Genomic DNA, 72,089 nt, shown 5'->3' on the forward strand with positions numbered 1-72,089 from the left:
ATTTGATTTGAGATGAGTGGGAGAGTGAGTGTGTGTATCCCACAAGGAGTCTGTTGTGGTATATATCCTAATCCTCAGGACTAGGTTTAGCGAACTCATGGGCTTGGCCCAGGAGAACCTGGCAGAAGCCCAACAGCAAAAAAAGGTCAGGTATGACAGGAATGTTCGAGCTAGAGAGTATGCTGTATGGCAGCAGGTAATAGTTCTCATTCCTGTCAGACAGAACAAACTGCAGGCAGCTTGGGAGGGGACCCTACAAGGTGGTAAGGAAGGTCAGTGATGTTAACTATATGGTAGAACTGCTAGGCAGGGGCACAAGTTGTACCATGTTAACATGATGAAGCCTTACCATGATAGGGAGGCCCTTGTGCTGACTATTTGCAGCAGATTGCAGAAGGAGTCTGAGGGGGATTTGGTGATTGGTCTCCTCAGTGAGGCTCAGACTGACACCTCAGTAGAAGGGGTAGCAATGTCCCAACAGCTATCCCCTACCCAGGTTTGAGAAATCCGAGCAGTGTTACAGGCGTTTGGGGACATGTTCACTGGAAAACCAGGGTTCACCCACCTGGTGCAGCACCATGTGGATACAGGACCCCAAAGGCCTATTAAACAAGCTCCTCATAGGGTGCCTGAGAGAATCAAACAGACTCTGAGTGAGGAGATACAGGAAATGTTAGAACTAGGGGTAATTCAGGAGTCCAGCAGTCCATGGGCCTCCCCAGTGGTGCTGATAACAAAGAAGGATGACAGCACCAGGTTCTTTGTGGACTACAGGAAATTAAATAGATGCACAGAGTCAGAAGCTTACCCCATGCCTAGGACAGATGAGGCCCTAGAGCAGCTGGGTTGGGCTAAGTATCTTACCACCATTGATCTTACCAAGGGTTGCTGGCAGGTGCCCTTGACTCACAGTGCTAGAGAGAGGTCAGCCTTTGTGACACCTTTTGGGTTATATGAGTTCACAAATATGCTCTTTGGGGTGTAAAATGCCCCAGCAACTTTCCAGAGGCTGGTAGATCATATCCTAGCAGGAACAGGAGATCTTGCCCTTGCATACCTGGATGACATTGCCATCTACAGCCATTCCTGGCAAGAGCACCTTCAGCATGTCAGGGAGTTGCTGGGCAGACAACAGAGGGCAGAATTGACCATTAAGCCTAGCATATGTCAGGTGGGAATGGCAGAGGTCTCCTACCTGGGACATACAGTGGGGAGTGGTAAGATCAGGCCAGAACCTGCCAAAGTGGAAGCCATTCAGGCATGGCCTGCCCCTGTTACCAAAAAGCAGGTGAGGTCATTCTTAGGGACAGCAGGGTACTACAGAACGTTTGTCCCCAGTTATAGTACCATACCTGCTCTCCTCACAGACCTGACAAGGAAAAACAAGCCAGATAAAGTGGTGTGGACCACATCATGTGAGCAAACATACCAGAAACTTAATGGAGCTTTGGGAGAACCCCTGTGTTAGCTAGTCCAGATTTCAGCAAATAATTTGTTGTGCAGGTGGATGCTTCAAACCATGGAGTGGGAGCTGTACTTAGCCATGTTTCTTCAGAGGGAGAAGAGCACCTAGTGGTATATCTGAGCTGTAGGCTCCAACCCAGGGAGGAATGCTATGCAGCTGTAGAAAAGGAATGTTTAGCCATAGTGTGGGCACTGCAGAAACTTCAGCCTTATCTGTATGGAAGGGAATTCACTGTAGTTGCAGACCACAATCCTTTAACATGGCTAGCAAAATGCAAAGTTACTAAGGTGGAGCCTAGGGTTGCAGGCATATGATATGACAGTGCAGCACCGCTTTGGCATTAGCAATGCCAATGTAGATGGGCTCTCAAGGCAGGAAATGGGGTAAGGTATTCCCAGATAGGCTCAACCCTCTCAAGCAGCATTTCTCAAGGTTCATTTGAAAAACTAGCTTGAGTTTTTTTTTTTTTTTTGGGGGGGAGGGTGAGAGGTGTGACAAAGGGAAATACTGCCAGCCTAGCTATCTGGAATTTTGTAAGTGGTTATGTGTCATTTGTGAATGCCAACATGCTTCATGTAAAATGCTTGTGTTACAACTGTGTTAAAACTGAATGGTCTGTACTGAGCTAAAATGTAACCACAGTATACCCTGCTGGCTTAGAAAAGAAATGTATATAAACCATTGTAATTGTGTAAATGTATATGTTTTAACAGTGGAAACTAGAACATAGAGGGTTAACTTGCAATACTTCAAGAAAATAATTGAAATTAACTTGTTTTATGATTGTGCTATAAAAGTTATCTTTCAATTTCAGTCCACAGGAGACAGGATGTCTACACTAGGGACTTTCTGTGTTGTTTTGTAAGTGTTTTATTGTTTTATGTCCTCTAGCAATTGCAAGCATCTGAAGGCTATATATTTTCACAGAGAGATGTTAAATGTTGATAGTTTCTGACACCGGGAGTTTAGCTGGGGAACTAAAGTCAGGTGACAAAAAGTGATGTCATCCAAGCTAACCCAGCAGTGATATTTGATATTAATTTAGGAACTCTGTGAGAGAGGGCATTTTGTATATGTCTTTTGACCTGACAACAACATCCACACATCACCACTTCTGCCTGATTGTAGTTGCTGTAAGTAAGTTTCTACGACATAGTAACTCTTTTAGATTCAGATAGGAATATAGTAAAGTATAGCTTAGATGTTTTCTCTATTTATTTGAGACTGTCCTGCAATGTTTTTTAAATATTTCCTGTGATTTTGTACTCTGATGTAACTGATTACTTACTCAATGTTGTCTTGTTCTTTCATTATCAAAACCTTTTAATTGTGGCTGGTCTGTTTAGAGATATTTAGGGTCTATATCAGATCATCGAAGTTTTAAAACTTCGAATGTTTTAATATCGACCCGTTTTGAGTGAATGCTAAAAATAGCGAAGCTAAAGAACACTACATTCTTTCCTAGGGAAAGAATTTGGTTGGCCGGTTCTGTGGCTTCGCTATTTTCAGCGCTGTGGTGGAAATGTACGGGTTTGGTTCAGGTAAGTGTGTGATTGTGTGGTTGTTTAAGATTAGGGCGCGGGTTAGGTGAGTTAGGGTTAGGGCGCGGGTTGGGTAAATTAGGGTTAGGGGCAGATTAAGTGAGTTAGGGTTTGGGCGCGGGTTAGGTGAGTGTGCGATAGTGATGGACCTTAGGGTTAGGGTTTGGGTTAAGGTAAGTGGATAGATAGTAGTGTATGTATAGTTTAGTGTAGGGTTAGTTGTAGGATTATAAGTGTATGTGTGTGTATTGATGTTTTTTAGATGTGCTTGTGCTGTGTGTATGTGTTTCGGAATAGCAAATGTTTTCCCAAGGAAAAAAATCGCTGTTCTGAGTGTTCGATATTATGTGGTTTAGATATTTTAGGTTTGATGAAATAGCGTTCACTATTTTCATCTTTTGATAACGTGATATAAACGCGATATTTAAGCTCTTAGAGTACTTGCATATTTATATGTTGATACTGTACAGGCCACTCCTAAATAACCTTGCTCTTGGTCAGACTAAGATTTGGATTAATAGTACAATTACACAGTAGGCTGGGACACCCTTTGCTAAGGGCCTTAAAGTAGCTGATAAGAGTGGCTGGTGGCAACTGGAAATACCTAGTATTATATTCTGATTTCTTTGAAAAGGGAAAAGCTAAGTCTTCACAATATTTAATGAAAGAATATAAGCTAGATGAATCTGCTAGCCAGTTAATATTATCCATCAGCAAGAAATGAAATTAATTTGTGGATAATATGAGTGAAGAGGAACAGAACAGTATTCCCTCGGTATATGAATATATGAATGCTGTTATTGAAGGTCAATTGACATACAAATGAAACTTTTCCAAGCTATATAAGTTAATTATAAATAATTATTTCAATGCAAAATTCTAGAACTTTCTAGATAGTGTTAGATTAAGTGACTCAATAGATGGTAAGAATACAGTTTTGATACTTAAATCAATTAGTCAAACTTCTTCAAGTTTATACTGGAAAGTTTTTATGTGGAAACATGTACATAAATGTTTGTTATGTCATATAAAATCTTTACATTTAGTAAAAATGACTTCTTCAGTTTGTTTGAGATATAGTAAAGATGTAAAAGCTGAGTGGACATACATGTTTATGTATTGTGAAAAATTAAATGTATATTGGGAAGAGATAAGTATGTTTTTAAGGGGTTATGGTCTGATAATTGTTTTTTAACTAGATCAGTAATACTTATGAATCTTCCACTTCCTGTGTCTGTAAAAGCCAAAGAGCAAATAATCTTTTGGGCTCTCTTGGTAGTTGCCAGAAACGTTATTACAAAAAATTGGAAAGCGAACTTAGTTCCTACATTCAAAGTATTTTTAAATATAACAACATTACTACATAAGACTGAAAAGGCAGTGATCAGAATAAGATTTATAAATCATAGTAAGACCTTTAGTTGTTGAGATAACCTTGAAATGTTGCTATTGAAATACCAATATTCTTAATGTGTTAATTGTATAAGATTCCCTTGATGATTCAATGTATTCTTATCATTGTATAACAATATGTGAAGTTGAATTTCTTTCTTTCTGTGTATCTATCTATATACTGTATATATATATATATATATATATATATATATATATATATATATGTGTGTGTGTGTGTGTGTGTGTGTGTGTGTGTGTGTGTGTGTGTGTGTGTGTATGTATAAATAAATAAATAAATATATATATATATATATATATATATATATATATATATATATATATTGTAAATATATATTGGCTCCTGTGCCACACCTGACTGACAAGTTATTTCTAAATCTCTCAACACACTGTCCATGCCTTACCTCATTTTCTCCCTCTCCTAAGTGTTTATTGCTACTCAAAAATATATATATAAACAGAATCTCATTTGTTCATAACTATTACTTAATATGTGCACAGTACTAATTTTATTTTTCTCACAGTGATCTTCACTGAAATGCACATGTTTCTTTTTGAACCTGTATCTACTAGAAAACTGTAATGAATACTACTTCGTATAGACTAACTAGATGATGTGCATTCTCCATCTTACTGTATGTATACTGTTGTACAATCTAATTATTGTATTTTGCTTATATATCTGTGGAGCTTTTCTCCCTGGGCCTTTGCTGAAAATGGGCTTCTGGCCCAGTCGGACTTTCCCAGTAAAGAGATGTAAATAAATAAATAAATAAATAAATAATTAAATAAATAAAAGTTATATTAATATACATTTCTGAAAAAAAAATAAAACACTCATTAAACATTTAAAAAAGAAAACCTGCTTTTTACTTAATAGGCTTGACTTTTAAAGCTCTGTCTTTAAGAGATGAATATAATCTGGTCCATTTGTATAAAATTAATATTTTCCCAGTCTTAATAGTTATTTTGTATATGTAACATGACTCAGCTTGTATCATAAAAATCATCCTACAGGAAATTTACTAAAAGGATTTCCTCTGTTCAAAACTTAAGTTATCAGGATAAGTGTTGTGCTCTGAGTTTATATTTTTTCCATTTTGGATAGATAAGGGGAAAGATTATTAATGCTTGTAAAATTCCCCATGATTTGTTACAGGTAATCTATAATGATTTGTTATCCCAGAATCTGAGAAATCATAGATATGATAGCATAAATTTTACCATCTCTAATTGTAATGCATCCCCAGGTATAAATTTATTACATAGGTTATCTGTAGATTATGGGACCGATTGCCAGTTGATGTTAGGTTCATAGGAGATTACTAGGCTAACAGCTTAAAAGTCCTTACAAGCCTAGACAATATAACCTGATTTTACCCAATATATGGCCCCTAGGGGCAAGAAGATGGAATGTATTTGCGCGAATGCATTGAGTATCTTACAAATTGCCCCTGTATATAAGGGACATATCCACCACCTCAGGTGTGAATTTGTGATTCCCCGTGTGACAAAGGGAAATACTGCCAGCCCAGCTATCTGGAAATTTGTAAATAATTTTATGTCATTTGTGAATATTAATATGATTTATACAGAAGTGTGACAGAAGGAAATACTGCCAGCCCAGCTATCTGGAATTTTATAAGTGGTTATGTGTCATTTGTGAATGTCAACATGCTTCAAGTAAGATGCTGGGCCTCACCAGTGGTGCTGGTATCAAAGAAGTATGGCAGCACCAGGTTCTGTGTGGACTACAGGAAATTAAGTAGTCACACAGAGTCAGATGCTTATCCCATGCCTAGGACCGATGAAGCCCTAGAGCAGCTGGGTGGGGCTAAGTATCTTACAACCATTGATCTTACCAAGGGTTACTGGCAGGTGCCCTTGACTCCCAGTGCTAGAGAGAAGTCAGCCTTTGTGAATCCTTTTGGCTTGTATGAGTTCACAAAGATGCCCTTTGGGATGAAAAATACCCTAGTGACTTTCCAGAGGCTGGTAGATCATATCCTAGCAGGAGCAGGAGGGTTTGCCCTTGCTTACCTGGATGATATTGTCATCTACATCCATTCCTAGTCAGAAGACCTTCAGCATGTCAGGGAGGTGCTGGGCAGACTACAGAGTCCTGGGTTGACCATTAAGCCCAGCAAATGCCAGGTGGTGTGTCAGCTACTTGGACAGGGACACGAAGCATTGGTTGGACAGAGAGGGTGCTGGAGGTTTTTGCTTCACCACTCAGCTGAGATCTCAACCATATAGCTGTGCCAGTGGGGAGCCTTATTGGGGAACTGGAGAAATACGGAGAAACCAGCCCCAGACTGACTGTGATCTCTGTGTACTCTTAAGGGAAATTGCACTTTACTGTGTGTGTACTTGTCATCCTACTGTGTGTGTACTTGTCATCCTCCCAGTGTGTACATTCCTCACTGTTCCCAGTGGTGAGGATTGAGACTCCTTGATTACTGGGCCAGTGTAGGGCATCATACCCTATTCATTGATCCAAACTGCATTTGAAGAGGGCCAGCAAAGGGCTCTTCTTAATTTAAAGTGGAAGCCTGTTCCAAAAAGGGGCAATTTCTGAGATACATAACTGTCTCTCCAACATGTTTGTTTGAGTTGCTGACTCAGTTTAGAGCCCTAAATTGGTTGACATTTGTGCTGTTTGGCTTGTGGAGTGTAGGAGCTCCACCAGGGCTGGATTTTTGAGTGCCTTGTAGGTTAGGCATAGGTGATACATTAATAGTTGACAGGCGACAGAGTAAAAGGAAAGGGTTTTTAGTCTATCTGCAAAGAACATGTTGTTTACACCCTGTACTTTCTTTTTGAGGAAACTTCAGCTACTGTAAGTGCTTAGTCAAGTACATACCAAATGACAGATTATACTTGATCATTTATCTAATGAGGGCTGAGGACAGCGGGACTATAATTTCCTTCGATCAGGATGCCATACCTTTACCTATAAGTTGTGCCACATAGAAGGACTTTCTCACCACTATGGACATATTGCAGTCAAAATTCTGGCTACTATTTGTCTGTGTACCTAGATCTCTTACCTCTGAGTCTACTCTTAGTGGTGTGCTATTGATGCTGTAATTTACAGGGGTATTTGATTTCCCAAAGGGTATAATAATGCATTTTTTCACATTTAGTTTTAGGCCATGGTTCTGGCACCAAACATTTGTCTGATCTAGACCCTCACAAAAGATATCTACATCATTGAGGGATTCAATGATTGCCCCCACTTGCAGTCGTCAGCAGACTTTGTCATTCAGAGGCCTTCCACATTAGTTTTGAGTTCAGAGAAGTATATTCTGAACAGGAATGGTCCCAGCACTGAGCCCTGTGGCACACCACTAGCAAATGGCCTCTTGCTGGATCTAGATTCACCCTCTTTAATCACATGCGTTCTGTCCGTAAGCCAACTGGCTATCCATTTGGTGATGTAGAGATTTATACCCAGTTTGGGGAGTTTATTTATAATAGCTGAATGAGAAATTGTGTCTAATGCCTTGGCCAGGTCGAGGTAGATGGTATGTACTGTTTTACCCTCATCCATGGCCTTAGTGACTTTCTCAAAGAAATCCACCAGATTCAGTTGGCATGACTTGCCCTTGACAAACCCAAATTGGGTCAGGTCCAGTGTTTGGAGGTTTCCTATGTCATTATTTCCCGGTCCATGATTATTCTTTCCATGGCTTTACATATAAGACTAGCTAAACGTATGGGTCTATAATTTCCCAGGTCAGTAGAGGGTCACCCTTTATGCAGAAGGAGGATTATTGCTATCCTCCACTCTATTGGGACAAAGCTAGTCTGGAGGCTGTGGTCAAAGAAATATCTTAATGGGCCTAATAAGTCATGATTTAAACTGTTTAAGAGGCAACCTGGTATATTGTCAGGCCACACTGAAGTAATAGTTTTAGCTTTAGAGAATGCAGTGACAACCTGTTCTTTGGTGATAATTGGTGGTGGAGTGTTGGAGGTTATTTCTTGGAGGAGAACTGGGGGTGATGAGGAGGTGAAATTTGAACTGAATTTGTTAGCCAGCAGATTTGCTATATCTCCTGGTTGAGTATAGATGATGCCATCTACAACTGATTCTGCATATTGTTGGGTCTTCCCCTTAAAATTGTGGACATAACTGAAAAATGCTTTAACTCAAAGCCTGCTTTCAGAGTCTTGACTTGACCTGTTTCACTTCTTTAGACTAGTGAGGGACTTTTTGCTTTGTTGTACACATTTGCTCTTACTTGTTGACATAATTTTCTTTCTTTTGTTGAACTACCTATTAATACCAGGGGTCCACCAGGGTAGTTTGTTTTTGTGGTTTTACCTAGTTTGATTTTGGTCTGGTACTGATGTTTCTTTGCAATTCTTTATATGATCGTGCATGGCTTTTGTGTACACCTCTGCATAGGTTTCAGTTTTTTTTTTGGATTTGAGAGAGTTTGGAAACTAGCTATGCTGTCCCTTAATAGGAGTTAATTTACTTTACAGAAGTTTTTAAACTTTTGAGGGTTACGTTTATTTCAAGGGAGAGTGCTTCGTAATCTGAGTTTACCAGTGAGGATACCACATTGTGGGGGTTGCTGCACTCTCCAGTATTTGTGAGTACCAGATCTAAGATGTTTGTTCCCCTAGCAGAAGTGCAGACTAGCTGATCCAAGGCATTTGAATTTACGAAGTCCAGAAATCTTTGGCCCAGCATGTTAGTGGTCATGTATGCCTTCCTATTAATGCAGGGGTAGTTAGAATCCCCCATGAGTATGGTAATGGACTGGATGGTGAGTTATTCTAGTAACTTCAAGCATGATGTATAGGTTTCCTGGTTCATGGTGAGGGACTGTAACTAGCAAGAATATGGCAATGGATTTTTCTCATGGTTAGTTGGATATGGAGTAGCTCAAGCATTCCATATTGTTTGACCAGCCTTGAAGTGTGCATACCCTTTATGTAGATAAGCCTTTATGTAGATGAGCATTTTGCTCTTTCATGTTTCATGAGGGATCAGAAAGTCTGAAAGGCATTATAGCCATGCACAGCCAAAGCTCTTTCTGTGACTTTAAACCATTTTTCAATAACTGCACAGACATCAGCATTTTCTAGGATGAGGAGAGCTTTCAGGTAGTTTAGCTTCTTGTTGAGACTCCTAGCATTGAGCAGTAACACCTTTAACTTATCCTGAGTAGGTTTTGTTATGTTGGAAGGTTTGTCTGTTTGATAGTGCTTAAAAAAGGCACAATGGGGTGGATAGTGTTTTGTCCATTATCTGACAGCCTAGATGTGACAGGTGAAGACCATCCCTGGCAAAGCAGAGTGGCATATCAACCATGCCCTCCCAGGCTGACAAGTGTTGGACACCACAAAAACAACAGTATTAAATATTTAATTGAAATGTTCAGGTACATGGTATCAAATGGTATTTAAAGGTGTGGTTTGATTTAGTTGCTTTTACTCCTGGAAGGCTGTTGTAGTCGAAGAGCTAGAGTCAGTTTTTACTTATAATAAATTTGTGTGTGATTTTACTGGCCTTTGTTGTTTTATTAGTTGACAGATATTGGACCTCTTTGAAATGACGCCAGCAGCTACACCACTTGTTAAGGCTGATCATTTCCTGCTGGTATTGTGGCATCATCCTTGTAGACAGTAGAATGATGCTCAATGCTAGGCTCATACCTGCCTGTGAAACATATTCTGAGAGCACAATCATGTCTCTCTTCATATAGTCCAAAGAGGTATGTCTCAGGTCATTCATGCCCTTGTGTACTATGACTCAGTCATACTGGTACCGGGGTATAAGTGACCTGTGTGCTTGTGTGATCAGGTGAATACTGGCTCCTGACCGACAACTAACTGTAACCTTCCCCTTATCCAGCTTGGTAAGAGGGACATCGGTGCATCTCACAATGGAGTCTCCTATGACCAGAATGTTGGGTTGTGGAGTGCTTTGCCTTATGGGCTTGGTAGTTGAGACACAATGGGATGTGGCTTTATGTGTTGTGATGGGAGTTTCTAAGGGCTGCTCCTGAGAGGACTTTGAGATTTTGATAAGTTACATGTGAGCACCTCCACATATGTGAGTCCACGTGTGTGGTCCTTTGTGGGTGCAGTGAGTGATGTGTGTGAGTCGCTGACAACCTGTTTGTTGCTTTTTGTGTCTGTATGTGAGTCTAGCCTTCAGTGTCAATGTGTAACTATGTCTCTCACATACTGTATTCATCTGTTTGAGAATTAAGTGGTTGTTTTTTTAAATTTCTTGAAGTCTTTTGGGTTTCTAATACCATGACGGGAATGGACCCCATTCCTAAGTCAAAGCATGATTAAAGTTCATGAAATTAGCATTGTTTCATTCTTTGATGTTAGCCAAAAGTGCTCTTCGCAGCACCCGCAATGTGCCCAGTAATGACTCCTTCTGTAATTCGTACGGTGCTACATGAATTGGTAACATAGCTAAATATGATTGTAAATTCTTTTTTATAAGACCAGTTGCTCCTACTACTATTGGAACTGTCTAGGTATCTTTCTTCCACATGACTCTTGTTTCTGTCTGCAGATCGAGGTATTTTATAACTTTGTGTCTCTCTGTATGCAAGATTTCAATGATCAATGCTACTTTTGTCTTCTTTTCTTGGACCACTATATTCGGTTTTCTAGCATCTATCTTTTGGACTGTTGATATTGGGTGATCCCATGTGATGTAGACTTCATAATTTTCTATGATTCTCTGTGGCTCATGTTTCCAGTGTTTTTCAGCCACTTTGATACCATAATGTTTGCACAATCTCCAGTGTAACAATCTTGCCACATTATTATGCCTTTCAGTATACAATTCCTCTGCCATTAGAGAGTCACAACCAGCAATAAGGTGTGTGACTGTTTCCAATTCAGTTTTACAAAACCTACATATGTCTGTTTCTCCCACATGTTCAATGGACTTTATAAACCAGCGTGTACGTAGCCCATTATCTTGTGCCACCAATATTAACCTTTCATCTCTTGGTTTGAATTCACCTCTCCTTAACCATTCCTGTGTTTGTTCTTGATCAACATGAGGCTCTTCTAGAAGTTTTCTATACTTGCAACTATATTTATGTTTTTTCCACATTTCTTGCCTTCTCTCCTGGTCTTTCACCTTATATTCTTTCTTTTGTTTTTTGGCACATTCAGTTGCTGCCTGGTTTTTATCTACTTCTGGTTTGATTTCCATTCCTGCTTGACGTCGATATGCTTCTGCTAAATTAAGCAGAGAAGTCATCTTAATTTATTCTCCTCATGTTTCAAAACTTTCACCACATTTGGATCTTGTGAGGTCAGTAGATATGTGTGGAGTCCCACAATTACAGATCTATACATGTAATCAATTTCAAGGAGGCCCATCCCTCCTTCAGAACGGGGAATATATAATCTTGGTATACACTGATTTTTATAAATCATTTGGTGAGCATGAAGCGTCCTTCTTGTTTTAATATCCACTCTATCCAACACTTTTTGGGGCCAGTCAATCACTCCAAAACTATAAGTTAGGACAGGTAGAGCAAATTGATTTATAGCTTGGATCTTGTTCCTAGGTGTCAATGCTGTTTTCAGGATTAATTTACGTCTGCTAAAGTACTCCTTACTAAGCTTTATTCGCATTTGTTCATGTTTTATTGCTGATCCTTCATCAATTCCCAAGTATTTATACACCCCAAGAAAAAACAGCACCAGCTACATGTAAAGATGTGGCTCTAGGCAAAGAACAGTCAAACGAGAGGAAAGAAATTGAGCCAAGTCACCACAGCTGGATAAAATCCACTTTAATAATAAAAAACTCCAAAGAAGTCAGCGCTTTCACGATCACGCTGACCACTTCATCAGACTAAAACACATTCAAAAGTGTGCTTACTTTTAAGCACATGCTTCAATTAATTATTGGGACATTCTTTCTAGTGCGAAGGAATTAAATGGAGTAGTGGGAGAACAACCATCTTTTACTTTTAAGAATAATAGATCTCTTAAAAGACAACTCTGCTATAAAGCTGTAAGTACTCATAAATATATTCAATCAGACAGATTTGGCACCTATACATGTAGGAGATGCACAGCATGCTCTAATATACATGTTGGGAGACAATTAATACACCCACAGAAGGTTATACACCCACAGAAGCTAATTTTTATGCTGACTGTTATACTAAGAATGTGGTATATTTTAGCTATTGCGTATAATGTTTTGCCTTTTATATAGGTAAGACTAATCAACATCTAAAAGACAGGATCTTAGAGCACATGCGTGACATTAAGAATGTGAAAGAGAGCAATGCATTAACTATGCATGTACAGAAAGAGGGACCTACCCATAGCTTCAAGTTTTTAGTGCTCGAGGTGGTCCCTGTTAATAAGAGGTTGGGCAATCTGAGCAATAACACTGAAGCCTCAGAACAGGAATGGATACTAAAATTTCAAGCTGATAGGCCACCAGTCTTTAATAATAAAGTATCCCTTAAACCCTTTCTTAGAGCTAGGGCCCTTAAGCATTGAAATTCATTTTATAAATGGTTGTATTGTGATCTCAATTGATTGATTTTTATATTAATATTTTTATATTAATGTTACTGTTCTTATCTATAAACATTTTGCATACAGTGTATTTAAATGTTATATATACTCATCTATTTGATATGAATGTATTTATCCTCTATTTTATATTAGGTATTTGAACTGTGGCCTTTTTAGTGTTAATAGGGCTCTAGTTATTAGCATAACTGCTGATTGGTCAATTTGATATAGTGAACCTTTTTAAATGTGAAGTTCTTTGTATTCACTGTTAGTCTGATGAAGCGGAAGGATTCCGTGAAAGCATTTACTATTTTTGTAATTAAAGTTGCCTGCTGTCTGTTACCAGTATATGTGCATTTAATCTAAAGATCCACCTCTGCTCTGCAACCTCCATGCGATTTTTAATGTCACCACCCCACTGAAATTTACCAGTAAACTATCGTCAGAAGAAATAGATTTCCTAGACATTAAACTGAAAAAAATCTGAGATCCTGGGAATCCAAACAATCATTTATAGGAAACCCACTAGAAGGAATGCTTTATTGCATAGGGGCAGTATGCATCTGAAATTTATTGGTGACAATGTGGTGAAAGGACAAATACTCAGATTAATGAGATTGCACAATGATGAATCACAGCTTGGGTCAGCATTGGATAACCTAGGAAGGGATTTTTTAGAGAGAGGGTATCCTAAGAATATGTTTGATAAATATGTATTACAGCTGAGTAAGGAAAGAACATGTAGAGGTAGAGCTTATTTCTCTGAGAGAACAAATGATAGGTTGCATGTGAGTAATAGGGTGACAATAAACTTAGGGTTCCCCTTACATATAGTAGTGACATTGGTGTTTTTTGTGTGTCTTTAAATGAAATTGGAACATCTTGAAAACTATAGGAGACTTGGATGGCGTCCTGGATGACACACCTAAATTTGCCTTTAAGAACAAGAAGTTCCTAAAATGCCAACTATTCAATGGGACAAGGAATGGTGGATTGAATAGTATCTCACAGAGGAAGGGTACTTATGCTTGCAGGAACTGTTCAGCCTGCAGGCATTTACATTCCTGTATGACTTATATCCATCCAGATCTACATTTTGAATTACAGGCCAAACACTATCCTGATTGTAAAACTAAAAACATAGTGTATTTTGCATTTTGCACATTATGTAATGCCTACTATGTAGGAAAAATGAATCGTATGCTCAAAGAATGCATACAGGAGCACTATAGGGACATCTCTAATAGGAAGGAGACAAGTGCTTTATTTAAGCATATAGAGGGTAAAAGTGACTCACATTTTTTTAAGTTTTTAGTATTAGAGACTTTGCAGCAAGGAGTGAGGGGTGGTGACATTAGAAATCGCACGGAGGTTGCAGAGCAGAGGTGGATCCTTAGATTAAATGCATATATATTACCTGGCTTTAATGAAGCAGTTTCTCTGAAACCTTTTCTTAAAGCCAGGACTTTGAGACATTAGTATAGTTTTCCATGTATTTTATCATGTATTTCATAGTGTATGAGTCTATTTTTAGACTCTTAGTTTTTGGTAGATAAGATATTTAATTAGATATTTAATTGTATAAGTGATTGGTGATTAATTGAAGCATGTGCTTAAAAGCAAGCACACTTTTGAATGTGTTTTAGTCTGATGAAGCGATCAGTGTGATCGTGAAAGTGCTTACTTCTTTGGAGTTTATTATTAAAGTGGATTTTATCCAGCCGTGGTGACTTGGTTCAGCTCCTTTCCTATTTATACTCCCCCTCTTGCTCAAGTTCTTTTATATCACATTCTTGTCCCAAACTGATGTTTTCCTGGTGCGGCAATTTTCCTTTTTTAAAGGTTGCTTTTGCACATTTATCAAGACCAAATGACATTCCAATATCATCTGAAAAAGTTTAGACAACCTGTAGTTGTGCTTTCAATTCCTCATCTGATGAGCTATACAATTTTAAATCATCGACAAAGAGAAGATGAGAAGTCATTAGACTTTGTTGTTTTCTGGAAGCCAAATTATAGCCATGGCCTAAGCTGTTAAGTAAAGAGCTTAATGGATTAATGGCAAGGCAAAATAGCAACGGTGACAGGGAGTCACTCTGGAATATCCCCCCTTTGGATTTTTATCCCTGGGATAATAATCTGTCCTTTACTGGTTGTCAGTGTAGATAAGGCAGTTGTTAGTTACATTGCCTCAGGATACCCACGTCCATTCAAACTGGATGCAGAAATAGCAGGAAAGTGCCCATCCATTGTTGAAATATGGGAATAGGTTATCGCTTAATAGTGATTCATTTAAATCTAATTTTGATCCCTGGATGGGAACAGTTTTTAAAATATCAGAATTAACAAACTGTGACCTTTGACAGCCTCTCTGCCTAATCACAACATCTCAAGCCCATGATAAATCACGTGCAGTTCTGACCCTTTTAAGCCTTACGCTGCTCATTGTCTCCCTATTACTTCTTTCAAGGGGCTCCCACCTGCAATATAATGGATAGTTATTACATTTCTTACCTAACTTTTCAAGCAACCCTCCCCTGACTTCAGTTAGGACGTCTGCCAGGTATGCATTTGTATGCTATCTGCACTTAGCTCCATCCTTACTATAAAGACACAGTTTATCACACTAACTACAGCAAAGGCGGCCTATTCTAACCACCATAATACCATAACAAGCCAGTGCTATTCACTCCAACCTTGGCCTTGCTGCATTTTGTCTGTCTTCACATTCACATTTTGAAAACCTCACTTATGTTATCTGGACATATGTAACAGTGACAACAAATGGCTCCAGTTTGAAGCTTGACCTTCTCAGCATCGTAATAAAGTGCTTGCTATTTCAGAATCCTTGTTAAAATACTCTTCACACATTTTCACATACCTCTCTACCAGCTATACCATTTCTTTTCAGAGAATGGGCCTGGACCTCATCAAGGTAGAGACACCATGTTAACTCATTCCCTTCAATGGAGCTCTGGACGTTTGCACAGCGAGTCCCAGTGGGCAGAGCCTAAGCTTTTTGATGGAATCAAATTATGTCCTCACATTTCAGACAAATGTTCATATGTCTGGAAGATTAGGGGTACTAAAGAAATGTAAGTGCAAACTCTTCAGCATAAACTATTTTATAATGGTAGTATTCTTTGGGTTCTGGCTCCTAAACTAGATTTTATAAATCACAGTAAACACAGTAACTATTAAGTTTGTAACAGTTTGTAAACAGCTTACAATATCTTAGCAACCACTCAAGTTACACAGCATTTTATTCAACTAGCTGAGGACTTTCATACGAGACTAAACATTTCCATTGATATACAAATGAATATTACATGAACAACAATTAACATATCTTTACCTGGATTACACAGAGGTCACGTATCAGTACAGCTTTATTTGCCATTGTGTAAGCTTTAAGATGAAATCTTAATACTTTGTATGAAGCATAGTTTTGGCATTATTAATACTAATGTGAACAAGCAATATTTAACCCCTACAGGCACCAGTAGGATGTAACTGGAGAAACACCTGGAAGCATCGGCTGTGATGAGTTAATTCATTAAAAAAACTAGCCTTTCTCCCGCTTTGCTAAAAGTGACACTGTGTCTAATAATGACCCAAACTGATTACTAGTTCAATTACTCCTTGGGGGCATGTTAAATATTTTATAGCAGTAATCTATATCTCACCTTTTTCTCTGTTACCTGTACAGAAACAACATTAAATACCATTCCTCAACATGCAAAACACCATAAACTTTTGGTTCTTGGTGAGCTAAACCTAAACTGATTAGTCCATCATAAATCACAGCTACACAGAGTATCTTCTTCCTATAATCTTACTCAGTTGTTTACCAAAGGATCCAGACCTAATATAGTTAACTCCACTTTCACACTGTTGGACATTATCTTAGCAAACATCCCAGACAAACTGCATCACCTGCAGTTACAACCCAATTGCCTCATTCACCACTGCGCAGTTTACAGTACCTGGTCCCTAAAAAGTAAGAAACCTCTTCACCAAATTATTCAGACTAGAATAATCCCAAATAGCTAATCTGATAACATTACATCCAAACTGATTAACATTAACTGGTCCAACCTCTGCAACTACACTGACCCAGTTACTGCATCTCTGTCTTCTACAATTTTATTATTCCTGTGTAAGAGAGACTTTACCCACCAAGAAAACCAAAAGACATGACAAGCAAAATCTTTGGATCACAGATAACATCTAACAACTTAAGAAACCTAGAGATAATGCATGGTCCATCTGGAAAGCTGGCCCCTCTAATCTAGGCAAATACAATGCATGCTATAGACTCAAAAAAGGTGACTAGACTTGCCACTAATAATGCAAAAACCGAGTACTGAAGAACTATTCAAAACACTTCTCTCGGTCACCCTAAGAAATTTAGAAAAGCTTTGTAAAATCTAGTTCTTTTCCAAAAGCAAGTGATAGACTGGACTTATGACCCCTCTCCTTACCAAACTTAGCCAATAACGTCAGCAGCATCCCTTGTGGAAGAAACCCTTTATTTCTTAAACTTCCGATATATAAAACCTCTTTCTCTTCATGAATGTCTTTAATTACCCACCATTTCACTTCAAGGTCATTAGTAGAGCAGATAAACAAAAACACCTTGAAACATTGACTGTTCGTACCAGCCATTCTTCCAGGCTAAGAATCTGGATATTATTACACTTTGCAGAGAAACACTCAGCAAATTCCTTGCATTAATGTTTACCTTAACCCTCACTACCAACTGAAGCCCCACAGCTCCCAACATGCACTGCTCATACTATCTGCAAAAGAATCCACCCCTTTATCAGTTAATGAATGATGACCCATTTGTACCCTCTGTTCACTCACGAAACTTGAAAAGATAATTTACAACCAAATACTAGACTATATTTGATAAGATGTCATCCTCAGCAATAAACAACATGGCAACATGGATCTGGACTCATAACAGCAACAACAGAGCAATTTTGTCACTTGCATATCAAGTCTACTCCAAGATGGAACAAGGTAAACCTACTGGAGTTATGTTCTTTGATCTTATAAAGACTTTGAATACTGTTGACAGTTCCATGCTTCTTTATATACTTGATGAGATAAGTTTTTCCTCAGATGTCCTGCAATGGTTTAAAAAGGTATCTCTTGACTTGGGCCTTTACTCTTCTAGAAATAAATAATACTTATATTTTGGAAATACCTTACAAAGGTGTTCCTTGGGGCTCTGTGCTCACTCCTCTTCTCTTTCTGCCTATATAAATGATCTGCCCTCGGACCTTCCTCATATCAGCCACATTGTTTATGCAGATGACATTGTACCAGGAGGGGCAATGAAAATCCAAACTCACTGACAGATGAACTACAGAACAATTTTATCTCCATCTGGAATTGAATCCACAATAATGATACATTCACTGTCAATGCAAACAAAAGTTGTATAATGTTCAGTACTCATCAGAAGTTACTAAACTCACTGGAGTTACTATTAGATACTCTGCAGGTATCCCTCTTCCTATGGTAAAGGAACAAAATCATCTAGGCCTCCTTTTTTGATCATCACCTCTCCTTCCATAAACATCAATCAAAAAATATTACCTCAACTAAAAAAATATTCCTGCAACTAAAACTTACTTAAAATAGTACTCTTCCCAAACTGTCATAGTTCCCTGCTCTTATAATACCGCTCAGCTGAAATTCAGATACTTGAATTCATTCACATTCCCAGGAAAACTGAACTTCACTGTATAATGAAAGGAACAGGCTACCACTGGCTACCAGGGCCTCTTTACATCTTAACACACTCACCTTCAAAATTCTCCATTAAGATTATTGTCGTCCTCTTCTCAACAAATTGTCTATCAAATATCTGTACTACTCCTTCCTGAATTGTATAAGCCTCCATTCACTCTTGTCACTTGTGGAATAGCTTTCTCACAAACAGGCCTAGCCTGAATGAAGTCATTACCGGAAGACATTGAAGAAATTGAAATAACTGAAAATCTTACATAATTTATGAACTCTCTATATTCCTTTCTATTACAAGCTAACCCACGTGACTTCCTCAGGTACACAAGTTAACCCTTCCCTATCCCACAAGGTATTACTATTCATGTAATTAATATTTCCTCCACATATGAGGTAAAAGAAATACAAAAGGGAATATAAGGGAAAGGAGAAAAAAGGGAAACTGAGGAAAAAAGGGGGAAAATGTACTTCTCCTCCATGCCACTTCAACACCTGTGGACTATCCTCCATGCCATCTCAACACCTGTGGACTATCCTCCATGCCACCTCAACACCTGTGCACTAATATAGTATGTTCTGCATTCTTGTGCCTTTAAACTTGTATTACGTCTCCTCCATGCCACCTCAACACCTGTGGACTAATATAGTATGTTCTGCATTCTTGAGCCTTTAAATTTGTATTACATCTCCTCCATGCAACCTCAACACCTGTGGACTAATATAGTATGTTCTGCATTCTTGTGCCTTTAAACTTGTATTACGTCTCCTCCGTGCCACCTCAACCCCTGTGCACTAATATAGTATGTTTTACATTCTTGTGCCTTTAGACTTGTATTAATTCTCTTCCATGCCACCTCAACACCTGTGCACTTATATAGTATGTTCTGCATTTTTGTGCCTTTAAACTTGTATTACGTCTCCTCCATGCCACCTCAACACCTGTGGACTAATATAATACGTTCTGCATTATTGTGCCTTTAAACTTGTATTACGTCTCCTCCACGCCACCTCAACTCCTGTGGACTAATATGGTATGTTCTGCATTCTTGTGCCTTTAAATTTGTATTATGTCTCCTCCATGCCACCTCAATACCTGTGCACTAATATAGTATGTTCTGCATTCTTGTGCCTTTAAACTTGTATTACGTCTCCTCCATGCCACCTCAACACCTGTGCACTAATATAGTATGTTCTGCATTCTTGTGCCTTTAAACTTGTATTACATCTCCTCCATGCCACCTCAACACCTGTGGACTAATATAGCATGTTCTGCATTCCTGTGCCTTTAAACTTGTATTACGTCTCCTCCATGCCACCTCAACACCTGTGCACTAATATAGTATGTTCTGCATTCTTGTGCCTTTAAACTTGTATTATGTCTCCATCCATGCCACCTCAACACCTGTGCACTAATATAGTATGTTCTGCATTCTTGTGCCTTTAAACTTGTATTGTGTCTCCTCCATGCCACCTCAACACCTGTGCACTAATATAGGGTGTTCTGCATTCTTGTACCTTTAAACTTGTATTACGTTTCCTCCATGCCACCTCAACACCTGTGCACTAATATAGTATGTTCTGCATTCTTGTGCCTTTAAACTTGTATTACGTCTCCTCCATGCCACCTCAACACCTGTGGACTAATATAATACGTTCTGCATTCTTGTGCCTTTAAACTTGTATTACGTCTCCTCTATGCCACCTCAACACCTGTGCACTAATATAGTATGTTCTGCATTCTTGTGCCTTTAAACTTGTATTACTTCTCCTCCATGCTTCCTCAACACCTGTGCACTTATATTGTATGTTCTGCATTCTTATGCCTTTATACTTGTATTATGTCTCCTCCATGCCACCTCAACACCTGTGCACTAATATAGTATGTTCTGCATTCTTGTGCCTTTAAACTTGTATTATGTCTCCTCCATGCCACCTCAACACCTGTGGACTAATATAGTGTGTTCTGCATTCTTGTACCTTTAAACTTGTATTACTTCTCCTCCATGCCATCTCAACCCCTGTGCACTAATATGGTATGTTCTGCATTCTTGTGCCTTTAAACTTATATTACATCTCCTCCATGCCACCTCAACACCTGTGCACTAATATATTATGTTCTGCATTCTTGTGCCTTTAAACTTGTATTATGTCTCCTCCATGCCACCTCAATACCTGTGCACTAATATAGTATGTTCTGCATTCTTGTGCCTTTAAACTTGTATTACATCTCCTCCATGCCACCTCAACACCTGTGCACTAATATAGTATGTTCTGCATTCTTGTGCCTTTAAACTTGTATTATGTCTCCTCCATGCCACCTCACACCTGTGTATTTAAGGTTCTGGCACTGTTGAACAAACGTATCCCTTGAAGGCAAAAGGCCGTAGTACCAGGAGGTTAAAGTTGTATACTGTGGTGCACTGATCTTTGGAGTGTTTGTTTTATGATGAATTATTTAATTTGTACTTTATGTATATGCCACTGAAATATGCACCTGTATTAACATGTAAGATACCTTACTGTCTAGACCATGGCAATGTGTTTTGTCACTGTTCACAGTAATTTTCTGTATGATGATGTACTCTGTAGATTTACTCTGTGTCTTTTGTGTCTCTACTCTATATTTGCCTTTATGTCCAAGCCATGGCTGAAAAGGGTCATTGGACCGTCCATATCTTTCCATCAAAGTTATCATTCATCAGCTCTCAAGAAAGCTGGAGCAACAGATTGAAAATCAGTTTGTCAAACTGTGCAGGCTTTCTCATGCTGAGATTGCTATACAGTGGGAATCAGTTGATATATACAAGGAGAAGGGGCGTGGGGGGGTACAGGGGGTGTTTAGTGTTGTGTATTGTTCTTGTATGGATCAATGTTTTTTCTACAACCATCAGCAGTCAATGAAGTACAGCATGTTAACGTATAGTTATTCATATATATATATATATATATATATATATATATATATATATATATATAGGTCTACTTCGACTGTTCAGAATGCCGACTTTCATATGGCTGACAGCATATGATTGACATGCCGAAAGACAGACATCCTGAAATAACACAATTTACTTACCTGTAAACACAGCAAAACTGTGTTATGCAATGGGGCATACCCCCCTGCACCTCCCACACCCCCTGTTACTTAAATATTCTCACTCAGAGATCGCACTACAGTGCAGGAAATGGGAATCCCCCAGTCCCGCACTTTAGCGGGATCTCCGCTATCATTTGCCGGCCTTTCAAATGTTCGCTCGTGTGGTGTCGGCCATATGAGTTTTGAACATTTGAAAGTTCGAACAAATGAAGGGCTCCCATATATATATATATATATATATATATATATATATATATATATATATATATATATATATATATATATATATATATATATATATATATATATATATATATATATATATATATATATATATATATATATATATATATATATATATATATATATACATATATATATATATATATATATATATATATATATATATATATGAGATGGCTGGAGTAAGTCGAAATTTGAACAACTGACTGGTGTATTGTCAGCCTACATTGCTTGACATACCGAAATGGTTGACAGCTGTGTGAGATATTTCCTGGGATAGGGGTATATGTCCTTTCTGCTGGGACTGTGTCAGCTTCGAGTTAGTATGTATAATTAGCAGGAGTGTGGGCTTGCTCTCCTGCAAAACAAAACTGCAAAAAACACTCATTTTATTTGTAAGTCCTGAGGATTAGCCTTGGAGCATGCACTGAAGCATGTCAATGTGCTTTTATTGACATAAATGTGCCAGTGTAAAGCACATAAATATCTCCATAGATCAACTAATAGTAATAGATCTCTCTCTCTCTCTCTCTCTCTCTCTATATATATATATAGATATATATATATATATATATATATATATATATATATATAGATGTGTGTGTGTGTATAGTAATACTGATCTGTAATATGGGTATTGTGTCTTTTTAAATCTGATGAGTGAAATAAGTGTGCACTGCACGTTTTATGGGCAACACAAAGTAAATTGTGTATGGGATGTATTCAAGACGTTAATCTATTAGATATTAAATTGCCTATCTCTGCTATATAAACGCGATAGCCTGCAAGTGTAGGATCTCCTGAAAGGAAATCCCTGAAAATGTGCAATTTGTCAACCCAGTTGGAGGTGCTTTGTGGAGTACACATACTGGAATGTTTGTAACAGAGACCTAGAACTGGGGCCTGGTGGGACCCACAAATAAACAGTCTGATGACAATAGAGGGGCTGTGAAGACTAAGGAAAACTAGCTAAAAGTGGTATTGTTTCCACTGAATTGTAAACTAAAGGACAGTGCCTGTTTTGTTTGAATGTCAAAAAATGAAAGAAAGCTGTTGTTTTCATTGTGCTTATAAAATGAATTTATATTTTATGAGTCAGTGCCTCCCGTGTTCCTCACATTTCACTCTGGTTTTGTAACCAAGGGGAGTTGGCCAGATAGTTGCCACCTGCCATCAATACCTCTGCTTTCAAGAGCAAACCATATACTGGGTAATAATTTCCCTAAGATGCTTTTCTTGTTAGTTCCTTGAGGCATTTCGGCTAATGGATTTGGATACTTGCCACAGGGTTTTGTCCTCTACACCTGCTCATGATACACCCAACCCCAGTGAACTTGATGAAAATGTTTGTAGATTCAGAAGTAAACACTGATGAGAAGGTTATTGAACTGCAGAAACCATTGGCAGTGCTGGCCTGTGTCACTGCTAAACCCAATAATGTGCCTGTAATGAAAAAACTGACCATGGAGGATGACCTGGAATCGTACCATTTGACTTGTGAATGTTGTGCCACCATAAAGACCTGCGACTCACCAGACTCGATAAAAATCCTGTAAACTCGTCTGAAAGAAAAGGCAGTTAAAATGACAGCGAGAGAAGTGAGTTCATGGACTATAGAAAGAACTTTTGGCTAGAGCTGGAATAGACCTCTGAAGTCAAAGTAAACTTTATAATCGTACAGATCAACACAGAGGAAAAAGTGTGTATCACTGCACGGAATTTCGATACTCAATCTCGAACCATAAGAATCACAGTTTACAGAAGGAAGATAGATTAAATTAAAAATAATTTAAAAAATACCAAAAATAGAAATCAAAATAAGATACTAAAAATAAATACAACAAAAAAGAAAAAAAAGCTCTACAGTTCTATAACTGGACTTGTGATACTGGTAGCCCAAGAATAAGGCATGCACATGATTTAAAGTATAGTTTAAAGCTTTGCCTTGAACTTGCTGCCAATAGTAAAGTGAACATATCACAAGTTTTATTAGTAGACAACGTTAAAACAGTTTTATCTAGTGGTATAAGTCAATACATTGCAAACTGTACCCAAGACCTCTGATAAGATAGTCAATTTAGCAGAATACTTATTAGTTAATGCCATAATATTTAAAACTGAATTGACCTCAACATTCTGTTTAGCATTAGTCTTCTAAATCTAAAATTGCAGTAATAAATATGTTATCTTCAGGGAAACACAAAGCAGCAAGCAAGGTGTTAATTTGTTTCAAATATGCAGGGTGTGGTTGCTTTTCAAAGTTCTGAGATACTAATGCTGAAGAGAATGTTAATAGCAGAAATGTGAAAGTTGAGATACGTGATACAAATGAAGTTGTTCCTACAGAATGCGATAAAACTACAGCTAGAATAATCGAGTCAGCTTACTATCATTATGTTGTAGTGTACTCAGTGCTTTGTGTTGTCTTTTTAGAAGTAAGGTAAGTTCAAGCCATGCTAGATTCTGGCTACCCATATCAAGGGATCCCTGGCATGCAAACATTAAATTACTATTAACCAAACTGTGGATGTATTATGCATTCTTGGTGACAGAAAAGACTATCCGCATGCATGTGCAGTAATTCAAGCAATTCTAGAAAAACTGCTGCACCTTGCATCTGTAACCCTGATTTCATTCATGATTTAGTCTGTGATAAGACAGAATATAACCAAGGTTGTAAAGGAAGATATTAAACAATATGTTCCCATTACTTCTTAAACCTATTTGAAAAAAATAACCTCTTATAAAGAGTAAGTAATGAAATAAAAAAAACGTGTACACCAATTCCTAGAGGAAAGCTTTATAAGACGCTAGTAATGTAGCTAGTCCATGGTCACATGTTATGATGGACAAGACAAAGCCAAGAACACTGGCCAGATTTTACTGGCCTGGTATAATGAAAGGAATAGATAATTTCTTTGATTCTTGTCCAGAATGCCATAAAACTGCACCCCTTCTAGATGTATGAGTCCATTGATAGCAATGCCTATATCAGAGGTTCCATTTGAATGTATTGTTATAGACATTGTGGGGACACTAATAAAATATAGCAACAGGTATCAGTACGTATTGGTTAATAATGGAGTACAGTGCCAAATTTCCAGAAGCAGTGCCAATACACAAAGCCAGTCCTGTATTATTTAGAGTGGTTATTCTTAAAGAGGTACCTATTGACTAAGGAACTCCCTTTTTGTCTAGGGTACTGCTACTGTTTTAAAGGCAAAGAGCTGAAGGCTTCAGTCTAACACCAGGATAAATTATATCCCTAAATGTGAACAAATACCTATTCATACCTTACATCTGCTTACTCTCCCTTCCTCACGCACTTCCTTATTTATATCAATTTCTCTCTCCTGGCTTTATTTCTAAATATATCATAATCCTGTGTTTTTTTCTCAAATCATATTGCAATTCCTGTTTGTATTATACTAATGTACCTTTAATTCTCTATGAACTGGCTAAAAGTTCTCTAAACATGAAATCGTTGTTATATAACTTGTATCTATTCTTTACCAATGTTTTTATATTATGTCGAATTTGGTGTAATTATTTAAACTGTAGATGTTTTTGTATTATTTTTGAAAATTGTAGCAGTATTATTCTTAAAATGTTTTGTAACACTTTCGAGCTTTTCTCCCTGACCCTCCTCTGAAAATGGTGCCCTACTCAGTTGGACTTTGCCGGTAATCAAATGTCAATAAATAAATAAATAAACCAACAAATACATAAATCTGCAGACAAATGGACTAGTAGAGATGCTCAGTAAAACACCAAAGTCCATGTTAAAGAAAGTCAGATTGTAAAAAAATCGGACCAGTTGCTACTCTATGTACTATTTGCTATAACAGAGGTGTCACAAAAATTTAACTGTAACTTTACCCCATTTGAACTCTTACGCGGCAGGCATCCCAGGGAACTACTTGGCATTGCTAAGAAACCTCACAAGAATAGAAGTGAAAACACCATTTAAAAGTGTGACAGAACACTGCATTTGTTTGGGATATAGATTAAAGCTGGCTATGCCCATCATAAAGTAACAAATGTAGAGACACCTTCACACCTGGTATAGGTTCATAAGCTCATAGGTAAGTACTAGGGTAGCTGTCCTTGTGGGCCAATTTAAGGCTAGCCAGGTTCCTTTTTTGTGCTTGAAATAACCTGTCCCATTTGGTTATAGACTGGCCTTACCCATCCCATGATGGTTAATTATATGTCACCCTAGTGAGAATAACTGGGATCATACTATAAATAATTTGAGGGGACCCTTGCATAGGATAAAGTATTTAGGAGCTGCCTCTGTCCATTAGTAATAAAGTGGGCAGTCTTGGGGTAAATTTTTTATTTCCCATCCATAGATCCAAGTTGCAGTTGAAAATGGACAGGGATGAACTTTTGTTTTATGTGGTTGGGGAGTCTGTTCCAGAGCAACAGTATCTTCTGTGAACTATACCTGTCCCTCCAAACCATTATGTTGATGTTGCAGAAGAGATTTAAGTCCCTAGACCGAGTATTTCTGATGCCATATAACTTGCTGATATGCAATAAATCCATAATGGGTCAGAAGATGCCTTGTATGTATGTATATGTACACAGGTCATGTCTTAGCATTCTGTAGGAAACAGAGTTTATGGACAGGGTTTTGAGTCAGCCATGTAGGCCATGTTGTTTAGGCTTGTATCCTTTTAGTAAGGTATCTCTGTGAGTGCTACAGTTGTTTGCATGTGTCTGGACAGATACATGCCAAAGGGGGCATTATATTCAATGACTTGTCTAATGAGGGCTGAGTAAAGGGGGGCAATGACATTCCTATAGCTACATACAATCCCTTTTTTTATAAGCTGTCCAATATAGGACTTTCTTACAACAATGGGCACATGTTGGTCAAAAGATAGGTCACTGTCCACATAAGTTCCCAAATCCTGAAAAAATGGGTAAGCTCTTAGGGGTGTATTGTCAATGTGGTATTTCCCTGGGGTAGATGACTTCCCAAAGGATACAACAATGCATTTTTTGGCATTTAATTTCAGTCTGTGATTTTTGGCACCAGTTATTTACTTGGGACAAACCTTCCTGCTGCTCCTACCTTGTGGTCATCTGAAAATGTAGTCAACCAGAGCCCTTTGGTACCGGATTGTAATTCAGAAAAGTAGATGCCAAACAGGAGAGGTCCCAGCACAGAACCCCAGAGGACTGCACTGGGAACTGGTCTCATTGTGGAGGAAACTTCCACTGCTTTGATTATCTGCATTCTATCAGTGAGCCAGGTGGCAATCCAGCAGGTGACATAGATCATAGGATCATAGGATCATAGATTAGTACTAGGCTAACTGCCCTTGCAAGCCATTTTAAGCCTAGCCAGTTATCCCTTGAGAGACTCAAACCCTGCACCTTGTGTTTGTAAGGCAAACACCTTAACCATTAGGCCACCCTCCCATAGGGGTTTATTCCCAGTTTATTTAGCTTTTATACTATGCCTGAGTGGGGAATTGTGTCAAAACTTTGACCAGGTCAAGGTATGGTATGTTCACTGTTTTGCTTGTATCTGTTGTTTTGGTGACCTTTTAAAAAAAATACATCAAGTTGAGTAAGGCTGACCTGCTCTTTAAGAATCCAAACTGCAATGAGTCCAATATTTGGAGGTTCCCTATTTCCTGACTGATTATTTCCATGGTAAGTTCTTTCCATGGCTTTGCACATGCAGTTGATCAGACTTATGGATTTGTAATTGCCCAGGTCTGTGGATGGTCCTCCCTTGTGCATGGGGAATGGCTGTAGCTATTGTCTATTCATTTGGTACAAACCCTGTATGGAGGCTGAGACTGAACAGTGTTGTTAGGGGTGTGGCTGAGACTGAACAGTGTTGTTAGGGGTGTGGCTGAGACTGAACAGTTAGTCCTGAAGGAACCACTCAGCGGAAGCAATAATATGTCCTTTAATGAAAATCACAACTCACAGCATAAAACCATATATTTATAGATATATGATTATTTTAATGAATTCTTGATTAAGGTATTAATTAAGCAGAAGATTTTTACAGGCAATTTTCAATATCAGTACACTACTATGGAATATTTATATATATATATTTAAGGATGTTAATATTTAATATTCCACATCAGTATAGATATATAAATTTTTTAAAAATATTGACTTTTTAATATATTGATTTAAGTACGATCAATACTGTATTGCCTAAGTAGTTAAATTAATGGACGTATTTGTTGCCACACATAACTGCATTGATATGTAAGTATTTCCATGTACCAAGCATTAAGTCCATATCAATTTTACTTTCAATAATATACAATGTCCCTGAAAATTGTATTGAAGAATATAGAATAACTGTTGCTATATCTGTCTCTATAACATATTTATATATGTATATATTTTAGTTTATTTATTTATGTATATATTGCATTTAGACCTTATAGGCACTGGTGTTTTAATAAATGTACGAACAGAATCAAATTAATAGTGAATGTGCCATAAAATGACAGGAAATAGCTCTATTGTATAGCAGTATGTATTATTAGTTAATATGTACGAACAAACATAGCTGTCCAGTTCTTTTTATTAGGTTTTTTAAAAACAGGATTTTTAAGTATTTATTTTGGACAAATGTGTATGAATTATATCTGGAATAGAGTTGTTTTTAACTAATATTTTGTTAAGTAGTATTTACTTTATTTTATATATGTAGAGATCTGTCTCTTTAAATTACTACCTAGAAATGGCGCCAAAGTGTGTTTAAATAGAGACGATCTAATTGATTAATTGATTCTGATGAAGTCCACATACTGGTGGATGAAAGCGCTTAATCTATGAAACAAGACTTTGTTTGATTTTTTACGTATCTTTTATGCTGTGAGTTGTGATTTTCATTAAAGGACGTATTATTGCTTCCGCTGAGTGGTTCCTTCAGGACTAGTGGTTAATTCTGTTGTTCTTGTCACCACTATTTGCCGTTTGAGACTGAACAGTGTTGTTAGGGGTGTGGCTGAGACTGAGCAGTGTTATTAGGGGTGTGGCTGAGACTGAACAGTGTTGTTAGGGGTGTGGCTGAGACTGAACAGTGTTAGGTGTGTGGCTGAGACTGAACAGTGTTGTTAGGGGTGTGGCTGAGTCTGAACAGTGTTGTTAGGGGTGTGGTTAAATCGTACTTCATGCTATTTAAGATGCATCTAGGGATATTGTCAGGACCCACTGATGCAGTATTTTTAGCTTTTGATAGCACTTTTAGGACTTGGCCTTGTGTGATAGCTGGAGGTGAGCCAGTTTCAGGTATATCCTGAGGGACAGATGGAGGGGAGAGAGGGGTAAAGTTAGAGCTAAATGTATTGTCCAGAAGGTTCGTTATATATTCAGCCTCAGTGTAGTTAACATAGTTCCCAATCAGCTCAGCACATTGTTCTGTTATACTATGGACATTATGAATATAACTAAGAATTGCCTTGTGATTGTCTCTGGCTTGGGTAGCTATGTGAGCCTCAAACTTGGCTTTGGTGGATTTTATTAAGCTCCTGAGTTGTTTGTTTATTTTGGTGACAAGGGCTCTAACACTCTGGGAGTAACTCTTCTTACTTTTTGTTAAATTATTTTCCTTTTATTACATAGCTTGTTGATATTATCATTCTACCATGTTGTTTTGTTTCTGGGGTTTGCCCTGCATTTGTTCCCACATGGTACAGATGCATCTATGCAGATGTTTGCATGCTGGTATATTATGGTGGTCTACATTTCTGCATATTCAGTGGAGTTAACTGGGTTTGGTAGGTATTTATAGTTTGCCAATGTATCAGTTAGGAGTAGGTAGTTTGTCTTAAAGAAATTTCTAACAATTCCTTGGGTAGAAGGGATCTCTGATTTCAGTTTTATTTCAAAGGAGACTGCTTTATGGTCAGGCCTAAAAAGTGATAAAAACATGCAAGGGATGGTATAAATGCTCCTATATTAGTAAGGACAAGATCCAAGATGTTATTCCTCCTAGTGGGTTCTCTGTCTAATTGTTCCAGGGCACTGGTATTGCCAAAGTCCAGGTATGTCTGTGCTTGTGGACTAGTGGTTGTGTAGATTTCCTAGTCTATAGTTGGACAGTTTAGATCACCTGTAAACATGCTATTGGGTTTAATACTGAGTGATTCTAGGTCCTGTGGGTAGGTATTTTGGCTTTCTTGTGTCATAGAGAGAGTTCGATAGCTAGCCAATGTGTGGTACAGGACACTGTTGATGGATATTTGGATATGTGAAGCAGCTCCAATGCATTGAGCTGCTTTACCCACCTTGAGGTGAGTCTGTCCTGAATATAGGATGAGACACCACAGCTCTTTTCCCCTCCTGTGCAATAGCTGGTCTAAACCTGTGGAAGGCATTATAGCACTGCACAGATGGAATGCTTTTCACTATTTCAAACCATGACTCTAACTCAACAGACGTCATTTCCTTTCAGAGTGAGACAGGGACTTAAGGAGTGAAGTTTCTTGTTTATAGGCTCCTAGCATTGGTCAGTAATGCCATCATAGTTTCCTTGGCTTGTTTCATTAAGTTGGTAGATTTATCAGGTTGGTACTGCATAAAAAAGGCACCAGGGTATGATTCAGATTTCCTCTTGTCCCTCCTATCCTCTAGATTTACTGATGTTCCTAATAAAGTCAGACCTGTTTATGGTGCATACCTAATGAAATAATGCAAACAATCCTTATCACTAAATAGATAGGGCCTAGTATATAAAGAACTTCTGTTGTGAAAAATAATAAAAAAGTTTCACTTTCTGATCCTCTGCCATGATTCTTAAAGGCTGGTACTATGATTTTAATGTTCAGATGTTAAGGGGCATGTGCAGACAGCCCAGGATATGCAACACGTTTATAATAAAAATGTTTAACTTAAGAGAATTTAACCCCAAAGATGGGGTCTCCATATCGTCAGCCTCTATGGAAATCAAATTTCTGGCCATACAGAAGAGCCTATTTGATACAGCTGGAAGAATAAGTCCAGTGAACTACCAGGTTGGACAACTAGTAAAGAGAAAGATAGAAGAAATGTCTCTTATCTACTGGAACAATGGAAAGGTGTACACAGTTCTTTGTTTAGCTTGCATGCTGACATTCATAGGCTCATAGATTCTTACTTAGCTTGTGGCCAAAGAGACCACTGAGAAGGTGAGCCACATCAGTCAGTGTTGGTGGGAGACTAACGATGTCTCCCATTAAGGAGACATTCTTCTTATATCCCTGGAGAAAATGTACACTCACCCCCCTCCCTGTCATCTACTGGTTTTAAGGGCTGCTAAGGAACTGCTCTGCTAGAGAGGTAAGGATAGCCTATCCCAGAAAAGGGGATACATTTCTCATACAGGAAAGAGCAGAGAATCTCTAGCTAAAGTACAGAAAGAGGAATTTGTGTTAAAAGTGCAAAAGTGGGAAGTGAGAAAATGTTATTAAGAAATAAAGGAGAATTGTCAGAAATGCTTGAAAGATATAAACTATCACAACTTAATGTAAAGACAGCAAACAGAGTGAATGTTAGATTACGGTTATGCAGAGTATCGGAGTCACAGAAACAATTAGTGATATCATTACACAAAATGCTTAAACTATTCATGATACAAGAGTCACAGAATGCCTTTAGCTGACCACAACTACTTCCGAAGACTGATGGAAGTTTGTGTTCCAACTTGAAGAAATGAAAACATTCCAAGACATACCTCCCAACCACTGAGCATTTGGTGAGCATTTCAGTTCTGGCATTACTTTCCCTCTGTGTTCCGCTGTTCCAGTGTGTCCATTGACAGCTCCAATTTGTGCTCTTTCATTGGCTTAATAGTGCAACCAATGAGAGAGGAGCTCATCAAAGTGAAAGTGGAGCCAATGGACTTACCACGGGCTTCTAGCTACACTGTGCAGCCAGTTGAATGGACCAATAGCACAGTGCAGGTAGAAAAATGTACTAATAGTGCAGTGGGCTTCCAGTGACCAGTGCTATTAGTCCATTTTTTCTAGACGGACCAATGGCACAGTGCAACTGTACAAATAGAGTAATAACATAATGGGCTTATATCTACCTGTGCTATATGTCGATTTTTCTACCTGTGTTGTGCTGTTTATCCATTCACTGAATCAATATCACAGTATAGGTAGAAAAATGGACCAATGGCACAGTCGCCATAGAGCTGCCTATGTTTCTGGCCCATTTTTCTAGCTGTACTGTGCTATCAGTCTGTTCAGTAGGCCAACTGGACAGTGCAGCTATAAAAATGGACCAATAGCCCAATGTGTTTCTGGCTGCCTGGCCTATTGTTTTTTCTTTCCTAAAAAAAAAAAAATTACTTTTATTTTAATACAAATAGTTTTATTTAAGTTACTTAAGTTAGCCAAGATATTTAAGCATTTTAGAGTTTTATAAATTCATGTGATGTATTTTTTAAGTTTGTAAAATGTATATCATGTTTTTTAATATTTATGAACATTTTATATAAAGTTTATGGTTAGTAGTGTTTTTTCTGCATGCAAGGTTTTAACATGAATATTCATGATGATTAATGATGTTTTACATTGGATGTTGTTTATTGGATAATTAACCTCCTACAGGATTATAAAAGGCATTAATTGTTCTCTGACCCACATCTGATGAAGTGATTCAAACGAAAACGCTAGTTTTAATGTATGCGTTTATGTGTTTTTGTGCTTAAATTAAAGTTGGATTTTAAAGAATTCTGGCTGATTCTCGGTCCCGTGGTGCCTTGGGTTGTCTTGCTAGTTTCTTTTCGTACCTGGTGGCTGTTTTTTCAAATGTTCTCATTTTTTCTTTCCTAGTTACACTATGCTGTTGGTTTGTTCATTCAGACTGCAGCTATAAAAATGGACCAATAGCACAGTGGGCTTCTAGCTGCACTGTGCTCTTGGTCTATTCAGAGGACTAAAGGCACAGTGCAGTTAGAAAAATGGGCCCGAAGCAAAATACAGCACCTATAAACTAACATTGTTACCTTTAAATCCAGCATTGCAAATTCCTGTTCAGTTTAATTTAATCAGTTGTGCCTGATATCACAACTTACTAAAGTAATGCATATAGTACAGTTCTATGTGAGTAACTGCAGGGAGTGTAACAAGGGGTTTAAAGCCAATCTACATGCAGGTCTTATTTTCTCTTTAAATTCAAGCAAGCCTTTTTTGTCCTAACTTTATGTTGAGTGGGCTGTTCTATATTTGGGCCATCTACTACAGTTTGTAAAGGCAGGTACGATGATTTGTTATGTTCAGAATCTGACTGGTATGTTTCAAAGTTTGTCTGCCGGTACACGATGTTACTATTTAACCTTTGAGGATCGTCAGACACCTTTAAGTGCTGATGGGTAAAATACCGACACCTGACTCCCAATATACATTTGCACACCTGGATGACATCTCCATTTGTTTAAATGACTGGGAGTCTCACTTCCCACAACTGCAGGTTGTGTTAGCATCTGTGAAACAGGTAGACTTAAATGTGAACAATAAGAAAAGCAAAGTGGGCATGATGGAAGCTGTGCGTGTGGTGTACCTTATAGGAAGAGGGGTCATAAGATCATAAGAAGTAAAAGTCTGGTCTGTATCCTCCACTAAAATGCAGATGAAGACTTTACTTGGAATAGCTAGGTATTGCTGAAAATTTGTGCCTAATTGCATGGCTGTTGCTTGCCCTTTGCCAGATATTACGGCAGGTAAGTCACCTGCCAAGGTGCAATGGTCTCTTGAAACAGATAAAGCACTTAGTAAATTAAAAAGAATATTCTGTTCTAAAATAAAGTTAGTGACTCCAGAAAATTCTCTAGAATTTGCAATATAAACTGGTGCATCAGGGATGAGTTTGAAAGCTCTGCTGATCCCAGAAATTCAAGATGAATAACACCCCGTGTACTATGTCAGCAGAAAATTAAATTATTAAAAAAAGGTATTCAGCCACAGACAGAAACTGTGTAACAGCAAACACTAGAGGAATTAAACAGTCCCAGGAGTTATAAAAAAAATTATTCACTCATAAAGTTATTAAATTGTTATATTTTATGAGCAAATAAATGTTTTTTATAACTCCTGGCACTGTTTTATTCCACTGGTGTTTGCTGTTACACATTTTCGTTTTTATTTCCAGTGGTTTATTTATCTCAATTAGTGTGTTTCTTTCTATTTTCTTCTTTTTTATTCACAGACAGAAAGTGTTTACAGTGAAGATGACCTTCTATTACTTACAACACTGTTTTTAAGGTACAGATTTCAACTTCGTAACCGATTAGCTCCATTGCAGTGGCTGAGTATACAGATAAATGGTAAAAGAAAATTGTACCAGTGTGGTCTATTCCTACAACACTTCCAATATACAGTGAGCAAGGGTGTGTGCACTATTCCTACAACACTTCCAATATACAGTGAGCAAGGGTGTGTGCACTATTCCTACAGCACTTCCAATATACAGTGAGCAAGGGTGTGTGCACTATTCCTAAAACACTTCCAATATACAGTGAGCAAGGGTGTGTGCACTATTCCGAAAGCACTTCCAATATACAGTGAACAAGGGTGTGTGCACTGTTCCTACAAGACTTCCAATATACAGTGAGCAAGGGTGTGTGCACTATTCCTACAGCACTTCCAATATACAGTGAGCAAGGGTGTGTGCACTATTCCTACAAGACTTCCAATATACAGTGAGCAAGGGTGTGTGCACTATTCCTACAACACTTCCAAAGTACAATGAGCAAGGGTGTGTGCACTATTCCTACAACACTTCCAATATGCAGTGAGCAAGGGTGTGTGCACTATTCCTACTACACTTCCAATATACAGTGAGCAAGGTTGTGTGCACTATTCCTACAACACTTCCAATATACAGTGAGCAAGGGTGTGTGCACTATTCCTACAACACTTCCAATATAAAGTGAGCAAGGGTGTATGCACTATTCCTTCAACACTTCCAATGAATAGTGAGCAAGGGTGTGTGCACTATTCCTACAACACTTCCAATGTGCAATGAGCAAGGGTGTGTGCACTATTCCTACAACACTTCCAATGTACAATGAGCAAGGGTGTGTGCACTATTCCTACGACACTTCCAATATACAGTGAGCAAGGGTGTGTGCACTATTCCTGCAAAACTTCCAATATACAGTGAGCACAGCCGTGTGCACTACTCTTACAACACTTCCAATATACAGTGAGCAAGTGTGTGTGCACTACTCCTACAACACTTCCAATATACAGTGAGCAAGGGTGTGTGTACTATTCCTACAACACTTCCAACATACAGTGAGCAAGTGTGTCTGCACTATTCCTACAACACTTCCAATATACAGTGAGCAAGGGTGTGTACACTATTCCTACAACACTTCCAATGTACACTGAGCACATATGTGTGCACTATTCCTAGAACACATTAAGTATACAGTGAGCACATGCATGTGCACTATTCCTACAACACTTCCAATAAACAGTGAGCAAGGGTGTGTGCACTATTCCTACAACACTTCCAATATACAGTGAGCACAGGCATGTGCACTATTCCTACACTTCCAATATACAGTGAGCAAGGGTGTGTGCACTTTTGTCATAAGACTTTCAAAATATAGTGTTCACAGGCATGTGCATTATTCTTACAACACTTCCAAAGTACACTGAGAATGTGTGTGCACAATTCCTACAACACTTCCAATATACAGTGAGCAAGGGTGTGTGCACTATTCCTATAACACTTCCAATATACAGAGAGCAAGGGTGTGTGCACTATTCCTGCAACACTTCCAATATACAGTGAGCAGGGATGTGTGCACTTTTCCTATAAGACTTCCAAAATATAGTGTTCACAGGCATGTGCACTATTCCTACAACACTTCCAATGTACACCAAGCATGTGTTTGCACTATTCCTACAACACTTCTAATATACAGTGAGCACAGGCATGTGCACTAGTCCTACAACGCTTCTAATATACAGTGAGCATAGTTGTGTGCACTATTGCTACAACACTTCCAATATACAATGTGCACAGGTGTGTGCAGTATTCGTACAACACTTCCAATAGACAGTGAGCAATGGTGTGTGCACTATTCATACAACCCTTTCAATATACAGTGAGCAAGGGTGTGTGCACTATTCCTGCAACACTTCCAATATACAGTGAGCACAGCCGTGTGCACTGTTCCTACAACACTTCCAATATACAATGAGCAAGGGTGTGTGTACTATTCCTGCAACACTTCCAATATACAGTGAGCAAGGGTGTGTGCACTATTACTACAACACTTCCAATATACAGTGAGCACAGGCATGTGCACTATTCCTACAACACTTCCAATATACAGTGAGCACAGGCATGTGCACTATTCTTACAACACTTCCAATGTACAGTGAGCACAGGCATGTGCACTATTCCTACAACACTTCCAATGTACACTGAGCACATATGTGTGCACTATTCCCACAATACTTTCAGTATACAGTGAGCACAGGTGTGTGCACTATTCCTACACTTCCAATGAACAGTGAGCACAGGCATGTGAACTATTCCTACAACACTTCCAATATACAGCGAGCAAGGGTGTGGACACTATTTCTATAACACTTCCAATATACAGTGAGCAAGGGTGTGTGCACTATTCCTACAACACTTCCAATATATAGTGAGCAAGGGTGTGTGCACTTTTCCCATAAGACTTCCAAAATATAGTGTCCACAGGCATGTGCACTATTCCTACAACACTTCCAATATACAGTGAGCACAGGCATGTGCACTATTCTTACAACACTTCCAATGTACAGTGAGCACAGGCATGTGCACTATTCCTACAACACTTCCAATGTACACTGAGCACATATGTGTGCACTATTCCCACAATACTTTCAGTATACAGTGAGCACAGGTGTGTGCACTATTCCTACACTTCCAATGAACAGTGAGCACAGGCATGTGCAGTATTCCTACAACACTTCTAATATACAGTGAGCACACATGTGTGCACTATTCTTACAACACTTCCAATATACAGTGAGCACAGGCTTGGCCTAGCAAAGAAACTGCTGATGGCTTATTGACACCCTACATTCCAGAATTATGACTCTAAAACTGATGCTTTTGCACTGAGCCAAATGTTGCTGAAACATTCTTGGTATGAAAAACAGGTATTTTGCCATTATTTCATGTTGAGTGTAGTAAATGTATATTGTACCCTTAATGGAAAGGCGAAGTAATTGGTATATGGGGAGTTTCTCACACAGTTGTAGTTAGGAAAATGATCTGTGTTAACCAGATAAATCACCAATTACTGCTGTATAAAGGAGGTAACCTGCAAGCAGGAAGACATAAAGGAATCATGTGGAAAGAAGACCCTGGAGGTGTGGAATATGTCATTTTAGTCAGAGTTTCTTTAAGGAGTACACCTACTGAAGTGCCTAGAACTGAGAGCTGGACTTGGAGCCTGGGCAAGTCCTACAGCAAGAACATTTTGGACACAGGACACTTATTGAAGAAACAGTTTGAACTGTGAAAATCTAAAAAGCAACTGTTTTAAGGACCTGTAAGCCAAAGGGCAGTATTTGCACTGATTGCCTGAACCATAGCTCTCAACCTTTCTAGAATCAAGGACAAAGCCAGACATAATTAGGGACACTTTTTTACATTTCAGTAGGATTAATTAGAAAGTGCAGAATAAGAGGACATGAATTAGCATGTATTTTCTGAAGTAAATTAAGTCTGAACTGTCTGTGTTTCTTTCATGTGGTTAAAATGCACTCAGTCAAACTTTATACATTTAATAGATCAATGCTTAATACACTAGCTGCAGTCAACTGGACGTATAAGAGAATTTAAGTACCTTTTATCTGCACTTTTTTCAAATAATACAGCATTTTAATTGATTTATTTGTGTTGCATTGACTAATAACTGAACTGGAAGTTTGACTCTGTTTTTCAGTTAGTGCTTGCTAGATTTTTATTGCCTGTTAGTAATTGCAGGCAGGGGTAGTCTCATTCATTGATATCCTGTCACTGCCTATTTAAGTGGTACATTTAGGATTTTTTTCTGCTTAAAACCTCAGCTTTGGCCGGCTAAGATCTAGCTGTATTCAACTGGACATATAAGAGACTTTAAGTACCTTTTATCTACACTTTTTTCAAATAATACAGCATGTTAATTGATTTATTTGTGTTGCATTGAATATTAATTGAACTGGAAGTTTTGAGACTGTTTTTTCAGTTAGTTCTCCACCCACCCTCCCTGTTTTTGTTTTGGTGTTAATCTTGGTGGCTTTGAAACTGCCTGGCCCTCTTGTAAATTTGTGTTTGGATACTCCTTCTGGGCCCATTCTCATTTGCTCACTCAGCTGAGTGCAGTGAGATCATATTCTGATTTCAGGCATTCCTACTGTGTACAAAGAGAGCATCTGGGAAAGAAAAAAAAATAAGATTGTTTCCTGCCTTTCCTGTAAGAAGTCCAGATTGTTTGTAGGCTTTTGCACCCCCAAGCCTTTCTGTGTTGGAGGGAAGCCTTCTAGCTTAATTTTGTTTCTTAGAACTAGCCAGTTTTCCAGTTTCAGCACTCATATCTGTTTCTTTGAACTCAGCACTTGTTCAGAACTCATTGTAAGCACTAAATAAGCTACAAATTACTACAGCACTCAACTTTTCTCACTTGTCTAGAGGAAAGCAGTTTTTAGTACTTAATAAATAAGCACCTATCCAGGCATGTCTAAGGGTCAGTTCCCGGTGAATTCTCCTGTCTACCTGATGAATTTGGGCATCTTGGGGCAATGCATCAATTGCCTCATGTACACAGACAACCTTCTCCTCCTACCACCCAGCACTACAACCTGTGAGAGATGCACTTATATAGCCAAACTGGAAGCAAAGCTCTCTTCACCCAAGACTGGACTAGACAGTCAAGAGGAGAAGGTAAACACCTGCACCACACCCATCACATAGTCCCTCAAAACCTACACCACCAAAACACACACATAGAAACACAAAACACACACCTACATTTGCGGAGGCTCTCAATAAAAACCTGCCCAAGCATCAGGGACCCCCAAAACAGAAACACAAGCAAACTCCACTCCCCAACACAAACCAAATGACACGTAGCCCACAAACTCAGTGTGCCACTCAACCACAGCCCATAAGGCATAACAACGTACCCAACACTCTAGTCATAGGTGACTCTATAGTCAGGCACACTGATGTCCCACTTACCAGGCTAAACAAGGAGAAAGTTACTGTCAGCTGCCTGTCAGGTGCCAGGATTCGCCACATAATGCATGCACTCAGGTCACTCCACAACAAGTAAATATATGACACTGTCATTGTCCATGTTGGTGTGAATGTCCTGAGATGTCCTCCCTGGACTACATGAAAAGAGACATGGAGGAGCTCTCCAATCTTGTAGCCCAGGCAGGTATGACCCTAGCCTTGAGTAGCATCCTGCCATCACCCAGAATGATACCACAGTACAAGGACAAAATGATTGACTTCAACAATTGGCTAAGCTTCTGGTGTCATTCTAAGGGGATCCAGTATTTGTCTGCCTGGGACGACATGATTGACAGACCACGATGCTTTGCCAGAGATGGTCTGCACCTGTCGCCCTTCGGATTCTGGATACTGGCTAAGGCTCTTGCCACCCCTGTAGTGCCTTTTTTAGGCAAGGTTCAAATAACAAATTCACCACCATAACAGGTACAAGCAAAATCTGAGGGTAATGCTACTCAATGCTAGAAGTCTAAACCTCAAAATGCACTCACTCGAGGCACTCCTTAAAATGGAGAACATCGACATCTGTGCAGTGACAGAGACCTGGTTCAAAGCTCCAGAGAGTACCCCTGCATTACCAGGCTATAATTCATACCACACCTTTCGGCCACCTAACCCAGAACGAAGCACTAAAGGTGGAGGCGTGTCCATATTCATTAAGAATATCCACACCTCCAGGCTAGTTGCACAGCATAATGCATCTGAGATTATCCAAGTGCAACTAACTCTGGGCAAGACCACAATCCAAATTGTAGCTTGCTACAGACCCCCCCACTATGCCCCAGGATTCCCACTCCTCATTTCTTGATACACTGGAAAGTATTAGGGTACAACCCAACACCCTAATAATGGGCAATTTCAACTACCCCACCATTAACTGGGAAAACTACTCATGTACCAACTCTTTTGCTCAACATTTTCTGGAATTTATAAATTTCAATGCCTTGGATCATCTTATTCACACCCCCACCAGGGACAGCAATATCCTAGACCTGGTCATTACCAACATGGGTAACCGGTGTTCCACACCAGAGGTCAATTCCTCGTTGGTCAGATTCGACCACAAGCTAATAACCCTAGACATCCACATCCTGCCCCCACCCCCAATTAGGGAAACCACCGTAAAACCTTCTCCAAAGCCAACTTCACACTTCTTAAGACAGAAGTGGAAAACTTCATTACACCCATGCAGATGGACAATAGAGGTACGACTGCTGAATCCTACACAAATGCACTTTATAAGCACTTACACGAATGCATGGATCATGCTATCCCTAATAGAACCAAGATGCTATCCTCCAAAAAAAGGAAGCCAGTCTGGTGGTCCTCTGCTATAAACAAACTCTACAACAGAAGAAAGAAACTGTTGCAAAAAAGAGTAAACTCCCATGACTGGAGGAACTCCCTGGTCAACCTCAGTAAGAAGCTGAGATCCCTCATGAAATCCTCCAAAGCTAGTTATGAAAACAAAATTGCCACTGACTCTAAAGACAACCACAAAGCATTCTATAGCTATGTCAAGAATCTCAATGGCAACACTCAGATCTGCTCTGAGTTACAGCACAATAGCACTAAATATACAGAACCAACTGATATTACCAACATCCTGGCAGATAGGTTCAGTGCTAACTTTACCCCCCTCTCACCCCCTAGAGGGCCCATCTCTATACCAGAAGAATGTAAAGTTCCTGTAATCATGGCTGCACAGGTAAAAAACACACTCTCCAAAGCCAAGAACACAGCATCCATGGGACCTGACAATATCCCAGGCTGCGTTCTACATGAACTACAGAATGAACTAGCACCCTACCTAAGTACCATGTTCAGTCATAGCCTCACCTCAAGCTTTGTGCCCACTGAATAGCGCACAGCGACGGTTATCCCACTCCACAAAGGGAGAGCCAGGATGGAGCCCAGGAACGACTGCCTCATTAGCCTGACAAGTCTGGTCTGCATGGCCATGGAACGTATCATCATGGAACTCATAAACAAAGACATTGGTAATCTCCAAACTCTGGACCCTACCCAGTTCGGATTTGTAAAAGGCAGATCATGTCTCCTAAACCTGATTGACTTCTTTGAAGCAGTCACCAAAGCCATAGATGAGGGTAAGGTGGTTCACACAGCTTATCTAGATCTTGCCAAGGCTTTTGACACATCCCCCACTCTGGAATTATAGATAAGCTCACTAAACTAGGTATAAATCCCTATGTCACAAGATGGGTTGCCAACTGGCTCACAGACAGAACCCACACTGTGAAAGTAGCAGACTCCAGATCCGACTTCAGACCAGTGACAAGTGGAGTATCACAGGGTTCAGTCCTGGGTCCTCTCCTGTTTGGTATCTACTTCTCTGAAGTACAGGCTAACACAGAAGGTCTTTGGCTAACAAAGTTTGCAGATGACTGCAAACTAGGAGCCATAATCGAAACTCCTAACAATGTGGGCATACTACAAAAGGGCCTCACTGAGACAGATTCCTGGTGTCAAAGCCATGGCCTGAAGCTCAATGCCAAAAAGTGTATTGTCATCCCCTTTGGTAGAAACTCTGTACCCATGAACTACCACATAGCTGGTAGTCTACTTAACGCCGACAATATGATAAGAGACCTTGGGACACAGGTGGACAGTAGTCTCTCCTTTGATAATCACATTTCCACAGTGGTCAGGAAATCCTTCTATGTGGCTCACCTCATCACAAAAGGTTTCTCATGCAGAAAAAAAGAGGTCATTGTTCCCCTCTACTCATCACTCATTAGACCCATTATAGAGTACAATGCCCCTTTTGGTATGCACCTCACAAGACATCTACAACAACTGGAAAGGCCACAGAAATACCTCACAAAGAGGATTACTGGCCTCAAACCGATTTATTTATTTCCAGTTTGATTACCAGGGATGTCCAGTGGGCTCAAAGAGCCCGTTTTCAGTGGAGGCCCAGGGAGTAAAGCTCCATATTACAAGCAATTAAACAAAAAAGAAATAATACAAAGTAATGAGAGAAAATACAAATGCATAATGCAAGACAGTTCATAAACATATTTACAAAGTTGTATAGAGAACTATTTGTACAATAATTAAGTGAAAGAGGCAAGAGAAGAGTCACAATTAAAGTGAAAGCAATTATTAGTTGAGGGTTAAACATTTGAATGTTGTATATTGAGGTTTAGCAGAAATGGAGGAGAAATAGGTGGGAAGTTAGTAGAGCACAGATTATAGTGTCTGGAGTATTCTTAGAGAGGTGGTTGAACATTAGTAAAAGTGGAGTTCGCACATGAAAGGTATGATTGCCATAGTTAAACTGCATCAGCTTAATATAGGTAGTTATTAAAGATTAATTGTTTTCAGTAAGAGGGGATGAGATCAGGGACTATATACAGTATTTACATTGTGTACATTTAAGGTAGAAAAACATTATTAATAATTTGGTGTTGAAGTTGACTTAGAGGGAGGCAGATGTTTAAAGGGTCTTTAGATTTAGAGTGAGGTAGGTGTTTAGGAGAACAGCCTGGGGTGGATGAATAAGTAGAGAAGCTGTATCAGGACGCATACATAGAAGATAGTAAGTAGGTTAAGTAGGGAGAATACAGTTACATTTCCAGTGCTGTGTAAGGTAGGAATGAAGCTGAGTTTTAAAGTATTCCTAGTTTTCAGAGATTCTAAGAGAAGAAGGGAGGGAATTCCATCTTTTGGCTAGGGAGGAAGAGAGTAGAAGGTGACCAGCAGGACATTTAGGATTGTATACAGAGAGGAGGTTCTGGTGTGCAGATCTCAGGGCTCTGTGGGCGGTGTAAAAAGGTAAGATATTTGCTAAAGCAGGACACAGAGTTGGTTTGAAGATTAGTCTGTGGGTAGTAGTGAGTTGAAGGAAGCTGAGTTGATTGGAAAGTTCTAGCCAGTTTAGCAGGTGGAGAGATGTGCAGTGGTGAGAGGAGTAATTAGCTTTAGTTGCGAATTTAGCAATTTTGTTGTAACATGTTTCTAGTTTTGAGGAGTTGGAAGAGGATAAGTTTGTAAGTAGGGGAGCACCATATAGAAGAGAAGGTAGTAAGTAGGTGGTGGCAAGAGCTTGTCTGGTAGATGAAGAGAGGAATTGGGAGTGTCTATATACCATGCCAATTCCTCTCTTCATCTACCAGACAAGCTCTTGCCTGGTAGATGAAGAGAGGAATTGGGAGTGTCTATATACCATGCCAAGTTTCTGGTGAGTTTTTTTAATGTTTAGCTGAACATGTGTGTCAAATTTTAGGTGTTCATCTATGGTAACTCCAAGTAGTTTAGCAGAAGGGACAATTTCTACCCTACCTTATATTAACCCATCTCTGCATGTTACAGCACACCTTGTTATATCCAAACACCCTACCTAACATTAACCTATCACTGTATGTTACAGCACACCCTGATATATCCAAACACCCTGCCTTACATTAACCATAAATGTAACACACCCTGGTATATCCAAACAACCTACCTTATATTAACCCATCTCTGCATGTTACAGCACACCCTGGTATTTCCAAACACCCTGCCTTACGTTAACCATCAGTGTAACACACCCTGGTATATCCAAACACCCTGCCTTATATTAACCCATTTCTGCATCTTACAGCACACCTTGTTATATCCAAACACCCTACCTAACATTAACCTATCACTGTATGTTACAGCACACCCTGATAGATCCAAACACCTTGCCTTACATTAACCATCAATGTAACACACCCTGGTATATCCAAACACCCTACCTTATATTAACCCATCTCTGTATGTTACAGCATACCTTGTTATATCCAAACACCCTACCTAACATTAACCTATCACTGTATGTTACAGCACACCCTGGTATATCCAAACATCCTGCCTTACATTAACCATCAGTGTAACACACCCTGGTATATCCAAACACCCTACCTTATATTAACCCATTTCTGCATGTTACAGCACACCTTGTTATATAAGGTAGGGTGTTTGGATATATCCTTCTATGTAGCCCATCTAATTACTAAAGGGTTCACATCTAGAAATAAGGAGGTTATAGTGCCCCTCTACTCTTCACTCATCAGGCCCATCATAGAGTACAATGCCCCGTTTGGGATGTACCTCACAAGACACTTCCAACAGCTGGAAAGACCACAAAAGTACCTCACCAAGAGGATTACTGGCTTCAAACATATGCCCTATGCAGCCCGACTGGAAAAACTCCAGCTGTACTCAGTGGCATATCGCTTACTCAGAGGTGATCTCTGCCTGACTTACAAAGCCATGTCCAACTCAGAATTGATGGACATGCTCCACTTAAAGAAATCCAAGTCACTGCGAGCCACTTGCTCTAGTGAGCTAAACCTTGTCACAACAATAAATAGAACACGCTGGAGGGATAGATTCCTGTCACAGAGACTCCCCATGCTTAGGAACAAAATTCCTAACTACATTAGGCAGAGCCCCTCACTAACACTCTTCAAGAGAAACCTTGACGAGTGGATGGGTAACAAAAAATACACCCCTGGGATCACTTCATTGGCTCTTCTTGACAGAGGCTCAGTTAATTAATCAATGGGGCGGCGAAAGCTGACACACTCTGGCTAGGCTTATAAATGCCCTCGGGCAGATAGCCTAGTACCTACCTATGAACCTATAGTGGAGTTAGTATTGCTAAAGATACTGAAAGATTGTTTGTCAAGCTGGAGGGTTTTTGAGGGGGAGAAAAGAAGAATTTTTGATTTATTAGCGAGATGATTTTGAAGCATCCAGTTTTCAGTTGTAGAAAAGGCCAACTGAATTTTTGCTAGGAGGTCAGGGAGATTAGAAGCAAAGCAAACTAATGTTGGTTCGTCTGCATATCGCACTATTTAGTGTTAGGAATGGTAGCATGAGAATCATTAATAAATACATTGAAGAGCATTGGGCCGACTATGGATCCCTGGGGAACACCAGTACCAGTGGGTAGGAAGGTTGAGGTGCCAGTTTGCCATTTCATAGCTTGGGATCTATTAGAAAGGTAGCTATTGAACCATAATAGGGTGTTCTGTGAGAGATTAAGATTACAAAGATGATTTAGAAGGTAGGTATGGGAAACAGTGTCGAAAGCTTTGGAAAGATCTAGAAGGATAGTGGATACAATTTCTCCAGACTCACGGGCATGATTTACTAAGTCTAGGAAAGAGAGAAGAGCAGTTACTGTACTATGTCCAGGACGAAAACCATGTTGTATTGGGGTGAGGAGGTGATTACTGGTCAGGTAAGGCATGAGCTGGAGGTGGATGCATTTTTCAATTATTTTTAAGATTGGGGAGAGAATGGCTATTGAACAGAAGTTAGAGATAGTATTATTTTTACCTCCTTTATGGAGGTGAAGGATAAAGGCAGCATGCCACAATTTGGGAACATAAGAGTCCTGTATGGATCTATTGATGAGAATGCTGATGGGGATGGCAATGCCATCAGCAGCGAGCTTTAGATAGAGAGAGGGGATATTGTCTGGAGCTGGGGAGCATGGCTTAAGTCTAGCGAGAAGTTTTTTTATGTAGGATGTGGAGATGGGCTTTAGGTGAAATGTGGGAGGGCAGTTAGGATTGGGAGGTTGGGAGGATGTGGGAGGTGTGGGTTTGAGGTAGAGAGGAGGAGATGTGATTGGGGAAGGTCTTGGTGAGTTCCGCTATGGAGTTAGTAAAGAAGGAGTTGAATAGGGTGGCTAATTCTGTGTCAGTTTTACTGGTATCAGGACAAGGGTTTCTTTTTGTACCGGGATTTAGTAGAGAGTTGATGGAGGTCCAGAACTGTTTAGGGTTTTTGGAGTGATTGATCTGGAGTTTAGTGTAGTAAGACATTTTATCTCTTATGATATGCTTTTTGGTTAGGTTATGGAGTTGCTTATATTTAAGAAGCATTTCAGGGAGTTGGTGTTGGTGATACAGTTTCCAGGTCTTATCTCTTTATTGCATAAGATTTTTAGTATCCTTAGATAGCCAGGGGGCAGGGTTGGATTTTATTTGTTTAGTTCTAGGTGGGATATGGGAATTTAAGATATCTAAGAAGGTAGTATTGAAAAAATCTACAGCGTTATCTAGGGAAAGTGTTTTTAGATTATCCCAGTTTATTAGTTAGAGGGTGTTAGAGAAACTTGAAGGGTTAAAATTAGTGAGGTTGCGAGTATGGATATATTGGTGAGGGTGTGGCTTCGAGTGTGTTGCTCGATGGATAAAGGCAGGGTAGTGGTCACTTATGGTGTCTGGTAAGGTACCTGAGTATAAGATCTTATTTGGGTGGGAGGCTAGAATACAGTCCAGAGTGGAACCTGGGGGGGTTCTTTTTATTGGGTCTTGTGATGCTATTAGTTAATTGAGTGAAATTTAAAAGATTAATAGATATAGATGGACTGGTGCCATTTATTTTGTTCCAGTCGATGTTCACATCACCTAATATGTACGTCTTGAGCTTAATATTAGTTGAAGCCCATAGAAGAATGTCTTCTAGGGTGGTAGTGTTGTTACCGGGGGGGGGGATATAAAGGGCTATAAGACATATGCTTTTGAAGTTATTCAGTTTGAGTATCCCCACAACTAATTCTGCATTATTGAATTGAGGAATGGGGTTTTGGTAAGGAGAGATGGAGTGTAGATTTGAGTAAATTAAGGCTACTCCTCCACCTTTTTTGTTTGGGTGGTCACATTTAAGAGCCTGAAAACCTGGTGGTAGGATTTCAGAGTTGGAAATCTGGGGTTTTAGCCAAGTCTCGGAGACTGCTACTATGTCTGGCAGGGTATGGTAAAGCCAAGCATGGAAGAGAGCAGTTTTGTTTTTTAGACTCTGGGCATTTAGAGAAATAATTTTTAGGAATTTTTGGTTAGTAATGTTGGATGAGGTAGGAGGAGTGGTATTGGTGCTATTGGTTGTGACAGGGGAAGTGGAGTTGGTAATAGTTTTAGGACCAGGGTTGGGGTGAATATCTCCTGCTAGGGAAAGGCAGTAAGAGGAGGTGAACAGTAGTTTGGGCTTAGTTGATTGTGGGAGGTTAGTGAGTGATTTGGGTGAGTGCCACTTGAAAGAGCAGAATATAAGTTTTAGTTTAAAGTAGTGGAGTGTATTAGGTTGAAATATTGAGGGGGATATATAATGAAAGTGAGATTTGGATGGGTGGAAATAGAGATGAGTGGTGGAGTGGGGGGGTAGGAATGTGGAAGGGTGTTTGTAGGATATATATGAGGTGGCATGAAAAAGAGGAATTAGGAACAATATGGTTAAACAGGAGGTGAGAAGGATTCATGTAAGATGTGAGGACATGGTTGATTGGTGTAAGGTAAGAGAGTGGGAATAAACAAGAGATGAGAGTATGTTAGAGAGGGAGAAACTGAAAGGTATGGGGGTAAGAAGAGAAGGCTTTGGAGTTGGTTGGAGAGGAGTTAGTAAATTGGTGGGAGGGATGTGTTGTGAGAGGATTGGTTAAGAAAAAGGGGAGGAGTTAACAGGTGAGAATAAATGTAGGAGTAGTAGTGGAGGGTGGGAATTGGGGGCATGGTAGGGGAGCGGAGTGAGCCTGCAGGGCGAACGGAGTGGGACAGACAGGTAAATGAGGAGAATGCTGAGAGAAAAATCAGTGAACAGCTGACTACTGAGTATACCTCAGTAGACACAGGTAAGTGGTAGGGATAGTATGGGGAAACAGAGTGGAAAACAGAGGAAATTAGCTGGGAGAATGGGAATTAAGGTAAATAGAGTGGAAGCTTGGAGCAGTCTGAGACTGGGGAAAAAGAACTAAGTGATATGCTATTAGAGAGAGGGGAATAGAGAGTGCAGGACAAGCCCAGTTTAGGGCGCCACCTAGTGGGCTAAAGTATATAGCAGCAGAAGCTAGAGAATGGCGAAAGCTACTAAAGAGTTAGGAAGGACATGGATAGCTTATATGGAAGGAAATACTAAGGAAAAATAAGGGTTTACTCCCTAAGGGGTAGGGGGGAATATGTCTGCTGGGTATCCTGGCTAAGTAGCGTGTCTTAAACACACATGCAGGTTATTTAAAAATCATGTAGCTTTACAGCTAGGTCTAGGACAACGTACTATCTTGCTTCTTTGATGGCAGGGTGCTGAAGTAGGGTGGCCTGAATCTGTTACTTAGAGGACTGAGATGGCTGAGAAAGCTTGGAAGGGTCCTTAATGACCAGGCAGCTAGTTTCATAAATCTTACTGCGGCCTGGGTGGTTGGAAAGCTAAGTTGGTTAGAGAAAGAAAGAAACAAAGCAGTGGAAAAAAACAGTTATTCAATGTTGTAGTTACATAAGTAGGTTAAAAAAAGATACACAGACATTTCAGTGATAATGCTAAATACATATATCTAGTAAAATAGCAAATACCTAGGTCTGAAATGTAACAGTAACCACCGCTTTAGGTCACCAGACTGATTCACATACCAAAATAAAGTGTAACAATGAGAGAGGGAGTAATTCAAAGTAGTGTAACCCAAAATTGGCTAGGAAAACATATCAGAGTATGACTACTATCTGCTAAGTTCAACTAAATAAAGTCATGTAATACTGGGAAACCTAGGCAGTTAACAGTATAGTGTTAGGTAGAAGCAAATACAGCATGTAATTAAGTATCACCTAGTTCATCACATCTGTCTTCAACAGTACAGGACAACTGGAAAAACGCATCAAGTCGAATACATCAGTTCTACTAGGATATAAGGCTGTAGTGCGATTAACAAACACCAGTGTCACTTAACATAGAGGGCAGCTGTAGTGCGATAAACAAACACCAGTGTCACTTAACATAGAGGGCAGCTGTAGTATGATTAACAAACACCAGTGTCACTTAACATAGAGGGCAGCTGTAGTGCGATTAACAAACACCAGTGTCACTTAACATAGAGGGCAGCTGTAGTGTGATTAACAAACACCAGTGTCACTTAACATAGAGGGCAGCTGTAGTGCGATTAACAAACACCAGTGTCACTTAACATAGAGGGCAGTAGTGCAATTAACAAACACCAGTGTCACTTAACATAGAGGGCAGTAGTGCGATGAAGTAAACATAGGAGGTATATATTTTATACCGCATTGAACTAAGAACGGCTACATGAATCACTTTTGTCGTAAGCTCTTCCCCAGTTCAAGTTTGAAAAAGAGAGGCTGCGTGCAGATTCTGCTGCATACAGGGTATATATAAACACAAACAAACACGGCTATCCTTATGTGCCAAGAGCGCTGTTCATGACAAGCACATTAAGTTCAAGAAATGACAAAATGTAAGTTTTCCTCGACAAAATAACAGTATGTAGCTAGCTTAGGACTATTGTGCGAGTCATATCAGCATAAGGTATCCTTAGTGCGCCAGGAGCTGTCCTCTGCCCTACGCAGACTGTCTAAAAAAACTCCAGGTTTACTCCGTTGCATATCACCTACTCAGAGGCGATCTCTGCCTAACATACAAAGCTATGTCAAACCCAGAGCTATTGGACATGCCCCACAAAGAAATCCCAATCCCTCCAAGCTACACACTCTAGGGACCTAAACCTTGTCACCACAATAAACAGAACATGCTGGAGGGATAGATTCCTGTCCCAGAGACTTCCCATACTCTGGAACAGACTACCTATCTATGTCAAACAGAGCTCCTCATTAGCACTCTTCAAGAAAAATCTTGATGATTGGATGGGAAATAGGAAATTCACCCCAGGGATCACTTCTGTGGCTCTGCTCAACAGGTCCACAGGAAAATAATTTTCTTGGGTGGCGAAAGCCAGGGTACATTTTTGGCTAGGCTTATATAGGCTCTAGGGCCAATAGCCTAGTACCTACCTATGAGCCTATGAACTGATTGCTGCATTTGTTCGACCATGCACTTGTATTGTGGTAGTGGCCGTGTAAGTGAACAATATCTGTACTAACAGTTACCCAAGCCACTAAGTGAACTCAGGTCACCTGCATAATCATCAGGGCATTATCCATCTATGCCAGTAGAGCTGGCTAGGGCACACAGATCACAAATGCACCAGTGAAGTTGGCTATGGTGCACATATCACAACTGCACAAGTGGATGTGGCTAGGCTGCACAGATCACAACTACACTAGTGAGACTGGCTATGGTGCATAGATCACAGCTACACCAGTGGAAATGGCTATGTTGCACAGATCACAACTGCACTAGTGAGGCTGGCCATGGTGCACAGATCCCAACTGCACCAGTGGAAGTGACTATGGTGCACAGATCACAACTGCACCAGTGGAAATGGCTATGGTGTAAAGATCACAACTGCATCAATGGAAGTGGCTATGGAACACAGACCAAAACAGCACCAGTGGAGCTGGCTATGGTGTACAGATTACAACTGCACTGGTGGAGCTAGGTATAGTGCACAGATCACAAATGCACCAGTGGAAGTGGCTATGGTGTACAGATCACAACTGCACTAGTGAGGCTGGCTATGCTGCACAGATCACAAATGCACTAGTGAGGCTGGCTATGGTGCACAGATCACAACTGCACCAGTGGAAGTGACTATGCTGCACAGATTACAACTGCACCAGTGAATGTGGCTATGGTGCACAGATCACAACTGCACCAGTGGAAATGGCTATGCTGCACAGATCACAACTGCACAAGTGGAGCTGGCTATAGTGCACATATCACAACTGCACTAGTAGAGCTGACTATGGTACACAGATCAAAGCTGCACAGCGGAAGTGGCTATGGTGCATAGATCACAACAGCGCTAGTGGAGCTGGCTATGGTGTACACATCACAACTGCACCAGTGGAGCTGGCTATAGTGCACAGATTATAACTGCACCAGTGGAAATGGCTATACTGCGCAGATCACAACTGTACTAGTGAGGCTGGCTGTGGTGCTCAGATCACAACTGCAGCAGTGGAGCTGACTATGGTGTACAGATCACAACTGTACCAGTGGAAGTGGCTATGGTGCACAGATCACAACTGCACCAGTGGAGCTGGCTTTGGTGCAGAGATCACAACTACACTAGTAGAGCTGGCTATGATGCACAGATCACAGCTGCACAAGTGGAGCTGGCTATGGTGCACAGATGACGCCTGCAGCATATATAAATATCTTACTTTAACATTCCATTTTCAAGCTTTTTAGAACTTTAAACAGATCTGAATAGTTTTCTGTGTCATCATTTGTCATTTCAGTGCATTGCATATTGTGCATCTGCATTGACAGTGATGCTAACAGAACTAGTGCTTTTGTATTCTCTTTTTATCTGCAAATATTTTTTTGAAAATGTTTAAAATGCTGTTATCTTCTGTTTAGAGCTTTTTTACATGTTTTTGTTTAGCTTTACAGAGTTTAAATTGGTTTCACTCACATGCTGGCTGTCGGCATGAATGTTCTGACTACCTCTAGGACTAACCACTTGCATGTTCGCACATTCTTGCTGTACTGGTTGTTTGACTCGCTTTCCATCTTGGTAGCCTTGCTCTTTTCTTATGCCCATAGTCGTACGGGTGTCTTTACCAACTATTCTGGACTGCTTTCTGTGAGATTTAAAAGCTACTACTTGGAAAACCTCCTTGTAGATACTATTTTTAAACAAAGTTTAAGCTGATTTGACCCAAAGATTGTAGTTTATGTCCAGATAATGTCAAAGTTCATCCAGATATTTAGACAGATTTCCCTTTTGAGACAAACTTCCAAACTCAGACACTTATATTATATTGGTCTCAACTTCATGTCAGCCTTAAACATGACAGATTTGTAATTTATAAATAACTTTCAGACCTAGTGTCTTTTGCAGTTTAATATTTAGTCTTTTTGTCACACTTTTGTGTTTCAAATCTTAGCTTTCTGACTGTCTATGGACACATTTCCACAGAATGAAATAAAATAAAAAAGCACAAAACTGTCTGATAGTTGACTGAGTTCACTATCCAAGTATGAGCTTTCATACTTACAAAATGTGCCACAAACTTCATCAGGCTACTTAAAACTTCTAAAAACATATATAAATACCTGAAAACATCAACATCACACAATTTAATTTAACCAGTAATCATCATATCAGTAATACAGTAGTTTCAAATTTAAGAAACATAACAAATGAATCCCTTCATTTATACCAGGCTGACAAAATGATTTAAACCCTGTTTGCCACATTAACATGTGCCTCTCTAACAAAGTGTCCAAGTCCCCCCTTTGTAATCCATGCTAACCTTTTCTAAAACTGAAAAATTGAATCTTTTAGAATTAGAACGCTTCTGTTGTTCTTACCCAGTGCATTTTTATCCCTTCTTTTTATTGCCCTGACATGTTCTACAGTCGTCTCTTTAAGTGTGTGACTGGTCTTACCAATATAAATACTGTGACATGTTTGGCATTCTGCATGATATATTACCCTTCTGGTCTCACAGGAATATCTTTCTCCAGCCCAACAGTATTGTCAGGGAATAAATGAACCACATAAGGACTGTCTGATATGTATTTCTACTGCCTACATCCCAAACATATGAATATCCTGCAAGTTTTACTTTTGATGTCCATCCTGGTCATAGGTTTAACCATATTATTACTCTAAGTAATCTTTGATGTTTCTACTCCTGTCAACAAATCTAGGTCCATTTCCAACATATACACAAAGAAACTCCTGTTCTTTAAGTACATTCCTGTGCCTTCTCACTATGTTTTTAATTTGCTTACTATTGGAAGTAAATTAGTCTGGAACAAATGCCTGGTCATGTTTCTTCTTGCTGTGGTTACCCTGCAGTCTAGCCCTAATGGCAGGGGCATTAATTATTTCCCTAGTTTCTAAAATTTACAAAAATGTCAGAACTACAATATCTTCAGGACTCCCATTTATTTGAAAAACTGTATGATCTCATGCAGTTAATCAAAAATACAAGATCTTCACTAGTCACCCAAAAAGCACTTGGCTGTTTATTATACCTTTTTAACACGTATAGGGTGCAGACTACTATAATCTTAAATATTTGGTGATGTTTATTTTTGCCTAAAAACTTGATATATCAAGAATTCTCCTGATATTTGTACACTGTAATAGCTAAATAATTAATCTAACGATTACCATACTTCATCTCAAATTTCAAATAAGAAGTAGCTGTACGTATGTATTATTGCAACCAGGTTCCAAACTACATAAGTACCCAACTTTATATGTTTATAAGGCTAATATTTAAAAAACATCCCTATTTTGGGGCATTTTTCCACCAATTATTTTAGGCTTTGTCAAGAGTTCTTGTAAGAGATTGAGAGGCATATCATCTACAGTATACTTTTGTACAATATGTGCACGGGAAGTTACAAACTGCTTTCTGCATGAAATGCCATCATTCGCCCATGCATCATTCTTAACTGCTACGAATCTGTCCCTCAGATTTAGCCTTTTTCCTCCTACAAGTACCAATTATGCTCCACATGCAGTCAGACTGGAGTACAAACCTTATAAAATAAACAAACTAAGCTCTGTACATATACAGATAGTATCTATCAATAATTACATTATAATTATGTAGGATCTAGCATGGCTGCCATTATGTATTATCACAAGGAGGTTCCAAACCTGTCATCATTCTTCCCATATTTTGTTTTAACATTTACTGGCTAAAGCAAGCAATGCTGGCAATTCTGCCAAACTGAAATCTAAGCCAATGCACAGAAGGTTAATTACAGGGTATATGAAAGGAAAACCGTCAATATGTAAAGCTAACTGGACTGAGGCATTCAGTAGGAAAATTGCAGATAGAATATGGAAAGTTTTGAAAGAGAAATTGCTTGAGTGCAAAAAATGAAAAAAAATGTTTAACATCAGGATCTAGGCATACAACATCAGATGGATATATTTCCATAACAACAAGATGTCTGATTAAGGTGAGAGTCAAAAAATATAAGAAATGGAAGAGAGGTCAAACCACATGTGAAGGCTGCTAGCCTAGCCAGATAGAATTTTATAGATAATTCTGTCATTTGTAAATATTAATGTAAGCCACAGGCTTGTTGTCTTAAATGTGAAAAGACTACTGTTAGATGTGGAACTGCAAAAAATGTAACAGCAGTGCACTCTGGTGGCAGAAATCTGACCAAGTAAAGCATGTTGTGACCCTTTGATCTAAAGTCAGCTCTGGCCTGTCTAGATGAAGACATTCTTTCTATTGTTTTAACCAAGAGTTAAATTGCTAGATTTAAACATGCAAATGTATTTTTATTGCTCTGCGCCCTGACCAGCTGCAAGATAACACAAGGAGATGTTAAGAATGTAAATGTAGTTTCTGTTAGCCTGAGAACCCAGGGAAGTGTGAAGATTGATGAAATGGGAAGCAGGAATGTGATTTTAAAAACAGAGATAATCAGAGAGCATTAAACATTTTTGTCTTGACCATCCAACTCATCAGCACTCTGCCTGTGTTCTATATGTACGTTTATCTTACACTTGTCTTTTCTCTTAGAAATAGCTAGAAACTAGAAAGATTAGACTAAGTGTTTTCTGTGATGTCAGAACTGTACTACTAAATTATTTTAAGTATTTCTCTGTGATCTCTGAACTCTTGACTAGCACTGTGTAGTAAAAAGTATTGTCTCGTGTTTTATTATTTATTATTAAATATTTTAAAACCTTTCAACTGTGGCTGTTTTGTGGAGAGATACGTTAAGCTCTAAGAGTACATTGCATGTATATAGTGATCCTGTACCAAGTCACTTTGATAAGCCTTGACTATTTAGTTATACTACCAATTGGATAATAATATTGCACAGTAATAATTGGACACCCTTTTACGGGCCTTTGAGTAACTGATAAATATTAGTGGGTGGTGGCAGCTGATACTACCATATAGTCTGGTTAAAAGGGGCACAGCTGAAGAACCTGTGCCAGCCTTCTCCAGAAGTGTCTGTGTGGTTGTATAAACTCTTCTCAAAGTGTGTGTGTGTGTGTGTGTGTGTGTGTGTGTGTGTGTGTGTGTGTGTGTGTTTGCACGTCTGTGTGTGTGAGTGTGTGAGTGTGTGTGTGTGTGTGTGTGTGTGTGTGTGTGTGTGTGTGTGTGTGTGTGTGTGTGTGTGTGTGTGTGTGTCAGCTACTTGGGCAGGGACACGAAGCACTGGTTGGACAGAGAGGGTGCTAGCTGTTTTAGCTTGCCCACTAGGCTGAGATCTGGACCCTATAGCTGTGACAGTGGGGAGTCTTATTGGGGACCTGGAGAGCAAGGGAGAAACCAGCCCCAGACTGACTGTGATCTCTGTGTGCTCTTAAGGGAAATGGTACTTTACTGTGTGTATTTTTTTATCATTTCCTCCTATATGAGACGCCCCTCACTGGTGTTAGTGGTGAGGATTGAGGTGCCTTGATTGCTGGGCCAGGGCATGGGCGTCACACTACAACTTTGAAAACTAAAATAAACAAGCTGGACAAACAGATTAAGCATAGTGTGAGACAAGATCAAGAAAAAATTGAAGAAAATTTATATAAAGATATTGAGAATAATAGGAAACCTTTTTATAGATACATGAGATGTGGAAGGAGTAAAGATACACAAATTGATACACTGTGTGCAGATTCTAAAATTTATTCTCAGACAGAACACATTACAGATACATTTACAAAATCTTATGCAAAACAGTTTAGCTCCACAAAAGGGATGGTAAGTTGTCCTAGTGACATCCACATAACCCCAGATACTGGCATCAAATTAGTTTATATTGAAAAAGAAATGCACAAACTGGATCCAAGCAAAGCACAGGGAGGAGACAGAATTAGTAGCAATGACCTGAGAACACTTCAGCAAGAACTTACAGTACCATTATGTCTATTATTCACTAGGTCATATAAATATGGGGAGATTCCTCAAGATTGGAGACATGCGCTTATTAAATCTGTTTTTAAAGGAAAGGGGAGTAGGACAAACCCAGAGTCTTATAGACCCCCAAGTCTACTTTCATGTTGTGGAAAAATAATGGCAAAGGTAATATCGGATAAGTTATTGTCAGAAGTGGATAAGTTGGGACTTGAAACCATACATCAGCATGCATATGTTGAAAACAGATCTATTACCACCTGTAACATGATGTTCTGTAACAATATAATAATAACTATGAATGAAAAATTGTGCTGTGATGTAATTTATATAGATTTAACTTCAGCATTTGACAGGGTCATACACAAAACACAGATCAATAAATTAGTACAACTAGGTATTGATGTACTGTTGATAAGATGGATAGCTGCATAGCTTACAAATAGGACAGGGCAAGTATCATACAGCAACTGGAAAGGTGAAATCCTTGGTTACAGTCAGGGTGTCCCACAGGGCTCTGTACTAGGCCCTTACTTCTTTAGATTGTATCTTTCAGACCTGACCTTTTCATCTGAGCTGTTCTACAGTCTATATGCTGATGACCTGAAATTGGGTAAACTGATTACATGTGTTACAGATAAGGCACATCTGCAAAATAAGTTGACTAAATTGACCATTTGGGCACAGGAGAATAATATGTTAAGTACATCAAAAACTAAGCATAAGAGATTTGGGATGCATAAACTGAAAGGTGAATATTTAATACAGCACACAGTGATTGAAACTGTAGACTCATTTAAGGACCTGGGTATATGGGTAGATTCAGTTGAGTTTTTTTAATCATATCAAACAATTAGTTAATGAAAGTTATAGATCTATAGGTTGTATAAAAAGATTTATAAAGTCTAGGAAATCAAACATAATGAAGTCATTGTTTGTTAGTTACATTAGACCCAAACTTGAGTCTGGAATAACAATATGGAAACCCTGTAAGAAAACAAGCATGAATAAACTGGAAAGAGTACAGTGGAAATATACCAAGGGTATCCATGGATGAGAAAATGTAAGTTATTATCAAAGACTAAAATATCTGTACTTGTACACTGTGTCTCCTATAGATATCTAAGAGGAGATCTTATTCAGGTATATAGGACATTTCGAGACAACTACCTCTGGGAATGTTTGGGGTTAAACAAGTACTAGAGAATCATCAGACAACCTATGTAGAAGATTCTATAGGAATGAGAAGTGTACTAATTGGTTCTCTGACAGAGTAACTGATGCATGGAACAGACTACCAAATTACATTAAAGCAAGTAATAGTTTAGATATTTTTAAGAACAGCCTGGACACTCATTAAGGAAACAAGTGTTTTTGGTATATTGACAAGCTAGAAGGGCATTAATGCCCGTGCTTGAAATATTTGTAAGTATGTATGTAAATATTTGTATGTAAAAGTCAGATGGCAGGAGCCTAATTCAACATAAAAAATGAACAGAGAACAAGAAAATAAGTATGCAGTCACAAACTACAAACATACACAGTCCTTGTGGGAGCAGTCACAAACTACAAACACACACAGTCCTTGTGGGAGCAGTCACAAACTACAGACATACACAGTCTTTGTGGGAGCAGTCACAAACTACAAACATACACAGTCCTTGTGGGAGCAGTCACAAACTACAAACATGCAAAGTCCTTGTGGGTGCAATCACAAACTACAGAAATACACAGTCCTTGTGGGAGCAGTCACAAACTACAAACATACACAGTCCTTGTGGGAGCAGTCACAAACTACAAACATACACAGTCCTTGTGGGAGCAGTCACAAACTACAGACATATACAGTCCTTGTGGGAGCAGTCACAAACTACAGACACACACAGTGCTTGTGGGAGCAGTCACAAACTACAAACATACACAGTCCTTGTGGGAGCAGTCATAAACTACAAACATACAAACTCTTTGTGGGAGCAGTCACAAACTACAAACATACGCAGTCCTTGTGGGAGCAGTCACAAACTGCAAACAGAAACACTCCTTGTGGGAGCAGTCACAAACTACAGACATACACCTCCTTGTGGGAGCAGTCACAAACTACAAACATACACAGTCCTTGTGGGAGCAGTCACAAACTACAAACATATACAGTCCTTGTGGGAGCAGTCACAAACTACAGACATACACACTCCTTGTGGGAGCAGTCACAAACTACAAACATGCACACTCCTTGTGGGAGCAGTCACAAACTACAAACATACACAGTCCTTGTGGGAGCAGTCACAAACTACTAACATACACAGTCCTTGTGGGAGCAGTCACAAACTACAGACATACACACTCCTTGTGGGAGCAGTCACAAATTACAAACATACACACTCCTTGTGGGAGCAGTCACAAACTACAGACATACACAGTCCTTGTGGGAGCAGTCACAAACTACAAACATACACCTCCTTGTGGGAGCAGTCACAAACTACAAACATACACAGTCCTTGTGGGAGCAGTCACAAACTACAAACATATACAGTCCTTGTGGGAGCAGTCACAAACTACAGACATACACAGTCCTTGTGGGAGCAGTCACAAACTACAAACATACACCTCCTTGTGGGAGCAGTCACAAACTACAAACATACACAGTCCTTGTGGGAGCAGTCACAAACTACAAACATATACAGTCCTTGTGGGAGCAGTCACAAACTACAGACATACACACTCCTTGTGGGAGCAGTCACAAACTACAAACATACACACTCCTTGTGGGAGCAGTCACAAACTACAAACATACACAGTCCTTGTGGGAGCAGTCACAAACTACAAACATAGACAGTCCTTGTGGGAGCAGTCACAAACTACAGACACACACAGTCCTTGTGGGAGCAGTCACAAACTACAATAGGCTGGACTGAGTATGTTGCCAGCTGATGCTGCCAGAATATACACATTTTTACTACATATGTTATTTATTTATTAACCCGGCAAGACCACTAGATATAAGTGTCCCTTTTCAGCTGTAACCTAGGAGCAGTATTACCTGCTCTGTGTCACACATTATGCAACTGGAAGTTAAGGAAATTGAACCTACGACTACAGGATGACGATATTAGCAGTCAATTGCCTTAACCTTCTGTGCTAATCTGCTAGCTGGTAGCAGGCTGGGCTGGAGTTTGTGTCTGCTCTTCATATCAGGGTAGGTAAATGGTGATGTACCCAGTCCTAATTCATCAAGCAGACACTTGCTTGAATCTGTCCCCTTTTGTCAAAATGGTATAACATTAGATGTAATTCTAGGTGGTAAGTTGGTACAGGGCATGTAGGGAGATCTGCCCCTTGTTTGCTTAGGGCAGCATCTGTAACTGATTTGTTTCTGAATTCATCCCTTACATCACGTATAATTGCCAGGGTGTCCCCGTAAGTGGAATATATGAGGTGCCGGCATATAGGTACTAATAAAATATTCCAGTAAGTAGAGCTGCAAAGGTGTGGGAATCTAATTAGAAGGGTAAGCATGCTCTATAGTGATTGTTACAATTCCCTAAACACCTCCCTCTTCCAGAATGCAGTAGGCTTTTCTGGTGATGTTGAATGTTATAGAAGGTCTTTTTGCACTCATTTGCAAATATTAGTATATCAGACAGTTCCTAAGCATTAAACTAAATCTCATTCCATGCAATGACTGCTGACAATGTTACAGTTTTATTTATATAAAACAGTGATGTGAAATTTGTTCCAACAGTAAAACATAGTTGTTTTACCTGTGGAAATCGATGGAGTCCCAGTACCTGAGCAATTGATATTGAATTTCCTGGAAGTAATTCACCAATCATGACAGCAGCATTGGAAGAGGAGTGACAGTTGTAGTTCGGAAATTCTTTTCCCAACCCAGACAGGAACCAAAATGTACTTTCAAGGCATTTGAATGCATTTTCACACGAGTCATAAATTTCAAACCCCACAGTTATGTTTGGCAGTACTAGTGGGTCTCTGTTTGTATTTTGTATTGTGAACATCATTGCCAGAGCATAGTAATATGCATACTTATTAAACCTGAAAAAAAAACACACACATATATATGTATACATGCATATCTATCTGTCAATCTACATATATTCTATCTATATCTATCTATCTATCTATCTATCTATCTATCTATCTATCTATCTATCTATCTATCTGTAGATAGATAAACTCTCTATTGGAAATCTGTGGGTGGTATGAATAGGATTAACAAAAGTAAGATTAAGTCAGCAGAGAAGCATTTTAGAAGGTAAAACATTAATGCTTTAAACTTACATTTGATGATAAATTAATTGCCACATAATATATTTTATTTGTTTATCTATTGGCTGGAAAGTCTGACTGGGTAGAAACCCATTTTCAGCAGAGGCCCGGGGAGAAAAGCTCCAAATTATTACAAAGCATTTTAAAAAGAATTATACAATATTCAAAAATAAAACAAAAACATTTGCAGTTGAAATAATTATAAGAAATTATCATCATCAGCCCCCTTTTTCCCATTTTTCTACATGGGGTCAGGGTAGCGTGTTAACTGTCGCCAACTCTCTTGATTCAGTGCCACACTGCTGCCCTCTTCAACACTCATGCCTGACTGTCGCAGACCTTCTGTTACACAATCCATCCACATTTTTGCTGGACATCCTCGCTTCCTATTACCTTCTTCCTGTGCGTCCCAAATCTTCCTCAACATATTGTCTACTTCTTTCTGCACATGTCCAAACCACCGTAATTTGTTCTCTTTGATCTTTTCTGCAATTGGAGCTACTTTGGCTTCTGCTCTTATGTCCTTATTTCTTCGTCTGTCCCACAGTGTGCATCCTACACCTTTCTCAGGCACTTCATTTCCATCACCTCCAGCTTCTTCAACTGTTGTGCCTTTACTGCCCAGGTTTCTGTACCATACAGTAGTACTGGTAACACCACTGTCTTGTACACCTTACTTTTCAGCTTCTTTGGCATTCTTCTGTCATAGACTACACCAGACACTCTGTGGCAGTTGGCTGCAGCCCATCTGATTCTAGCTTTGATCTCTTCATTCAGACTTCCCTTCTCCTCAACCACCCCTCCCAGATACATGAAGCTGTTTACCTGTTCCACTATCTTCCCTTCTATCTCTATTCTCAGCTGCTTCTGATTTCCCCAATTAGCTGCCATTACCACCATCTTATCTGTGCTTAATTTCATCCCACGTGCCTTCAGTTTTGCATTCCATTCTCCTATCCTTTCCTGATGTTCTAACTCAGTGTCTGCCTGCACTGCCACATCGTCTGTATACAGTAACTTTGTTGATCTGTCCCCTTCGACCTGTTTGCTAATGTAGTCCATCACCAGTATGAACAACAGTGGGCTCAGAGCTGAACTCTGGTGTACACCCACTTCCACTGAGCACCTATCTGTGAGGCTGAACACTGTTCATACTTGAATCATTGGGTTCTTGTACATAGCCTGCACTAATTCTACCAATGTTTCTGGGACTTCAAACCACCACAGTACTGCCCAGATCAGCTTTCTTGGAACCTTGTCATATGCTTTCTGCAAGTCTAGGAATGCACAGTTGGGCTGGGCTCTCTCCTCATCTTTAGCTTCTTCTCAAGTACCTGTCTCACTGCAAACATCAGGTCAATTGCGCTGCATCCTAATTAGACCTATTATGTCTAATTATAAGAAATTAGACATAATATAAAAACATTTATACAAGGTATATGACAATCATTTAATATTAGAGAAATGTTAGTTTGTAAAGAAATTAAAGATAAGTTAGTGTAATACAAATAGGAATTGCAATATGAAGCGAAGAAAAAACAGGCTTATGGTATATTTAGAGAGAAAGTTAGGGAAGACAATTTAGATAGCAGTAAGGAAGTAAGTGAAGAAGGGAGAGTGAGGAGGTATAAGGAATGAAAAGGTACTTGTTCACATGAAGGGGTATAATTTATCCTAGTTTTGAGCAAGAACAGAGCCAGATTTTAGCTAGAAAGTCTTTCAGGGTGGTTTTGAAAGATGGGAGGGAGGGTATAGATCTGATGGATACAGGTAAGGACCTTGTATGTGTACAGACAGTGCCCAGCAGATTTGCTAAGTTTGTATACAGACAGGAGTCTTTGGTCACTGGATCACAATGACCGAATGGGAACATAGTTGTGTAGAATGTTTTTTAGTGCTGGACAGGCAGATGGATGCTGGACAATTTTATAGTGCAGGCCCCGGTTTAAAAGAGATAGGTGGTAACCTTCCTTTACCAACACTGATTTTATAAGAATCCTGTATAAAGTTGATCCAGGTACAACTAGCAAAGAACCATCGTGGAGAAAAATGGGACTTGGGGTGTTCTGTGCAACGTATTCCCCAAGTATGAGTCATCCAGTCAAATCTGTTGAAACGTAGGGTCTATGTTAAATGTTCGAACATCCAAAAGGTCGAACATTACATGGTCAAGACCAAATGTTCGACATTTGGATGTTCGAACATCAAATAAAAAAAATAAAAAAACAAGAACACACTTTAACATTGTGAGCAAGCCCCCCTGCACCCCCCCACTTATATATACCAACTCAAAGACCACACTTCATTGCAGAAAAGGGAAATTCTCCCTATCTGCACCATTCGGCGCCATTAAAAGTCAATCTTCGAACACTTAAAATTTCGAACGTTTGGTCTCAACCATGTAACGTTCGAATTTTTGAGCGTTCAAAGATTTGTCATAAACCCGAAATGTAACCAGTTGTTATAATGGTCCCATGAACATCCAAACACATACATAAAGGAACTAGTCCTTAAATCAGCTGGGTTAATACATATCCTAGCTGCCTTGGGTATTTATACCTCACCGACTAGTGGTTTTCAGATCAGCTCTTATCACTCTGAACTTTCTAATGCTGAAGTCGATGGTGGTTTTCAGATCAGCTCTTATCACTCTGAACTTTCTAATGCTGAATTCAATGGTGGTTTTCAGATCAGCTCTTATCACTCTGAACTTTCTAATGCTGAAATCGATGGTGGTTTTCGGATCAGCTCTTATCACTCTGAACTTTTTAATGCTGAAATCGATGGTGGTTTTCGGATCAGCTCTTATCACTCTGAACTTTCTAATGCTGAATTCGATGGTGGTTTTCAGATCAGCTCTTATCACTCTGAACTTTCTAATGCTGAAATCGATGGTGGTTTTCCTCCTACCTTGATGTGGTTTCTGAATAAACATGATATTCCAAATGACTCCTGTGCTCATCCCTCTTAACCTCCACCCAGTTACTCCCAATTCCTTCAACCTTTCTCTCTCAAACTTCTGCCTGGCACTAGCCATCCTTTTTCCTCTGTCATCTTTCTCTTACAATTATTTAATCCCTTTATACCGTAGACAGTGTAGGCATTTGCACGTCACATAAAACAGAATGCTTATTAGCTCATGTTGGTTAAGAATCTATTACTATGAAGGGGCGGAGCCTAGATGGCTAACTGGTATCAGCAACTTTTATGAGCTCCACAATCTAGTACCAGAATTCAGGAAAAGAATCATTTTTATTTTTCAAAATTAGTAATTTTTTTATTAAGGAACTTCAATTCTATAAGAATACCAATTTTTATGCATTTTTATCAAAATTTTCCTGTCAAATAAACTGGAGATAACTTCTTCAATACAGAAATGAGCAACTCTAAGTCTTCACACTCTGAAACTTCACTGAAAAAGGAAATTCAAATGATGTCAGCCACACTACGTTTCATCTGTCAAAATGGACAGATTTACAGATAACCTTGAAAATCTAAAAGTCAACTGTCAGAAACAGACTGATGTCCTTAATAAAATCTTGCAGCAGCAACAATCAAAAATATTGCATATGGAAACTTCTCTAAGTGACATAGATGAGAGACTTAAGAAAGATGAAACTCACTGTGAATCTCTTTTACAGCAGAATACCTGGCTAATCAGTAAAATAGATGATTTAGAGAAAAGAGAAATAACATTATACGTTTTGGTCTTCCAGAAAAAGCAGAAGGTGAGGACATTATTTTATTTCTTAACTCTTGGCTTCCAGACATATTAGACCTAAAGGAAGGTCTATTAAATGGTATAGAAAGAGCACACAGAGCTACAGGGAAACCTATTTTTTCTTCTTCCAATATGCCTCCTAGATCTATTATTGTGAAATTCTTGTCTTACTTAGACAAAGAACTTGTTCTCAAATCTGCCTGGAGAGGTCATCCATTGACATATAATAAGAGTCAAATTAGATTTGACAATGACTATTCTTCAAAAGTCTTGGAACTAAGGAAAAAAAACTGGCCTTTTGTCAGATTTTTGAAACAAAATAAAATAAAGGCACAACTTGCTTTCCCTGCAAGAATCATAATCCTTCATTCAAATGACATAAGAACATTCAACAATGTCGAATAAGCTATAACTTTCATCAAAAACAACAACATAACTGCAATTCCAGAAGACATGGATTGATCATCTTCCACCACTTTAAAAAGAACCTCTGAGAAAAATAACTGGACTGATATGAGAAGGAAGAAACTGAAATCTGATCCTAGAAACTCTGGAGTCACTACCTCTCTCAAAGCATCAACTAGGACTTGATTTTACTTCTAATCATTCAAAAAAAGTATGCATTTTTACCTAACATACACCTATAAGAATGTTTTCTTACATTTTCTGATTGAACCTTACTAAGATTACATCTGATATTTCATGTATTTAGACTTCTCTAATGATCCTTAATATAGCTACTTACTCATATAATAATAATTTTTTAACTTTTGGGTGGCGTAGTGGTGCAACGGTTAATGCTGTCGCCTCACAGCAAGAGGTTCTCTGGTTCAATTCTCAGCTGGGGTGCCTTCTGTGTGGAGTTTGCATGTTCTCCCTGCATTCTCATGGGTTTTCTCCGGGTACTCCGGTTTCCTCCCACATTCTAAAGACATGCTTCTGGAGCATTTCTCCCTGGGCCTCCGCTGAAAACAGGATCTGTGGAACCTAGTTAGACTTTCCCGGTCAATAAATGTTAAAATAAAATAAAAAATAAATAAATAAAATAGGGTGTTCAAGTGACACCCTTGATATTTACTTCATTAGCAGCAATTAAACATATGCTGTATGCATTTATACTTTATACAATTCTTAATATGAAATGGTTTTTGATTTTTAAATACATTTATTACAATATTTTATAATTTAGACTTTAGTTACTACTTTACTCAATTTTAGTGTTCTAACATTCCATTATGACTGTTTACTGTCATTCTTGTTTAAAATAGCTTTGAGTTAACAAATGTCTCTCCTCTAAAATAGAATCTACATAATTAACAAATTAACATGGAAGCTCTCATCCTAAAACATAGGAATATGAAGAATTAAATGTTTTTTACACACAGTTATAGGTAGATTAAACTAAATTAACGTCACCTGTAATCAAAATAACTCATGTACTATCTATCCCACACATTTATGCCGCATAAGTATATACAGCTTTATAGTTGTTACTGATGAGAGCTTCCATCTCACATTGTCTGACTTCACTTGTCTATTCTGATTGATTAAATAATCTGATTAGTTGAGATATTTTTTCTTTCATATTATTTATTTACTAAATATTCATGTCTTCTATGGTTAGAAAATGTTTCAGTTTTTAGGAAGGTGCCTATCTAGATCAGTTCGTGTTATACATCAGTGAGTGCACTGTACGGATTTACACCGTCGCTTTACTCTTGAGTCGTGCACTGTTTAGTTTAAGGATGTATGTTTGGACAGGCTAGTTTGTAAACTTAGAGACACAATAATGAAGGTTCTGTATATTTGCTGATGAGGATAGACTCTATGTTATGCAATGCAGGTTTTTACAGTTATTTCTGTCAACTGCGCAAATGATGCTGTGGGGAGGGCTGAAGCTCCTTGAAGATTGGTGGTGAACAGTGCCCGTTATGGGATTTGACAGGTTAGCTTACTGCATTGTTGTGTTTCGTGATTGCCTGGGATGGTGAAATATGTGAACAGGTTTGTTCCTTGTTGGGCCATGGGAGAACTCTCGATGTAGTTGTGGATCTGTTGTTATGTGGTCTATTACATTGTTGACACTTATTTTGGGTGCTTTTCCGTTGCCGGGAAATGGATCCAATACACTAGCGAGTGCTTGTGGTGATCGCATGGTGGTTGCATGGGGCAGTTGGTTTGAGGGGGAGAGACATTGGCGTGCTGCAGAGTTTGTCTGGTTTCTGTGGGAATGTGGATGGTTGAGGAGCGTGTAGCGAGAGTAAGTTAGTAAATTACCCCTTTTATTCATTTTTTGAGAACAACGGTCAGGGAGGATGTTTGATTCAGGGTCTGTGTCCCTCCGTTTTGTTTAGATTGCCCAGATCTCCTGTAGTGGCGGGATGGCAGATATACATTATGTGTTGTGTAGTGGCTTGCTATGAGTGAAAGCGGATGTGTGTGGTGCTTACAGGTAGGCTGTTAGTGGTTCTTGGGGACTCAATCCTAGAGCTTCTTCCGTTTAAACAGCCAATGTCCCTTGTCTTGGAGATGGAAGCATTAGTGCTGGAAATCTGCTCAAATTGGTGTGCATGAGTGCAAAAAATAGGGTAGCTGGTCACTGTTCTGGCGTTTTATTACTTTATAGTTGTGCGGTTCAACTCTTGTGTGGACGTCCATTCAAAATAGTTGATCTGCTCCTACCTATACCTCTCAACTAACACAGATTTTGTTTTGTATTTTGGTTGAGCCACTTAACTTGTCATGATAGTAGTGGCTTATGATGACTGTCATTTTATATTTGAAAGCTATAAACTGGTATCATTCAAAACATGTATGTTAACTCAGTCCCCCATCCTGTCAGGTTACTAGATGAAGTGTCTCCGATTATTTTTAAATTTGCACTGAATGTTTTTGGCTATGTTTAACGCTGCTAATTCCTACTCAGTTATTGTAATGCTGCTAGTTCCTACTAAGTTATTGTAATGCTGCTAATTCCTACTAAGTTATTGTAATGCTGCTAGTTACTACTAAGTTATTGTAATGCTGCTAATTCCTACTAAGTTATTGTAATGCTGCTAGTTCCTACTAAGTTATTGTAATTCTGCTAATTCCTACTCAGTTATTGTAACGCTGCTAGTTACTACTAAGTTATTGTAATGCTGCTAGTTCCTACTAAGTTATTGTAATGCTGCTAGTTACTTCTAAGTTATTGCAATGCTGCTAGTTACTACTAAGTTATTGTAATGCTGCTAATTCCTACTCAGTTATTGTAACGCTGCTAGTTACTACTAAGTTATTGTAACACTGCTAGTTACTACTAAGTTATTGTTATGCTGCTAGTTCCTACTAAGTTATTGTAAAGCTGCTAATTTCTACTAAGTTATCGTAATGCTGCTAGTTTCTAGCAGACTGCATGCAGCTGTTTTCACAACAGATTTTTGTTCTCAATTTACATCAGTTATGCACCTGAGTAACATCTCTATATATAGATTTTATGTCATCAGTTTAGGTTTTCTATAGCCAGTACTATTTGCCTAATTTGTAAGTAAGTGATGCTGATGAGTCTTTAATGTTGGCTGAGGTTTTATCCAGTAACTTAATGTAGTAGAAAAGACGTGTGTGTGTTATTCACATCACCAGTAGCGATCACAGTTATTCTTACAATAAACATCCTATGAAACAACAATGCATTTAGTGTAGGAAGTGATGGGAGTTAGTCTAAATTAACTATAGACAAGATTAAATGCACAGTAGGCAGAAAATAAACTTGCAAGTATTGATTCTTAGTTTTAATCTGCAAACATATAATATAAGCTATCTGTTTAGTTAAATTTCTGATCCAGATTTCTCTATGGGCTGTGTTTAGCAAATTTGAAATGAGTTTTAAGAATATTTACCTTTTAGATGACAATAAATAATAAAGATATGCATAACAACTCAGTAGAAATATGAAACCCTAGAGAATATAAATTGCCATAATTCTGGAATAAGATGTTTATACTTTCAATTATAAACAATACTTCATATCTTTTTCGATTTGGGTAAATTCATAACACTAGTATTGAGTACATGTATTCAATAACTTAAGGCATTTTTTGCATATAGTACAATGGAACTAATACAGAATTTTGATTTGGGATTGACTATGCTGTTAATCACTACCCAAAAAGAATGTAAGTAATATTATTCATAACTTAGTGAACTAGTACATTATTAACTTTATTATCCTTGTATTAATGAATATTGATATTGAGGAAATCTGTGGCTGCTGATTTATAATAGTTCTTCAATTGTCATATTGATAGTTAAAAATGAAACTCTTTATGCAATGGAAATAATGATGCTTTACATCTAGTGTACTTTGTTCTGTTATGCTTATCCACTAAGCAATTTTATAATCTAAACATGCCAGAAATGAAATTGGATAAATATTTGTATTTTAGTAAATGTGATGCTTCTATATCTGGCATGCTTCATTGAGTCTACTATGTGTAATTTGATTATATGCTATATTATTTAAATATTAAATGTTTACAAGTTTAATTCCCACAATATGTTCAAAACTATAGTCTTTTTATAGTATAGTGGACTCAAAAGACAGAAGGGATTTTCTTAGTCATCGTTAGATACTTAATTTCAACTCTAGTAAATGAACTTACTTATACTAACTTTGTTAATGGCTAGTATATTCTTTAATTTGAAATAGTTAAGACATTGACAAAGTAGATAATATGGAAAATGTATGTATTTATGTTTATTTATGCATCTATTTATTTATTACTAAACTATGACTATTTTATTTGGTTACAGTATTTATCATTAAATAGGTTTCATCACTCATTATACCTTGACTTTCTTTCTACTTTGAATATTTTATAACTTAGCATTAATGTTTTTATTATATGAAATCTTCCTTTGTTCTATACACTTACAATTACTTAAAATTGTATTTGCTCCCATTAACAATTGTTTTGAATAAGCTGCTTCTATTACATCAGTTTCAAATCTATTTCCTTTATGTATTACACATTTCATCTATTCTATTCATTCAATTCTAACAACAAAAGCAGATATATAAATTAATTTAAGATCTCCTATTAACTCATACTGGAGCTCAGACATGTTATTGTCATTAATCACTTTTTGTCTGTCATGAAGGTTAATCTGTTTGAACTTATATGTTCACTCAGATTAGAAGTGCATGTCACTTCATGTTGGTTAAAGTTTTTAATAAACTCTTTATTAATATGGTTACTCTTACTTGTTTTTTATTCAGTATTCAAATCTTCATTTTATTGGCCTATCGCTAATAAAACTTTATACAATATTGGCCTATCTCTAATAAAACTTTATACAATTTGTTAGGGAGAACTAAACTAACTATTTCACAAAAATGTTTTCTAGATAAAGTTACACTCTTTATTATCCAGTCAATACCAAACATGGAAACTTCAATTAACTCACAAGAAAGTCATACTTGATGGATTTAACCTTACTATTCTTAAATGTTAATGGATTAAACAATCCAAGGAAAAGATCCAGTTTCCTTAAATACTGGAAACTAAATAAAATTCAGGTTGTATTTATTCAAGAATCCCATCTAAAATCAGATGATAACTTTAATTGGAATCCATTGGAATATATAAATCTATCTTGCTCATCATACAAGAAAAAATAAGAGGAGTTTTAATACTTTGGAAAAACGTCATCATTCCCCAAATTATTTATAAGTATGAAGACAAAGAAGGTCTTATTTCAATTGTAAAAATTAGATTTAATAATAGAATATAGACACTTGTTAACACCTATTGGTTTCCTGGTATAAGGATAGGAACTGTTAGGAAACATTTAGAACTAATTAACAAAGTTTATAAGGGTATTTCGATTCTAGGGGAGACTTCAACTGTACTTTAGACATTTCTGAAACTTCAAATAAAAAGCACTTCCATCTTACTTCTCTAGGAAAAGCTCTAAGAAATTGGTGTGAGAACCTAAATCTAACTGACACCTACAGTTATAAAGACCCTAACTCACTATCCTTTTCTCATAGTGATTATAGATTTGGCACCCAAACCAGAATTGCTAAACTTTATGTATCTCAAGATTTAAGTATGAAAATAATTAACTTTTCTATAATCCCTTGCCCCTTTTTGGATCATAATTCACTTGTTTTAAAACTTGAAATTGATGTTAAAAGGTTGGTCTTCACAACAAGGATACCAGCATACATCACCATACTACCACAATTCTAGCCATGGTTAGATCATGAAATTCAAAACTTTCTTGACATTAACCAATCGAATGATATATGTTTGACAATTCTCTGGGATACACTAAAAGCTTACTTATTTGGTAAAATTCTAGCTTGGTTTAAAAATAAGACTAAAGAATGGGAATCGGAACTTCATAATATTCAAAATAAGCTTATAATTATCAATAAAGATAATTCACAACATCCAAAAACAAAAAAGAAAACAATTGCAGACTTAAATAACAAATACAATGAAATATTAACTCATAAAACAAATTTGGCATTAGAAAAACTAAAAAATCAACTCACACTCAATGTCGCCCAAACATCTACATAATCTTTCAATGAGAGTTAAAAGACAAGCCTCAGATAACAATATTACAAAAATCATTCATGAAGGTAGAAATAATAAAATGGTATCAGACATTAGTCATATTCTTGAAGCCTTTAAATATCATTACTCTGACCACTAACTCAATAATTCAGCATAATTTCAACATATAGATGTAGATAAAAGTTTACTTAAAATAAATAAAATTCCAGATAAACTAAAATCTGAGATCTTAAAACAAATTTCTCTTAAAGAAGTAGTTGATAAAATTAAAGAAAGCAAAAATAATAAAGCCCCCGGGAGAGATGGAATTATAATGGAACTATATAAGTTATTCCCTCCCTCAGCCATCTCAATTTTCCATAAAGCCTTAAATGTAATTCAAACCGATAATTTAATTCCTTCCTCTTGGAAATATTCCCTAATTACTCCTATACTAAAAGAAAATAAAGATCCAAAACAATGTAGTTCCTATAGACTAATTTCCTTGCTAAATAATGATTATAAGATATTTGTATCCATTCTTGCAAATAATATTTAAAAATCCTTAACACATATTATAAATTCGGATCAGTCTGGTTTTATTTACAATAGGCACACTTACGATAATATTTTAAGAATACTGTCTCTTCAAAGCTTTAGAAATCTTTGATTTTCCATCTCATTTCATTACTTTGACAAAAAAATCTATATAAAAATAATCTTGCGTATGTAAAACTAGGCCCTTTTACGTCATAACCCATTAAAATACTCAAAGGTACAAAGCAAAGCTGTCCTTTGCCGCCCATTTTATTTGCTCTTGCAATAGTATTATTTGCTATTACATTACGCCAAAACACAAAAATTAAAGGTATAGACATTTATGATCAATTTAATTCCAAAATCATGTTCTTTGTGGATGATATACTTTTAACTCTGAGTGTCTCACAAGAATCTCTTAAAGAGTTAGATCTTCAGACTAAAAGGTTCTCTGATAGCTCAGGTTTATGTATAAGTGAATCTAAATCTAACTATGTGCATTTAAATAAAAAACAAAATTCTTTCATTACTCCAGTCCATTTAATAGGAAAACAGGTCTCTTCTATAAATTACCTAGGAATTATTATTGATGACAATATTAATAGCACTGTATCTACAAACTATAAAAAATCTTAAATACCATAAAACTACTCACTGACAAATGGAATAAATTATTCCTAAAGTTTGAGGATATACTTCAATTAATAAAGATGATATTATTACCAAAAATAAACTATATAGCTCAAGCCATTCCAATGCTACCTAATAAAACAACTATTAGAAGACATAAATAAAATTCTTTAAAATTTTCTCTGGTTCCCTAAATGAAACAGGATAGCCTATGCTCACCATATTAGATGCTGGGAAATGGGAGGAATTAATTTTCCAGACATAGAGACATATATTAAGGCTTCTATATTCAAAATAGT

Source organism: Protopterus annectens, chromosome 7.part0, assembly GCF_019279795.1.
Source record: "Protopterus annectens isolate FY-2018-M chromosome 7.part0, PAN1.0, whole genome shotgun sequence".
Classification (NCBI taxonomy): Eukaryota; Metazoa; Chordata; order Ceratodontiformes; family Protopteridae; genus Protopterus; species Protopterus annectens.